Source organism: Urtica dioica, chromosome 9, assembly GCF_054948205.1.
Source record: "Urtica dioica subsp. dioica isolate 48M chromosome 9, U.dioica_male_clone48M_v1_H2, whole genome shotgun sequence".
NCBI lineage: Eukaryota > Viridiplantae > Streptophyta > Magnoliopsida > Rosales > Urticaceae > Urtica > Urtica dioica.
The window spans coordinates 12,446,884-12,518,972 of NC_142764.1; the positions used below are offsets into that span (position 1 = coordinate 12,446,884).

At 37.0% G+C, this 72,089-nt stretch overlaps 3 protein-coding genes across 3 annotated transcripts; 2 read left to right on the forward strand and 1 right to left on the reverse strand.

Moving 5' to 3' along the window:
• Positions 1 to 24,629: 24,629 nt before the first annotated feature.
• On the forward strand, positions 24,630 to 30,692 carry LOC149385010 (subtilisin-like protease SBT2.2). The gene is made up of 10 exons (XM_089625849.1): positions 24,630 to 25,230; positions 25,870 to 26,023; positions 26,458 to 26,855; positions 26,972 to 27,067; positions 27,559 to 27,631; positions 27,767 to 28,049; positions 28,587 to 28,918; positions 29,006 to 29,273; positions 29,361 to 29,642; positions 30,079 to 30,692. The coding sequence occupies exons 1-10, from the start codon at positions 25,013 to 25,015 to the stop codon at positions 30,495 to 30,497; spliced, it is 2,523 nt and encodes an 840-aa protein (XP_089481975.1). The 5' UTR covers positions 24,630 to 25,012; the 3' UTR covers positions 30,498 to 30,692.
• A 30,937-nt stretch (positions 30,693 to 61,629) lies between these two features.
• Positions 61,630 to 65,983, forward strand: GSNAP (gamma-soluble NSF attachment protein). The gene is made up of 9 exons (XM_089625704.1): positions 61,630 to 61,764; positions 62,590 to 62,657; positions 62,763 to 62,847; positions 62,933 to 63,091; positions 63,458 to 63,595; positions 64,129 to 64,207; positions 64,685 to 64,764; positions 65,119 to 65,248; positions 65,613 to 65,983. The coding sequence occupies exons 1-9, from the start codon at positions 61,712 to 61,714 to the stop codon at positions 65,712 to 65,714; spliced, it is 894 nt and encodes a 297-aa protein (XP_089481830.1). The 5' UTR covers positions 61,630 to 61,711; the 3' UTR covers positions 65,715 to 65,983.
• Positions 65,941 to 67,517, reverse strand: LOC149385012 (UDP-glycosyltransferase 43-like). Its single transcript, XM_089625702.1, has one exon. It carries the CDS (start codon positions 67,473 to 67,475, stop codon positions 66,036 to 66,038), a length of 1,440 nt encoding a protein of 479 aa, XP_089481828.1. The 5' UTR covers positions 67,476 to 67,517; the 3' UTR covers positions 65,941 to 66,035.
• Positions 67,518 to 72,089: the final 4,572 nt, after the last annotated feature.

The following is a 72,089-nucleotide window of genomic DNA, read 5'->3' on the forward strand; positions in this document are numbered from 1 at the left end:
ATTGTGTTTGAGTGTGATTTGTTTGTCAAAAATGGTGTTTTTTTGTTGAATTTCCGATTTTTCCAGGGTGTCACGAAGTGAATCCAGTTCGTGACACCAGTTCAGTTCGTGACACTAGTGTCATGAACTGGACATAACAATCAGCCGCGACCACTGATCGCTCATTCTCTCTCGCACGTTCTCTTTCTTTCTCGTTCAAATAACTCGGCTGATCTCTTTGTTGGAATCTTGAAGTTTTCGCAATAAATCGGTGAAGGAGAAGAAGAGACAACAGCCGTGTGTTAATCTTCATATCGAGGTAAAGGCAAAAACTCTATTTACTTCTCAAAATTGATTATTGAAAACTCTATTAAACCCTAAAATTGATTGAAAACTCTATTTAACCTCAGATTCTTTGATTTAGGGTTTCGGGCTCAAATTTTTTTGGGTGTTTGTGTGTATTTATGATTGGGCGAGTGTGTGTTTGAGTGTATTTGTGTGTATGTGTGTATTTATCCTCAGATTTGGGCTCGTGTGTGTATTTGTGTCACTCTGTAGTGTTTGGCCGAGTATGTGTTGTGTTTGGCCGAGTATGTGTTTGTGTCACTGTGTAGTATTTGGCCGAGTATGTGTTTGTGTGTATTTGTGTTTGGGTGAGTGTGTGTTTGTGTGTATTTGTGTGTGTTTCGGGCTCGTTTGTATGTTTGGTTGAACAATGTTTGTGTTTGGGCGAGTGTGTGTTTCGGGGTTTTTTGTATTTGTGTGTATTTGGTTGAACAATGTTTGTGTGTTATTGCATGAATTATTCTTGCATGTTTGTGTGTGTTTGATTGAATTTCGATAGGTTTTTGTGTTTGTTTGCATGTGTTGTGTGTGTTTGATTGAATCTCGGTAGGGTTTTTGTGTTTGTTTCATGTTTGTGTGTGTTTGATTGAATCTCGGTAGGTTTTATCGTCACTTAGTCTACAAACCCATTTGGATCCTGGTTCGTGACATATTGGTAACGAACTAGTTGAGTTCGTGACCAATGTGTCACGAGCTCGCTGACTTCGTGACATATGTGTCACGGACTGACCCATTTCGTGACACTTTTGTCACGAAGTGGGTGACTTCGTGACACATCTGTCACGGAGTGAGCGAGTTCGTGACACATCGGTCACGAACTCAACCATTGTCCGTGACTGATGTGTCACGGAGTGAATCACTTCGTGACACATTTGTCACAGAGTGTATTCATTCGTCAGCCTGCTTACTTTGTTATTTTTCTCATGGGTAAATATTTTAATTCTTAATTTTATATCCTTAATGACACATTTTAATTAAATCTTGCGTTTTTTGCTCCTTCAGAAATTATTGTGGCATGTTTATGATCAAGACTGCCGAGTTTTTGACGCACAACCTTCCATTGTCTGATTTGAAACAGGAGGACATGCTCATGTATCGACAGAAGATGACCACCGAATTATACCGACACAGAGCGCTAAAAATACACACGCGTGGAAATGTCAATGTTGAGGCTACTTAAAATTATGTGTTTATGATTGTACATATGTGTTTATAACTGTATATGTGTGTTTAGAACTTTATGTATTGTCTTGACATCAATTTCTTAGTTTAGAATTTTATGTATTGTTTCGAAATTAATTTATGTGTCACAAAGTGACCTCATTTCGTGAGAGTTGTGTTTTATAAACCATTCTTAACAATAAACTCAATATCACGGACTGAGATTACTTCGTGACACATGAAGTGAAATATCACAATTCCAATATCACATTACACAGGCGAGTCCAACAAAAGTCAAACCAAATCAAATGTAATTTCATTTTTTAAACCATTCAATACATCTCCGACTCATTTGAACAATAACACAATACCTATGAATAAAACAACAACAACCAGCATTTTAATCTTGAATAATTGAGATACAATCAGTTGTTCCAATTCATTGGCTTTAGTTGGTTCTTCGTGTTTAAAGTCTTCATCGACAAAAGATGGTATCTGGTATTCCAATGAATTTATCTTCCTTAGCAGCCCTGGAATGATTTGAATCGATCTTGGGCACATATGTGGGTCAATCCATTCTAAAAACCCGCATCCATTGAATTTCTTTATCTGTCACAATCATAAACCAAAGAATATTTATTTACAAAATCTTAAAAATAATAGAAACATTTCCTTATTTATAAGATTTCTAGACGGTTTCTAGGATAACGAGAAACATATTCAAACCTTATACTCGGGGCATCCATAGAATCGTCTTCCAGGGTTATCAGCAGTCCAGGAAGTTCGTTCAACTCCATTTAGACCACACGAACATGAAGGAGGAGGTCGTCGATGCTCGGTACCACCTCCTATATTTCCTGAAACGCGCGGCTTCCGACGTATTGACGAACTGCAATCACTCGACTCAATCGTGATTGTATCAACATTAATTGTTATTTAGTTATGAAAGAATAGAATAAAAAACATCAACAACATGGTAAAATTGTTATTTCCAGTTCGTGACACTAGTGTCACGAACTGGACTGGTGTCACGAACTGGATTCACTTCGTGACACCCTGAAAAAATCGGGAATTCAACAAAAAACACCATTTTTGACAAACAAATCACACTCAAACACAATGGAACCTATTTCAACATGAATCAAAATAATTAAACATGTTCTTGTATGTTAAAGATAAGAAGAACTTATCGAAATATGTTTGAAGAAATTTTAGATCTAGGATTTGCAAGAAGAAGAAGCTTGGATCTTGAAGTTTTTATGAACAATTTGCAGAAAACAAACGTGAATCTTGAAGTTTTGATGAACAACCTTGGATTGCAAAATGGTTTTAGATGGGTTTAGCATTATTGCAAAATGGGTTTAAAATGGGTTTAAGAAACTTACCCTCGGCGAGCAAGAACATTCCGGCGACCCAAGAGATGAAGATTCCGGCGACCCAAGAGCTTCACTCCTTCATTCTCCAGCTGAGCTCAACAGGAAGAAAAAGTTCAAAAAAAAACGTGAAAGAGGTTTCAGATGAGAGAAGTGAAAGTTAGATGTGTTTTGAGAGGTTAAAAAAATGTTGAGAGTAGTTGGGGAAAATTTAATTTCTCTCACCTACCAAAAGTACTAGTTTTGTCAATTTTTTTATTTTGGGCTAAATATGGTAAGTGACATTAAGATGGTATTATTTGTGTCAATTCCCCTAGTTAAATAATACAGTAGGGGAATTGACACAAATAATACCATCTCAATGTCACTTACCATATTTAGCCCAAAACCAAAAAATTGACAAAAGTAATATCAAAGTTTAGTGAGAGAAATAAATATTGACCCAACTACCCCCAACCCTATATTCAACCCATAAGTTCTCACGCTAAAAAACTGAGACCTATTTGTTTTCCTTCTTCTTCCTCACGCCCAACAAAACTGAGATGATTTTTGTTTTCCTTCTTCTTCTTTTGAAACCCAACATTTTTCTTCTTCTTCCTCGCCGGAATCTGCACACGTTGTCGTCGGAATCTCTTCTTCTTCCTCTGAAACCCATTTGAAACTCAACTCTCAATATAATAATGATAAACTTATCTAAAACTCAAGCTTGAAGTTTGTTTTCTGAAAATCAAAAGTGGTTGTTCAATATTAAAGATCCAAGCTCATCTTCGTTCAAATCAAAGATCCAAAATTCTTCAAACAAATTTTGGTAAGTTCTTCCTATCTTTAACATACAAGAACATGTTTAATTGTTTTGATTCATGTTGAAATAGGTTCCATTGTGTTTGAGTGTGATTTGTTTGTCAAAATGGTGTTTTTTGTTGAATTTCCGATTTTTCCAGGGTGTCACGAAATGAATCAGTTCGTGACACTAGTGTCACAAAGTGGATCCAGTTCGTGACACTTCCCGATTTTTCCAGGGTGTCACGACATGTTGTTGATGTTTTTAATTCTATTCTTTCAGAATTAAATAACAGTTGATACAATCACGATGGAGTCGAGTGATTGCAGTTCGTCAACAGGTCGGAAGCCGCGCATTTCATGAAATATAGAGCGTCGACAATCTCCTCCTTCATGTTCGTGTGGTCTATATGGAGTTGAACGAACTTCTTGGACTGCTGATAATCCTGGAAGACGATTCTATGGATGCCCCGAGTATAAGGTTTGAATATGTTTCTCGTTATCCTAGAAACCGTATAGAAATCTTATAAATAAGGAGAATCGTGTTTGTAAATAAATATTCTTTGGTTTATGGTTGTGACAGATAAAGAAATCAAATGGATGAGGGCTTTTAGAATGGATTGACCCACCTATGTGCCCAAGATCGATTCAAATCATTCCAGGGCTGCTAAGGAAGATAAATTCATTGGAAAACCAGATACCATCTTTTGTCGATGAAGACTTTAAACACGAAGAACCAACTGAAGCCAATGAATTGGAACAATTGATTGTATCTGAATTATTCAAGATTAAAATGCTGGTTGTTGTTGTTTTGTTCATAGGTATTGTGTTATTGTTCAAATGAGTCGGAGATGTATAGAATGGTTTAAAAAATGAAATTACATTTGATTTGGTTTGACTTTTGTTGGACTCGGCTATGTAATGTGATGTTGGAATTGTGGTATTTCACCTCATGTGTCACGAAGTGATCTCAGTCCGTGATATTGAGTTTATTGTTAAGAATGGTTTATAAAACACAACTGTCATGAAATGAGGTCACTTTGTGACACATATTAATTGATGTCAAAACAATACATAAAGTTCTAAACTAAGAAATTGATGTCAAGACAATACATAAAGTTCTAAACACACATATATACAGTTATAAACACATACATACAATCATAAACACATAATTTTAAGTAGCCTCAACATTGACATTTTCACGCGTGTGTAGTTTTAGCGCTCCGTGTCGGTATAATTCGGTGGTCATCTAATGTCGATACATGAGCATGTCCTCTTGTTTCAAATCAGACAATGGAAGGTCATGCGCCAAAAACTCAGCAGTCTTGATCATAAACATGCCACAATCATTTCTTAAGGAACAAAAACACATACTTTAATTAAAATGGGTGACACATCTGTCACGAAGTCAGCGAGTCCGTGACACATCTGTCACGAAGTGGGTGAGTCCGTGACACATCTGTCACGAACCAGGATCAAAATGAGTTTGTGACACTCACATTTCGGGAAATAATAGTGGTAGGACTCTCCGAGGCGGCCGCAACGCCCGAGGACTCAGCCTTGTTTTTTGTCTATATCAAACACAAAACAAAATCAAATAACCATACATTGCTCTAATTAAGTCACTTAATTTATATTCTATACCTTCTTCATCTTTGGTGGTGCGATGATGAACGCGTCGTCATCGTCGGAATGCTTGGACGGCGAAATTATTTTCCTTTTCGAAGTCGTCCTAGGACTTTTTCGGACACTTTTGGAGGCCTCCTCGACCTTGGTTCCTTTAGTCTTCTTCATTGAATATAAAACCTAAAACAAATCAAGTCACCAATTTTCAACAACTTCAAGACCAAACACAAACATTCTTCAACCAAATATACGCACGAGCCCGAAACACACACAAACACACCCTTCCCCAAACACAAATACACACAAACACACAATCGCCCAAACACAAATACACACAAACACACACTCGCCAAAACACAAATACACCCAAACACCCAAACATCACACCGACCATTACTTGTAGCTAGCACAACAGAACATCACAAGGCTAACCAACGAAACAGCCAGCAATACCATTGAACCAATTTCACGTCCAACCCCAAACATTCACAAACGCAAAACAAGGAACAACAATATCAATTTCTCAAACCACATAGTCGGCCAACAGAGGACAACGAGGAACAAAATGGAAAACAGAGCATAATATCACAGTTGGAACTTTGGAAGGAATGGGAGACAAACATTTCAACTAATCTTGACATCAAAACACATAAATCATCATCGAATCGCAGCTAGAACACCCCCAAACGAAAACCCCAAAATCCAGTTCCAAAACCCTAGAATCCGAATTAAGAATTGGGGAAGAAGAATTTCCTTACCTTGCTGCCCCGAAACCTGGTCTCCTCGGCGGCCTCTCCCTCTTTTCTCGGCGTCTCCTCTCAGTCCGGCGTCCTCGGCAGCGCGCGGTGGTTCTTTTCCTCGGATGAAACGCGCGCACGAGTGGTGCTCGGTGTCGGTTTCTCCGCCTCTCTCTCTCGCCGAGCTTCCTCTTCCTTTTTCCTTCTTCTTGGTTTCGCTCAGTCCTCACCCTCTCTTTCCCTCGGTCTCCTTCTCTCGGCTCCCTCTCTCTCTCCTGTGTTCTCTTCTTCCTCTTTTCTTTTCCTTCTTTCTCTTTCTTTTCTTTCTTTTTCTTCTCTTTTTTTCTTTCTTCCCGTGGGCTGGTGTTTTTGGCCGAGTGATACATTTTGACTGAGAAACAATGGGGGGATCGTGTGAGAGAGAGAGAGAGAGAGAGAAGATGAGGGGTTTTTTTTGGAAAAAACATGAAGAATAGCTGGGAATGGGTTGGCATGCGTTTAAAAGATTTTTGAGGGTATAATTGTCTTTACATAATGGCCTAGGTACTACATGTGTCAATTTTTTGGTCTTTGGCTATATCTGGTAAGTAATAAGGAGATGATATTATTTGTGTCAATTCCCCAATACAGTATGTATGTATAATTTTTTTTTTTTGACAAATAGGGCATTATTAGTTAATGATACAAATATATATATATATATATATATATATATATATATATATATATGATTGATTGGACAAATATAGTGAAAAAATCCACTAATACCGGTTTTCGTAATTTTTTTTTAATATTAATCGCTGAATTTTGTATTTTTCATAAATAACCGTTTTAATTTTTGAAGTGTCCATTTTACCTGATTTTAATAACGGTTAACCAGATTCCAATATTTGTTAACCAAATTCAATATACCAATATTTAATCAAATTTAAGTAATTGTTACACAGATTTCAATAACAGTTAAAAAGATTTCAAAAACTGCTAACCATATTTCAATGACTATTTATCAGATTTGGAATCCAAGGGTATATTTGTTCGGAGAAAATGGAAATGATTAATACTGAAATGTTTTGAAAACATGAGTGAGATATGAAAACATCAGATTTAAGTAAATGTTAACCGGATTTCAATAATTGTTAACAAGATTTCAAAAACTGTTAACCACATTTCAATAAATGTTGATCACATTTGGAAGACAAAGTTATATTTGTTCGGAGAAAAGGGAAATGATTACTGCCGAAATATTTTGAAAACATGAGTGAAATATGAAAAGTGACGCATGTTTTAGACTAGTTATGTAATTTTCCCACAAATATAAGAATCTATTGTACTACCACAATAACTCAAGCTTGTTTGAGGGCAAGTGGTAATAGCACTTATCATCCAACGATAACCAATGATACGGTATAATTTTATTGTTAGTAATACAAATATTAAAAATATAAATCACCTATCTTCTTTAATATTTAATGATTTTTTTAAGTAAACTAAATTAACTATTATAATAATATATATTAAATTAACCTTTTATTTTGCACATATATACAAAACGTTTGTTCAAAATACCGACACCGAAATCGAAGGTTTGATTTTATTGGTATATCGACTATCGACGGATAGACCACAATGATTTTAATAACGTTGTCAATTCATAACGATTTAAAATTATTGAGATACCAAATACCGACGAGTATATCAATAATTTTCATATAAAATAACATATATAAAAAGTAAAAATTTATATATACATATATATATATATATCATAATTACCTCTGTAGAGGTGGATTAAAATCCCTGTATATTTAATAGGCCTCATTGGACTTTTAAGCTCTTTAGTGAAACAAAATGGGTCTGAAGAATGGACTATGTCGAGCGAATAGAAGAATGGGCGCAATAACGGCTATGGACACGTCGATGTCCTCATCTTTAAGATCTAGAATTATAAATACTTTTATTGGGTGCGTTTGGTTCATATTAAAAAGCCCTGTTTTTGTTTTTAGAAAAAACTAAACTGCTTATTTGGTGTTTGGCAAAACTGTTTTTACAAAAAACTTCAAAAGCGATTTTAGATTTTGTACATGAGATGGAAAAGCTAGGATTCTTAGCTTTTAGAAAAAGTGTTTTTAAGTTTGGTATATAAATTATTGTAATATACTCATACAAAATATTATTCATATATATATATATATATATATATGTATATAAATAAGCATATTAATCATTATTATTTAATTATTAAGAACATGTCTATTTTAGTCTTTTTACTATAATATATTTATTTTACCAAACGCTAAATCAGTTTTTGTTACCAGCAATAACTGTTTTATAAACAATTTACTAAACATTTTGTCAATTTAAAAAAAAAAACATTTTTTTAAACAAAACTATGTCAAACGGAGCCATTATCTAGTTCATGTATCAATAAAATGTATGTTACTTATTATTATTACGCACTGCGTACAATCTCTCAATATCTACTGTATTACACAAAAATTCTTTCAATAAAAGCTACTCTTTTTCGTGTTGATATTCTCGCGTTTTCTTTCCAGTTTTATTTCTTAGATCATAATATCGTCAACTTGAATTCGAAGCCCATTAATTATAATAAATCGATCTTTTCATGACTGTTTTGATTTCGTTTTTCAACTTCAACAACATCCATATTTTTTTAATTATTAAAAGTAAAAATAAAAATATTAACTCCATATATTTATTTTTTATTTTATTGTTGTATTAACTCAATGTTATTTTTGTAAACTAATGAACGCATTTATCTTTCTTGTAAGCACACGTATTTCTCTATTTTTTTTTTTTTTTTGTCATGGATCCTTATTTCTATAAAATCTACAGAATTGCATACTGACTACCTTAGGCCCAATTTTTTTTTTTGTTACGTAAGCCCATGTCAACTAGGGTATATCGTTCCATTCTCCCTTTTTTCTTTTTTTTTTGGGGCACTATAGCGAAATAGCCAAAATGAAACTATGAAATTTGTTTTTAGCCTATGTTTTACAACTTTTAGTAAAATAGCCAACAGACTTATGTGGCAATAATTAATGTCTGATTTACCCTTATTTATTAACAAATTCGTCACTTTCTCTCTCCTATTTTTTTCCTACACTTTTTTTTACATAAAAACTTCAAAAAACTATATCTATCTCATATGAACTCGAAATTGAGTGATTCCAAATCCTACGGATTCGTGAGGCCGAGATCTTCAAAAATAGATCCATTGTGTTTGATGAAAAATCATGTTTAATAACATAGATGTAGAAAAATCATGTTACTACCTTAAATATGGAAATAACTGGAAATTTTCGAAATTATCAAAAAAATAAATGGAAACGTAACTATGAGGCATTAAACATAATTTTTCATCAAACACAATGGATCTATTTTTGAAGATCTCGACGCCACAAATTTGTAGGATCTGAAATCACTCAATTTCGAGTTCGTATGAGAAAGATACGAATTTTTGAAGTTTTGATGCAAAAAAAATTATTTGAAAAAAAATAGGAGAGAGAAAGTGACGAATTTGTTAATAAATAAGGGCAAATCAGACCTTAATTATTGCCACATAAGCCATTTGGCTATATTCCTAAAAATTGTCAAACATAGGCTAGATCCAAAATCACATGTTTAAAGTGGCCTAGTTACTTACAAATCTCTTTTTTTTTGTGAAACGTAGCCGTTAAGTAAAATAATAAGTTAATATCTTGTAAATAAAAAATGCAAGTCTACAACATAGTTTCAATGACTTCCGAGCATTCTGAGACGCCCGAGAGTCACGAATACGCAACTGAGCAACGACTTCTGGAGCGAGAAGAAGAAGACACCGGCACATGATGCATTACTACGTAAAAAAAAAAAATTAAAAAAAAAATATAGATCTTTAATGGTAATTAGGGAATTGTGGTAATTTTTATACTGAGCTTCCCTGATTTCCGATATATTAAATCTTGCTACAACTTATGTAAGTTATTTATTTATTTATTTTTATTAAAAAAAACATGGCTAGTTTTGTTTATTTTAAGATATCAAATCAATTCATTTCATCATCTTGAGTATTTTTTTTTTAGTTGTTAGAAATTTGAATGCAATATGTAATGCAGCGATCAAAGTTGTACTCAAAACACATCAAAATCAAAAGTAGAAGAAGAATAATAGCGGAAGGGATGTCGAATATTTCCTCTCTTCTCTTTCTCTCTCAAGCACATATTCTCTTCTTCAAAACATCAATCGGTTCCAGAGAGAGGAAGCATCGGAGACTTGCTCAGGATTTGAGATTTTTTTTATCGGACTCAGTTCTTGAGATTTAATCCTAGTCGTTAATTCATTATCTTTTAGTAAAAATCAATTATTTATACTATCGAATCTTATTTTTCGTTGAGTATTAATTTTTTATATTCGGTCTTTTTTTTAAAAGACAGTTTTAGTGTCGGTGGAGATTGAACCAATAACTTCTATTTTGTTGGTCCTGTCAAATTATCAACTAGTTTATGTGAAGTATCACTATTTGGTTATGTTATTATAAATAAAATCTACAAACAAATAAAATATATAATGGAGAGATTTCTCGTAGGTGCATGCATCAAGGCCTATTGAACTTTTGGATAAAATATATAAATCGGCTCTAGGCTCAGATAAATACGGTTCTAGTTTTTATTACTAAATAATAATTAATTTATCACAACTTTTTATCTTAAACATGAAACATGCATTAGTTACATTGTAAATGTGAGTGCATAAGTTATCACCTCTCCGAGTGTACGTATTTTGAGTACCATGGTTGAGTGTCATGTACTTCTTATGAGTTGTGTATTTGTTTTACGATTTGATTAAATTGTTTTTTTTTTATTTGAAATATACACGGGCCAATATTTAGAAAGGTTAGCATTGCGACCTAGTTCTTCTTGAGATATATGATTATTTAGTTGTCATAAGGGTCTCAGCAACTTGAGAAAGGTTATCACTTTGACAAATTTGTCTCGACAGATATGATTGCTAAGTGGTTACTAAGGTATTCTCGAGCAAAGATCAACAGGTTCGAGTCACGACCTTTAGTCGAGGTCATATCTAAGATCTCATATCCCAAATCCGACCATTCACTAAAATGAATTTTCTGAAATCCAACAAGGTATCTTAACAAATATGTTTCCTATTATATAGAACACAACAAATTGAAAACAATAACCTCCTTCCAAACTATTCCTACAAAAGGGCACCTAATCTATAAATGGGGCTATAGCTCCCTTACTAAATTTTTTTATTTTTTTATTTTTTTATTTTTTTATTTTTTTTGTCTAGGGCTTATTTTACTCTTACTTTACTCTTAAGTCGGGGAAAAATCATTTGCACCTCATTAGCTCATTTGTTCTCTTTTCAAGTAACGAGCGACCGAAAATTAACTTTCCGACAAGGTTAGAACTTAAATACGACGAGTCCACGACGTTCAATCCATCTGTGATCACAAGGTCTTAGATTTAGTCATCCTAAATTTTAATCTATATATTTTTTTCGGCATTTATAGCTATTAAGGTTTTTAATAAACACCATTTGCAATTAAGAGTTAATATACTATACATATTTAACAAATGTGTTGCATTTGAAAATTAGATTAAAGGGGAAAAAAATTATTATACATATATATGGTTACACATGTACAATATGCCCCGTACAAAAACAAATGTTCAGTACGTCTGATCATTGCCTATCTATAAATCAGGATGATTATGTATATAATTTCTCTCGAGGCTATAAATTGTGGAAACTGGTTTTCGGATAGCTTTCAGTCAGGAGTCAGGACGCAATGCATATTAAAAAAAAAAAAAAAAATCGGCGAATTTTTTCGGCTCCACATGATTATTATATTTTTAAAATAAAATGTTTATTAAAAAAAACATAATACTCCATTTTTTATGATTTGATACTATATGCAGTTTTCACAGCTGATTAATGACATCATTCATGTGTATTTTTTTCGTGTATTATTATACCTTTTTTGTCGGTGTCGAAATGGTAAGCCCATTTTCCACCATTGGGAACCACGTGTCTTAATTATAGTTTTCCGTTGATTGCGGTTTTGTAGTCATCATGCTTACTGCTCCAGAATGAACTAGACTCATTACGACCATCCTCCTTTTTTCCTATTCGTGTTTCTCACTTTCCATGTCCTGTCCAATGGAAGAAAAAGAGAAAGATGCTACTATTATTACTCTTCATAACCGTTGGTGCTTAATTTTTTGCCATATATAAACTTTTGTGATTAACTTTTCCAAAGGGATGCTGGTTTTCTATTTTCTAGTATCATTGCCCATGATGCTAATTTTAATTATCAAGCACATGCAATGAGTTCGTTTTTTTTAACCAAGAAACGACTTCATTGTAACATGGATGAAATTGCCGGTGAGGAACGCCCCAATTCGTTTAATATGTATATATATATATATATATATATATATATATATATATATATATATTTATATATATATATAATGCAAATCCTGTTAGTGCCTAGTAAGGACAGAATCATGAATTTAAATACAGGGTGATCGACTATATAAGATATAATAAATTGTTGTTATATAAGTACAAGAAAAATAAATATATAATATAATAAATTTTAGACAAACTACTAAATAAATTTGTAATTAATCCATTGCATTTAAACTATCCTTAAACATGTTGCTTGAGTGACACATTCCACCTGCAAAGTCTTCTCTTGCGTGAGACATAAGTTCAATCCCCAATTTATCTTTATTATTTGAAGTTTAAAGAATCTTTTTCTAATATGAGATTAAATATTTCATGTAATAAAGTATACAATATATGAATAAAAAATAGTAAAAAAACAAAATTCATTCACGTAGTCGATTCGCTATTCTCGAAGGAAACATCAACATTCATTTATAAAAATTCATGATTTGGTTTCTTCCGCATTGGTTGATACCCACTATAAACCTTTGGCGTTATAAGATAGCCTACTCATTATGTTGAAACCTTAATGCCTCTAGAATTCTTACCACAATTCTAATGAACATGCCTAGATCTTAGTTCCTTAAGCTCTTATCCTTGTTTATCCTATGCATATTATGTTGGGGATTCAACCTCGTCATGGATACTAAATTCAGAGGCAATGCTTTGGAACTTATGCTCACAAGAATATGTGATAACAGATATTCAAGTCTGTCTGATGTGATAAGACTCATAGCTACATCTTACTGAGAATGCTTGTGCTTAATCACAAACAACAGAGGAGTTGAAGTAAATAATAACTACAAGGATAAAGTTGTAATTTTTGCATATCATGAAGGGTAATGTACGAGTAATAGCACGATTACGATCCATTTAAACACGATTAATATAATTATAATTATAAAATTATATATATGTAAATTAAAGTTATAAATTTATAACTATAAACATAAAATTGTATTAGAAAATATAATGTAATAAAATAAATTATCTTCGTATAAATATCAATTCACGTATGATAACATACATTCAATAGTATACCAATTGACTTTACGGGAGCAATATGAATCACAATTCATATCGAACAATCACAATTACTTTAGTCTCATAATAAAGTATTAAATTCAATTTTATTTTATTTCAATTTTAATTCAATTCATATCGAACAATCATGATTCACTTTAGTTTCATAATAATGTATCATATTTGTTATAATCGGAATATTAATAATACCGAACAGAAAAATAAAATACCGATCATAGGTATTTTAAACATGAGAAACGCAATGAAGCATAAGTTAAGCTTCAATGCCGATTAAGTCTAATAAAAGCTTTTTAGCACAATAACAGACGTCAAGATAACGCTTACTTGACTACGTAAGCACAAAAGAAACCGCAAAATAACTGAATGGAAGTTATTTTGCAGTTACTAAATAACTGACATAAAATGTGGGTCTGATCAACCTACAAAGAAAAGATATAAAAGGATGAGAGGAGAAGACAAGAGGGACGGCATTCTATACACACAAACAAGATTCTTATTGAAAAACTTCTTGTATTGAGATTCGTCTAGTATAAGAAAAATCTGCTCTTTGTATTTAATTTGTTACATGTTATACAATCATCGAGACAATTGTTGAATCTATTTTTAGACATCAACAATATTCAATATTCAAGTTTATTGAATTTCAATTCAATTCAATTCATATTGAAAAATCACAATTTAAAATTGACAATCACAATAAGTATAGTCTCATAATACGTAACGTATGCAATTTTATTTTATGTCAATTCAATTAAATTCATATCGAACAATTTCAATTCACAATCACAATAACTATCATTTCATAATAACGTATCATATTCGATTTTATTGGATTTCAATTCAATTCATATTGAAAAATCACAACTTAAAATTGACAGTCACAATAACTGTAGTCTCATAATAACGTATCACATTCAATTTTGTTTTATTTCAATTCAATTCATATCGAACAATTACAATTCACAATCACAATAACTATCATCTCATAATAACGTATCATATTCAATTTTATTTGATTTTAATTCAATTCAATTCACAATCACAATAACTATCATCTCATAATAACGTATCATATTCAATTTGATTTTATTTCAATTCAATTAAATTCATATTGAAAAATCATAATTTAAAATTAATAGTCACAATAACTATAGTCTCATTATAACTTATCGTATTCAATTTCTTTAAATCGTATGTGTATTGGCTAGAGAGGCACTCGTAGTGTATGTGTTGAATTTGTGAATGTGAATTTGGGTATTGGTTATGTGCTTGTTGAACTTTTCATTTTCGGTATAGTTGAACTTCTGGTTTTGGCCAGAGTCTAGAGTGTGTTTGTTTTTTATGTAAGTGTTTTTTTTTAAAATTTTTTTAAGGATATAAATGGATTGTGATTCCGAATCAATTGAACAAACAGTGTCAATGTATCGGAAGCTAGTGCAAAAAGAAAGAGGACAATTCTGATTTTATGACTGTTATGTTTTTTATAATTATATTGCAACTAATTGAGTCCGAATGCCTAAACACGGTTAAACCCATTTAATATGACTATTAAACGGTTAATAGATCTGTAAAAAAAAATAAACGGTCGAATTTGGATCTAGATTTCAAACACGATTAATAAATGATCGGATTTGATTCTACCAATTATTTATGCAAACACGATTAACACGACACGAACACAAAATTCCCATCTCTACTTAAAAGTCACTTTGTGCAAAAACTAGTTTTTTCACTATAATTTTCGTATAGTCAAAATATGATTTTGAGATTTATCATATATGATGATAAATGAAAATTAGAATAGATTATTGTTCATAATATGATCGTGAATATTAATAAAATAAATTACAAGTTTAATTTTTTATTTTACACATGTTATTTTCCTATAAGTCTCTAATCATTAAGGATTCGTGAAAATGTAAAATTGTAAATAGTTGATTGGGCTATTTTGCTCAATAGCCTAATTGATCCACCAAAATTAAGGGACTAGCCTAAGTTTCAATTTATTAAGTAAATAGCCCAATATTTAGACATTTCCTAAATTACCCCTAACTAAAACTCGTTCAATTCGCTAAAAAAATATGTTCTTCACCTTCGTTCTTTCTCTCCCGGTGAACCTCGGGTCTCTACGTGGTAATCGCGATCCTCTCTCTCTCTCCCTCATTGGAGCCCTAGCCCTAGTATTTCTCCTTTGAGCTCGCTCCCGGAGCCGGAAAACCAGGGTGAAGCACAGCTCCGGATCGCCGGAATCGCCGCCTCCGTCTCCGACGACGTGAAGTCAGGTGCCGGAGCGACGGCGACGATCGAGGAGAGGAATATCGCAGTCCTCCAGGGTGAAGCACAACTCCGGATCAATCCATCTCGTCTCCAACGAAATCGCCGGAATCGCCGCCTCCGTCTCCGACGAAGCGAAGCCAGGCGCCGGAGCGACGACGACGATTGAGGAGAGGAAAATCGCAGTCCTCCACAGCCGCGAGGTCAGAGTCGAGTTTCCGGCGGGGAAGAGAGGATTCCGGCGAGGGATTCGATGATTTTGTTGATTCACTGTAAATTCGCGAATATGTCAATTTAATTAACATACTGGAGTGAGTTAGGTTAGTTAATTAACTGATTCGTGAAAGATTTGAAATTCACAAAAAATTTACAAAAATAAGAACTTAAGTCAATTGATATTCAAAGCATTCAATTAATTAACCTAATTCCTAATTCAATCATTTAGTAAATTAACTTTACTCACAAAAAAATCAGAACCTAAGCAATATTCAACCAATAAGTTAATTAATTAACCTAACTCACTCCAGTATGTTAATTAAATTAACCTATTCGCAAAGGAAGTGAGGGCATTATGGTCTGAGCCGAATATATGGGCTATTTGCTTAATAAAATGAAACTTGAGCTATTCCCCCAATAAGAATATAGCAAACTTGGTTAGTTACAACAAATTTCCCAATTGTAAATAGTTGACCACTCACATCGACTGAAACTTGGGTATGCATAAGGTGGCAAGGTGACTTCGGTAAGATATTAATAACGGACACATGTTTATTTGTTGATTTTCCTTAAGCGAAAATTAAATGTGTGCATTAATTTTATTAGTTGATTTAAATCACTTGGGTTTTAATATTGGTGTGTGAATATGCATTAAAAGGAATAGGTTTACCACGGTGAGGTGTTAGTCTTTTATTCGTGAAATTTGTTATAACTAACCAAGTTTGTCATTCTTATTGAGGGAATAGCCCAAGTTTCATTTTATTAAACAAATAGCTCTTATTTTCGGCTCAGACCATAATGCCCTTGGTAAATTCACGAATAGGTTAATTTAATTAACCTACTGGAGTGAGTTAGGTTAATTAATTAACTTATTGGTTGAATATTAGTTTAGGTTCTGATTTTTTTTGTTAGTAAAGTTAATTTACTAAATGATTGAATTCGGAATTAGGTTAATTAATTGAATGCTTTGAATATCAATTTACTTAAGTTATGATTTTTGTAATTTTTTTTGTGAATTTCAAATCCTTCACGAATCAGTTAATTAATTAACCTAACTCACTCCAGTAGGTTAATTAAATTAACCGATTCGCGAATTTATAAAGTGTCTATCCTCAATCCCCTCCATCGCCGCCGATTTCCTCTCCGCCGCCGATTTCCTCTCCCCCCGCCTTCCCTTCTTCGTATTGTTCCTCGGCGCCGTGGTCGAGCTGGTTCATTCCGGTGAGGTCGAGCATCGCCGCCGCTGGAGCTCGACGGAATCGACGCCGTCTATGGCGGATCTTGATGGCGTCTATGGCGGATCTCGCTGGCGACGTTAGGGATCAGTAACGAGGATGGACGGCGATTAGCAACGACGCGGCGGCGTGAAATGGATCGACGGCGATCGGCGGCGTGAAGTGGATCGGTAGCGTGAAATGGACGAAGACGAGAACGAGTTTAGGTTTAGCTTTTGGGAAAATTGAGTTTTGCTCTTATATATGAGGGTAATTTAGGTAGTTAAATATTACTTGGGCTATTCACTTAATTTATTCAAACTTGGGCTATTATCCTAATATTGGTGGGTTGATTGAGCTAGTATGCTCACTCTCCCATTTTATTCCATATTTTATTAATCAAAGGACATTAAAGTGTTTTATTTTTCTATAAATTTGAAAAATAGCAAATTTAAACGTTTGACATTGCTAAATAACTAATGTTTGGTAAATTTTAAGTAAATAGCCGTAAATAATGATGTGACCTAATATGTGGAGATGACTATTTGTATAAGATTTACGTATGTTGAAAATGATTATTTACCTAAAATTTACCAAACATTGGCTATTTAGCGATGTCAATCGTTTAAATTGGCTATTTTTCTAATAGAACCATTATTATTATTTTTTTTTTGTTGCTATAGATAGAGACTTAGCATCCTCGGCCAAAAACACACCTATTCACTCCCAAATTCCTAAGGTACTCGGCCAACTATTTTCTCTTTATAATGAGTTTTTCACTTTAGTCCCTTAAAGGTCTAAAAGCAGTTTTGGACTAAATCTGTTTTTATTTTTACGGACCACATGGGATTTGAGCCTAGAATCCCTTAAGAATATATTTGATGTGTCAAAGCCTAAGTAATATATTTTGGCCGTGTATATTAAAACGAATTAAGGAAAAGTCTTAAGCTTAAGGGAAAATATCAAGAGTATCCCTTATGTTTAATCGAAATGCGAGATTTATCACATCTATTTCTAGAAATATCATACATATCCCTCCAGTTTAATATAAATGACATATACATCCCCTAAAAAATGTTATATTACAAATATCATCATTTTTCGTTTATTTTTTACAAAAAAATAATTTGAAATCCCCTAAATACCCTTAATGAAATAATTTTTTATCTTCTATTCTATATAAAAAAAATTAAATTAAAAAATTTCTTTATAAAAAGTTAAGGTTTTTTTTTATAAAGAGAGATTTTGATTTTTTTTAATAAAATAGTAAATAAATATTTATTCTATTAAGGGTATTTTGAGGAGTTCAAATTATTTTTTTGTAAAAAATAAACGAAAAGGGTGATATTTGTAATATAACATTTTTTTAGGGTAGGTATATGTCATTTATATTAAACTGAAGGGATATGTCTGATATTTCTAGAAATAGAGGGGATAAATCTCGCATTTCGATTAAACATGAGAGATACTCTAGATATTTTCCCTAAGCTTAATTACTACATGTCATTCGTGTATTAACTTAAAACTAAATAGGAAGATTAATGACTTGACAAACCCGTTAATGGTTGAAGAGTGAATGAAACCTTGTTGTGCAAAAGAAGTGGGAGAATTAAATTCAACCATTTTGATGAGTCAATAAGAGGTCCTAGTTTTATGGATCAAATGACACGACGTAAGCAATAATAAAAACATAAGTATAGACTAGTGAAAACAACGATTAATGAAGGTCGATGAAAATTTAGAAAATTATTGATGTAAAGCTTGTTTGAGTCCGTATATATGTTTAAGTTACAGACTCGGGTGTCATCATTAGATAAAGTTTCATGTAAACATCTTCACCAAAGTCCCATTGGAGGAAACCAGATTTTACATAAAGTTGATGAAGATATCAATTTTTACTTGCGACAATAGAAAGAAGAAGGCGAATATAAAGCAAACTGCCACATGAACAAAAGTATTATGATAATCTATTCCCTCAATTTGAGTGTACCCCTTTGCAATAAAAGTGTGCCATGTATTGTTCAATGAAATCATTAGAGTGATATTTGAGTTTATACACCTACTTACAAGTAACATTTGTTTTGTTTAGTAAGATAACATAGAGACCAAGTGTTGTTGGTCTCAAGGGTGCATATTTCACTTGCCATTGCTTCATGCCATTTGATAGATTTCATGACATAGGAATAAGAACCACAGGTTCGTCATTTTGAATGATAGAAAAGAGAAATGTGCGATGGTCATTGATAAAACATGATAAAGAAAAATAATTTTGTAAAGGAAAACAATAGAATGATAAATATTTTTACAAATGTAATAATTTAGATGAGAAAATGGTCGACAAACACGATGTGAACTATTATGTGAGGGAAAATTCTATTGAATTTGAGGGGAATCATCATTTGGAGATGGAGAAGTGATACCCGATGGACTATTCGTGATTGGATTAGTCAATGATATTGGAAGGTGAATAATTGGTTTTGAGAGATGGAGAATCAATAATGTCTTCATCATTAAGAGGCATTATAGAAATTGATTGTCTTGGAGATGGCGAAGAAATACCACGGCATGAAAAAAAAAAAATTATGACATCTCGTGAAACATATATATTGCATGTTTTCATGTCGTATATGCGATATCCCTTCTGGCCAAAAGGGTACTCAACAAATATTATGGGTTTAGTTTGTTCATCAAATTTGTGATGAATATGCATGTTTTTAGTAAAACATACAACCAAAAACTCGAAAGAGAGAGTAAGATGGAATGCTACCAAGTAGAATATGTTGAGGCGACTTGTACTGAAGTACTAGTGTAGGGAGCTTGTTTATAAGCAAAGCCGCCGTGAGAATGCACTCACCCAAAAAATTAAGGGGTACATTGGCTTGAAAATGTAGTGCTCGGGTAACATCGAGGAGATGTCTATGTTTCTCGGAGGTCACGCACTTCGTTTCAAAGGATGTGTATCATGGTAACCACATCAAGACTGGTAGTCAAAGTGACTTCCTGTTCAGGAGGAGTCACTTGTCGTCTTTTGTTAGACCCTTGATCCGTGCGATGATTCCCGTTAGTAAGAGCCACATGAGGGATGTTTGACTGAGAGCTTAGTCGCTCTCTTAAGTCTTCGCCACGCTCGTTCCATTGGGCGGTGAGGCAATCCCTAAGATCTTGATTCGCAACACGAAGGCGTGAGCTTCGTCTAGGACATGTTGCTCAATTCACGTGCCCTGGCTTTCCGTGACGTTTTCCCTTTGACCAAGTCGGTCATGGGCCGAACGTTGAGAGTTCTCTTATTGAGAAGTTGCATGTGCGTCCCTTATCTTGGGCGAGGGATCCGAGGGACCGGCTGCATTCACGGCGCTGGATGTTGTGAGTTTTGGTGAAAAAATCGGGTTGGTATCAGACACGAACAATCGCTCTGACACCAGGGGTTGTTGATTATTCACCTTATCATAATAACCGTGCTGAAAAATAATTAATTACGCTATCTTAAGCTAATCAATTTAATGGCTATTAAAACAATAATCTAGTTTTGTTTAAATAATTTAACCATGAGAGCATATGTGTCAAGCAACCAATATAAAGAGACGAGTTATTAGAAAACTTACGGGTTTCTCCTTAAGCTTTTTGAATCGGGATCTCCTCGAGCTCCTCATCTTCTTCTCGTCTCGTCTCAACCTCCCAGCGCCGTCTTCTACGATCAGCCCTCCGGGATGTCTCTGAAACTCTCGAGATCTCCTTTGTTTCGCCTTATGACACTTTAGTCTTCCGAAACGTAATCTACGGATGAACAAGAATACCGTGTGGACACACTCTGAATCTCACTACGACTCTGATTTATGATTTCTGATCGTACCGTGTTTATGAGAATGGAATCACGAAATTATGAGGGAGAGGGATAGAGTGAGAATTTCGTCCTAGGTGTGATGGGCGAAATTTTTGTCTATGCAAAAGTGTATATCTTGCTTCCTCTTAGACCCCTCTTTATAATGGTAGAAATGAGATATTCTAGGAAGAATCTAGAGATATTTAATTCGCTTTTATTCTTACCTATTTTGTAGTTAAGCATGAGCCATTGAATTTTGACTACAAATGCTATTTTTTCTCTCATCCATCAGATCATAATCTAGGATATTTATTTCTCTTCTTTTTCTCATATATTTAAGGAATCTAGATATTTGAGAATAATGAGGACAATATCTTATTTCCCTATTTAATGGAGAGAATATATCTACCATTATTATTCTCCTAGATATTAGAAAATTAATTATGAGAGAGAATAAATGACAATATCTTATTTCCTTATTTAATGGAGAGAGAATATCTCTACCATTATTATGCTCTCTCTTATTTAATTAGTTACCACAAATCTAGCAACTAATTAAAGAGAAAATATTGGGTAATTAATACCCATAGTAGGCGCCCAACATAGCTGCTATTGGGCCTAGGAATTTCAAATTTTACAGTGTCCAAGAGGTCCAACTTAAAATTCAATTAATTATTTACTTGATTCAACAATAAATAATTAATTCCACAATAAATATTTAATTAAAAAAATAGACAAATTTCCTAATGAACGCTGCTAAACAATTTACAACTGTGAGATTGTAATAATATTATTCATTATTACCAGAGAGTTCTTATTCGTCTTTATCAGAGCCGAATCGGGGACTATGGACCTAGTAATAGAAGCTTAACAAATCCGATGAAAAAGACGAAAAAATCCTTTATGTTTTTCCATCGATTCTTCTAATCTTAGTCAAATACTCCACTATGTAAGTCAAAATTGAACCCTCATTTGTACTAGAATTATATTTACTCATCGTGACGAGCCCAACTGATCTAGTCAGTTCGTGATCAAGATCCTGCAGGTTCAACCCGTATCGAGAAAGGTCAATTATTAAGTAATACTTTTCTTGACCAGTACCCTAAGCACCGTTGCTTCCCCAGTGAAAGATTCTTCCGAAAGTACATATTTCGGTAGTGCCGGCAATCTATCGGTTCTGGAATCAACCCTTAGGTGAGTGAACATTGAACTTCTTTTAGGTAGGTTGGATTCCGTATTTGTCAATCACTTCCCACTCGAATCATGTTCCGAAACTCCCAAGACATAATTTGTGATTAGCATGATAGTAGCCTTTTAACGAATGAGTCAAAGAGCGCGGTAACATGATCCAGTGTCCATGATCACTTCAGGATTTAAATCAAGTCTCACTATGACCATCATAGCGACCTTGGTTAGTGTGTCATAGCGGTACTTAAACGACACATCTATAACCAAAGCATGTTCGGGTCGTGCACTTACCGCAAGTGCAGAATGCTCGCACGTCGTGATTAACTTTCACTAGTGTTCCACATATATGACTTTAGATACAGCTATCTAGGCGTGTATCATTCATCGACCATGTTTTAGCTCACCGTCCGAACTCAGGTGCTTAACACGTGACTCAGTTTAATACGGAGGCTACAGATGATAGTTGCTATTGATTCTGATATTCAGAGCTCAACCCACTAATCATATGATGCTAATAAAGTAAACCATCATTATATTTAGTAATCATTTATGATTTATTCATTATCTCTCGTGGGCAAGAATTCCTAATAGTGAGTGTGCAGTGCGCGCCCAATTTTTGAAGCGTGCAGGGTGAATTCACGAGCGCACGCGAAGAGAAATCATCGGCGCACATGCGTGGCACGCCAAGACCTTCGCGTGTTGCGTTCTTCACTGCGCGATTCGCGGGTGAGTTTCGCTTCGTGGATGAGCATGATGGGCCTCTTTTGAGTGGGCCTTTGATGGGCTTTTTAGTGACCCGACCTGTTGGATCTTAAAGTTCGGAATTCAATGCAAGTTGTATATAATTTAATATTTTCGGGCTTTCTAAGAACGACCGTAAACACTAACTCAAGCTTAAAATCATTACCTTAGCGAACTAAAATCGATGAACTAACGAAGTCGCGCCCCTTGTTTTCCTTATAGTTTTCAAATCATTGTTAACCATCTTTTCTTATTCTATCTTTCAAAAATCAATTTAACTTGAAAAACCATTAAAAAAAAAACCCTCTCCCACTTTTACATTTTTATAACTTAAAAAGAAACGCTACTTAATTTACATTGAAAACTTCCAAGTTCCTCGTGGGTTCAATATCTGTTCTTTATACACGTCTACTACTTGATGACATATACGCTTGCGTTGTGAGGATTTTCTTTAAAACAAAAGATTCACCATCATGAACCGTGTAGTAATTGCACCGATAAATTCTTTTGAACTGATACGAAGAAAATAGAGATAATGATGTATATATGCGATTTGATGCTCTAGAATCAATTATTTAATAAGGAAAAGAACAAGTTAAAATTTTACATGTGAGATGAGTCGATATGTTAGAGATTAAAATATCATCAGACATGATAGGAGATTAAATAATAAAAAAAAAATAGAAATTAGTTTGTGGGGAGTTTTTTTTTTTTTTTTTTTTTTTTTTGAGTAAGTTTGTGGGGAAGTTTAAACAGCTCTGATACTATATAGAGAGAATATGAATGATGATGTTTTATTTTCATTGATGGTGCTATTTTTAAAATGCGTTATTTTTGTAATTTCGTCATCGAAGATTGCAGAAGAAATCGTATTAGACAAGCTTTAATGTGATTTTTTTACAAGTTGCCAAAATAATGTGTATATGCAAAATATAATAATTTTTAGGTGATTGTCAAAATTAATATGAAATTGATCTAACATTTGCACGTTGAAAAAAGAAAAGTACTTTCTCAAGCCTTGCCATGACTCATGAGTGCTTCATCATGCACCACCGTCCCACAAGACCACCACTTTGGTTACTTCTATCTGTCTTTCTTAGGTGTATGTATACTAATATATATAGACTACATATAATATATAATATACTATATATGTATACCTATAACATCACTACATCACGGGTGACCTTATAATATTGAAACGTTGGTAGGAAATGGACAACCAAGCTAGATAAGAGGACAAAAATGGAGGATTCTGACTCATCAAACCCCATTGGTAAAATTCACCGAACAACATATAGTTCTTGAAACTTGCAAGAAATACACCATATTAGTATTATGTAATCCAATTGTCCCGTTAAATTATTATGCAACAAAATAAGAGAGTGACATTCGATTACTGTCCAAAACAAAAAATTGTAGTAAAAAACAAAAGAAAACGGCTCAAATTTTTATCTTTTATAGACCATTTTTTTTTCTCTCGAATATAGACCAAGTTTTTTAGTCCAACTAAAATCAATTCTCGTTTTACTTTTTGTATTTTCCCACACTATATCAAAATAACGATAAAATGCACAACACCCAAGAGAAGGTTACAGATTCTCTATAACTACAACCACATAAAACACTTCCCTAGATTTCTATTAATACTTTCCTTTCATACTCGAGTCCTTCTTTGATATCTCTCTCTCTCTCTCTCTCTCTCTCTGCGAATGTGAAACAAGCAAAAGTGAACAAAAGGGTTTAACTTTTTATTTTTTTCCCCTCTCCCACCGAAAAGAAAGAAGAACCCTGCTTTCTAGGAAAAATCACTTGTAATGTGTGTGTGTTTTCTTCACTTTTCATTATCACCAAACTTAGCATTGTAGAGAAAGCTTCTCTGGGTTTTGTTCTTCTTTTGCATTTTTTCCTGCTCCACCAGCATTTCTCAGCAAATGCCAGATAAGGTGTTGCTGAAGAGCTGAGCTCAAAAGCAGTGCCTTTCTTCTCTCTCTCTCTCTCTCTCCGTTCCTTCTTCTTCGCTGAAATTCTAAGATGAAGAGTTTCTTTGGAGTGTGTTTAGTAGTTGTATTTTGCTTTGGGATGTTTATTGGGTCTCAGAGTGAAGAAGACACTGAGGACAACACGGGTATTTATATCGTCACTCTTAAAGAAGCGCGTGCCTCCAAACGTCACCCGCATCAGCAGAGAAGTGTCAATCACGATTCCTTAAATGAAGATTCGGAGAGATTGAGAGTTCATAAACCAATAAGGTGCGTTTCTTTCCTCTTCCTCGTTGCTGATACAGTTTTTACATTACAGGATTTCGTTTTTAATTATTTAAAAGGTCAACTTAGTGTTTATTATTTTTCCAAATTCGCAATTTCCATCCAACTCAAAATACTATAATCTTCGAGTCCAATGCTCTTTATTATTATTAGTTTTCTTTGTATATTTATTTATGAATTTCATTTCGAAATTCAGAATGACTTTTCCAACTTTACCGACATTATAATTGATTTGTGATATATTCTGTTCTGCATCTACATTGGAACGTTAAGAACATGGGGTCCTCTGGCTGTTGCCTTTTCTAGTGGGGTTTTGAGGGTTTGTCTTTTACAAACGGCTCTAAACCCATATTCATTAATTTTTTTTTAAATTTATTTATTTGTATAGTTGTATGTTCTCTGAGAATCTATTAGTTTATTTATAATAAATTAAGATCACATCTATTATTATGGGTCATGCCCGTTATTATCATGGAAAACTCTTTAAAATTAAAAACAGTGGATTGCGAGGTAATTTTTATTTTATTTTATTGAATTACTGGTACTCTTTAATTTTTTTTTATTAAATTACATGAAGTTATGCTTTGTTGATGATCTTTTGAGCTCGTTGTTGTGTGGTATCAGAAACATATCAAGATCGGATCGGAGGTACGGTTCTTACATTGCACGAGTCCACGATTCTTTGTTACGGAGGACATTGAGAGGAGAAACATATCTGAAACTGTACAGCTACCATTATTTGATCAATGGCTTCTCTGTGCTTGTCACTCCACAGCAGGTAAGCGAATCAGCATCACTTCTGTTCTATATTGAACTGAAAACAATAGCTTTTCCAGTGCTTAAAAATGTCAATTGCTGTACTATTTTCTCTTGGTACAAATAAAATAGAATAAAAAAGTTCAAGTCTTGTTAGAGAGGCAAGCAAAAATCAATTAGCCATAAGTCCTGGTAGATCATCGAAATGGTAAATTTAAAATCAAAGGAACAGATGTATTTTTGACGAATAAGATTTTTCGATTGATGAAACAAATTCAGAATCAGTGGATTGGAGTATGGCTTCCGATTTTAAATTCAGATTTCTGTTTATATCATGTCCGATTTCAGTTTCTTAAAAAAGAAAATCAATTAGCCTTTTAATAACCCGAATCAGAATAGAAGGCGAACTCACAGTTCATTTGTACGTTTTTTGTTTTTTTTTTATAAATATATCAGGCAGAGAAACTTTCACGGAGGAGAGAAGTGGGTAACGTGGTATTGGATTTCTCGGTTAGAACGGCGACCACACATACGCCTCAGTTTCTGGGTTTACCGAAAGGGGCTTGGGCCAAGCAAGGTGGATTTGGCAGTGCAGGGGAAGGAGTGGTGATTGGGTTCGTCGACACGGGCATCGACCCAAATCACCCGAGTTTTTCCGACAATACGTCTGATCGTCCGTATCCGGTTCCGCGACATTTCTCGGGCATCTGCGAGGTTACTCCGGATTTCCCGTCCGGTTCTTGCAATCGCAAGCTTGTCGGGGCTCGTCATTTTGCCGCATCGGCTATCACCCGCGGAATTTTCAACTCTTCTCAGGATTATGCTTCACCATTCGATGGTGATGGTCATGGAACGTAAGTGTTTGTGTCTCTACATCCTTAAACTTTTATGTTTCGGGTCTCTTCTAAAATGCTTTATGGTTGATAATATATGCATGATCTAAGACACAGATTCCTATTTTTGTGTCCAGGCACACATCGTCTGTTGCTGCTGGAAATCATGGAGTCCCGGTTATAGTTTCAGGGCATAGATTTGGAAATGCTAGTGGGATGGCTCCTCGATCACAGTAAATATCTACTTCTTTTCTCTACTATGGTTTGTCGATGTTTTTTCTTGTTCTTGCTGTTGTTGGAACCAATATTTGAAATACCGTTTACCGACAATTACCATTGGTCGTTTCACCATTTTTGTTTTTGTTTTTGTCTCTAAATACCTGAAGGAATACTGCCAGAAATCTGGAAATTGCGTAATCAGGGTAGGAAGGAAAAAGAAAATATAAGAGGGATCAAAATCAAAGAAACAGTCACGGTGGACCAAACTGAAGGAAAAAAAAAGAAAGTAAAATAACCTATAAAATTTTGAACGATATTCCCAAGAAAATTGGTAGTTTCTCCAATTTAGTTTGTTGGTAGTGAGTGTATGCGTAATCAAACAAATGGTATTTCCTCTGTTGGTATTGGCATTTTAAACCTTGGCTAAACCTCTCGTAACTATAGTTTGGTTCGAGAATTACATGTTTTCAGGATTCTCTGCTAACTGGTACAATTTCATTTCCAGCATCGCGGTGTACAAGGCATTGTACAAGAGCTTTGGAGGGTTCGCTGCTGATGTTGTAGCTGCAATAGACCAGGTATACACAGTTAAATCAAAACTTGCACAACTAGACTAACTACTCTCTACAATGTCCACTCTAATAACGTTTCGTTGGGAGTTCATAAAGTCAAAACTAAGTTTGAATTTGGTTCGTCATTATGCATATTCTCAGGCTGCTCAAGACGGGGTCGACATAATAAGCCTGTCAATCACTCCAAACAGGCGTCCTCCGGGGGTCGCTACTTTTTTCAATCCTATAGATATGGCGTTGCTATCAGCCGTAAAGGCTGGTATATTTGTAGTCCAAGCAGCAGGGAATACTGGGCCTTCCCCGAAGAGCATGTCCTCCTTTAGCCCTTGGATCTTCACAGTCGGAGCTGCTTCGCATGACAGAAGCTACAGCAACTCAATACAACTTGGTAACAGTGTTACCATTCAAGGAGTTGGTCTTGCACGTAAGTCTCCTTTTTACTTCTGATCTCCGTGTACTTCAGTTCGTTTTTTTTTTCAATTGGCTGAAGAGTGGTTGAATTAATATATAATTAAATTTTATGCGAATAATTGGTATCGGTTTTGCTTTGAAAAAATTGTACGATTAACACTTCATGTGCAGCTCTGTTCTCTTTTTGTCAATATTAGAATTCGTATCCATATATTTCATTGTATTAGTTGTAGCTACTTGGTAACAGTAGTACTGAGTTACTCTTCTCGCCATTGACCATTCAAAATGCAGGCTTGCGTAATCTTTAGCTTAGATTTAGTCCAAAAGAATCCACACATTGATAAATTAATGTAGTCACCTTTCTACAATTAGTTATGTTGCTACTTGTCGAATCATTTCTTGCTTTTGTTCTTATTAAGGAATGATTGTGATTCACTACTTATTCAAATCATGCTAATGCCAGTGCCAATCCTGTACTAGTTCCGCATTATCGGTGCACCGTTTACTAATTCAGATAGTAATCTAACAACATGTGTTCTTTTTCAATCAGCGGGAACAATGAATGATACGATGTACACGCTAGTTTCCGCTGTTCATGCGTTGAACAACCGCACAAAGCTTTCCGATGATATATACGTCGGTGAATGCCAGGACTCTTGTAGCTTCGACGAAGATATTGTCAGAGGCAACCTTTTAATCTGTAGCTATTCGATCCGATTCGTCCTCGGAATCTCCACAATCAAGCAGTCTTTGGAAACAGCAAAAAACCTAAGCGCAGCCGGTCTTGTTTTTTACATGGATCCTTTTGTAATTGGTTTTCAGCTTAATCCAGTTCCAATGAATATGCCGGGTATTATTATTCCGTCTCCGGAAGATTCAAAGGTAAATGATTCTCTATTTATTTTCTGGTCTGAATCATACTTTCTTCATCTGGAAATCCAATTTTTTTTTTTTCTTCTTTGGTTCCAGGTCTTACTCAAGTATTACAATTCCTCTTTGGTGAGAGATAGTACGAAAAAAGTGGTCAAGTTTGGGGCCGTTGCAAGTATTTGTGGAGGACTAAGGCCAAACTTTAGTACTTCCGCCCCGAAGATTATGTACTACTCTGCGAGAGGACCAGATCCGGAAGATAACTCTCTCGACGATGCTGACGTAATGAAACCGAACTTAGTCGCGCCTGGAAGCTTTGTCTGGGCTGCTTGGAGTTCTGCTGGAAGCGACTCGATTGAATTCCTCGGTAAGAGTCCATTTTTCTTGTAATAAGTTTCGTAAACGTCAAAGTCAAACTTACGGTTACGGATGTAAAACATAACAATCGGTACAGGCGAGAGCTTTGCTATGATGTCTGGTACGAGCATGGCCGCGCCTCACATCGCGGGTCTTGCAGCGCTGATAAAGCAAAAGTTCCCGAGTTTCAGTCCTTCAGCTATTGGGTCTGCACTTTCCACGACAGCCTCCGTGTACGACAAGAGTGGTGGGCCCATAATGGCCCAACGTGCTTATTCCAACCCAGACGTGAACCAGTCTCCCGCGACGCCTTTCGACATGGGTAGTGGCTTTGTCAACGCAACCTCCGCGCTCGACCCGGGCCTCATCTTCGATGCCAGTAAGTTTTCAACTTTCTCCCCGAATATCTCATACAGTGTTCTTAAATCTTGCAGTACTTTGTTTCTGGTTCTTTTGTAGTACATCTGAATTTAGCTGGATCAACTCGGTTTAATTTCAATTCTTTTAAAGAACCTGATTTTACAATAATTTTTAGAAACTAAACTAAATGTGAACCCTGATGACCCACCCTAACGATCTTTTTTTTACTAAAACGTGACTAGTGTTGAAATTCTTAATATTTTGACTGTGGATAATCTTATAGCTTGATACTAATACTTATCTTTTGAATGAATTAACCTTCTGAACATGATTGCACCCTTTTTTTTTTGTTTTTTTTTTTTTTTTGTTTTGTGAAACTGAATGAGAAAATAAGTTGGCAGTTTCCGTACGTGTCATTGCGACGGCATGTCTCATATAGTATTGCTTCATTGTAGGTTACGGCGACTACATGTCATTTCTATGCGGCATCAACGGATCCGCTCCGGTGGTTAGGAACTACACCGGCCAAAACTGCGGGATTTACGCTTCTACCCTCACCGGTCCTGACCTGAACCTACCCTCGATCACGGTTGCGAAACTCAACACGACGAGGACCATTCTGAGAACGGTGACCAGCGTTGCCGACAATGCGACTTATAATGTGGGGTGGAGCCCGCCTTTCGGGGTCTCGGTCAAAGTCTCTCCGACGCGCTTTTACATTGGCAGCGGACAGAAACAAATCCTCACTGTGGTCTTGAATGCCACACTTAACCACTCCGTGGGGAGTTTCGGAAGGATTGGCCTTTTCGGAACTAACGGGCACGTTCTCAACATCCCATTAGCAGTCGTTATGAAGACCGTATATAATGCCTGATTACTCTCTAAGTGTAGTTTAAATATATCTTATCCTTTTTGTTTTGTGTTCATTTCTCTGATTTCTTTGGCTAATTATTTCATTCGTTGCCTGTTGTAAAGTTTTCAACCGTGTATATTTTTGAGCTTCTGCTTGTATTTTAGACGGAGTTAATAATATTAAAACCAGGTTAATGCCATTTTTTTCTTTCTGTTTCCCAAAGCCTGCCAAGTTCTATTGCATTACCACCCATTATTCACGCGGCTTGAACCAAAACTGTTGATGACTGTATTAACAGGTTTGTGATACCAGATGATGGGATCCCTTTCTCAGCCTTGATACCATTATTAAACGGGAGATTTCACAAACACCTCATCTGAAGATAGTAATGCTTAGTATGGTTACATTTTTCAAACCTTTAATAAATATAAAAAAAAAATTCAGATGATTTTATGCTTATTTCAAATGAAACTGCAATCAAGCTACATGAAACAGTAAGCAGTACAAAAAGAGAGTCAAATATAACTGTAATCAACCAGGAAAACACTGTAGAAAGATATTATAGCATAAAAATCTATATGATGTATTTGAGAGAGTAAATTTGAGAAGAAGTTGGTGGAGGTAGTTCTCACATTATTTAATGATGTGCGGGCCCCAATCACTTTGACCAATGCCAGGCATGCAAGGAAAGTGACAGGCCCGATACGTTAGTGTCATTTCAGTAACTTGTAAGATGGAGAGGGTTATATGCGACATTTATAAATTTTGTTATTTGCTTTACTGGGTGTGATGAAGTGGGTGTTATATTGGTGGGTCTAATATAAAGGAATATTCATTAGGCTTTGTACTGGTTTTCGGGTGGGTTAAAAGTGACTTATGACAATTTCGTGTTCGTGTCGTAATCGTGTCGTGTTAATAGTGTTTACATAAATAATTACTAGAACTAAATCCGATCATTTATTAATCGTGTTTGATATCTAGATCCAAATCCGACCGTTTTTTTTACAGATCCATAACCGTTTAAATTAAACCGTTTAATAGTCGTGTTAAATGAGTATTTAACCGTGTTTAGACATTCGGACTCAATTAATTGCGATATAATTATCAAAAGCATAATATTCATAAGATTAGAATTGTCCTCTTTCTTTTTGCACTAACTTCCGATACGTTAAGACTGAGTCACGTAGCTAACTAATACTTCTGTTTTTCCTTTATTCTTTTCTTATTTTTTCACACAAAAAAATTGGCAAATTAAAAAAAAAATAGAGGTAATAAGTCATTTTACTATAATTGAAATCAAATAAAATTGAATACAATACGTTATTATGAGCCTATAGTTACTGTGATAGTCAAATTTAAAGTGTGATTGTTCGATATGAATTGAATTAAATTGAATATAATACGTTATTATGAGATGATAGTTATTGTGATTGTGAATTGTAATGGTTCGATATGAATTGTATTGATTGAAATAAAACAAAATTAAATATGATACGTTATTATGAGACTATAGTTATTGTGACTGTCAATTTTGAAATGTGATTTTTCAATATAAATTGAATTGAAATCCAATAAAATTAAATATGATACGTTATTATGAGACGATAGTTATTGTGATTGTGAATTGAAATTGTTCGATATAAATTGAATTGAATTGAAATAAAATAAAATTGAATATGATACGTTATTATGATATAATAGTTATTGTGATTGTCAATTTTAACTTGTGATTTTTCAATATGAATTGAAATTCAATAAAATTGAATATGATACATTATTATGAAACTATAGTTATTGTGATTGTTCGATATGAATTGAATTAAAATTGAAATAAAATAAAATTGAATTTAATACGTTATTATGATACCATAGTAATTTTGATTGCTCGATATGAATTGTGATTCTTATTGCTCCAGTTAAGTAAATTGGTATACTATTGACTATATATTATCATACGTGAATTGATATTTATACGAATATACTTTATTTTATTATATCATATTTTCTAATATCAATTTTATGTTTATAATTATAATTTTATGTTTATAGTTATAAATTTATAATTTTACATATATAATATTAATCGTGTTTAAATGGATCGTAATCGTGTTATTACTCGTAATCGTGTTAATTGGATCATATTCGTGCGGATCGTAATCGTGTTTCGTGTCGACCATTTAATAATCGTGTTAATCGGCTTTTTATCGTGTTACCGTAATCGTGTCGTTTTGAACCATTATTTAATCGTGTTAGCGTGTTTGATCCAATTAAGAACCGACCCATTTATTAAGATCCACATCCGCTTTTAATCGTGTCGTAACCGTTTCGTGTTTCGTGTCCGAACCAAATTGCCACCCCTAGTTAAAAGCGTTTGTTGCTCTCTTAAGGGAAAAGTACTAATCCTTTCCGTCGGCTTGGAGTAGTTCTTTTGTACTCGTACAGTAGTACCATGAGGACTACAAAAAGGACCAACAGTGGAGCCAAGTTTTGTAGGTTGAGTTGCAGGGGAAGTCACAACAACAGTAAAAGGGACCGAGCCAAGGGGGAAGCTAATTTGTGAATTTTTTTAAGGTAAAATGAAAAAAGAATTTTTTTTAAAATGAGCAAAAAATGTAAACATAAAACATTTGAAGAATGGCTTCAGCCTCCCCTCCCCTAGACCCAAGCTGGCTACGTCCATGCATAAGAAGATGTAAGAGACGCATATTCTCTAGTGACAAAAGATAGGTCAATTAGTTGTGGTAACTACATATGTATAAAAATTGAGATCGAATCTCTCTTGCGAACTATTGGAGATTCGAATATGGGTCCTCTGAGTATATTACTATTAGAGTTTTATCATTATTGGTTTTATATTATACATCCCTTATTAACCAATTACAATTGAAATTTGAAACCTAGCCAACTAAACAGATTAACCAAAATTCGATTTTAGATGATATTAGAAGTGTTTCAATTTTGAGTTTTTAAAGTTTAGTTTAGTTCTAAATTTTGGCAAAACTAAATCAAACCAATCTGTTTTATCACCTGTAGTGATAGCAAAATATATTAGTGCTAAGAGAAACAAATCGTGCCTAATAGAATACATAACATGTCATTGGCTAGGACTCATGAGTCTGCTCAAGAGGAAGTCGCTGAAGACAACGTGGTCTAGAGTTGGTTAGGTACGGCCAAATCAGTTAGGTGTTAGGAATCTGTTAAACTAAATTGTTTGACTCTTATGTATTTAAACATACAATGTAATTTATGAATCAAAATTCGATGAAACAGTAATTGTTAGACATTTTTTCTCTCAAGCACACAAACACAAGATTCTCTCAAATTCTTTGACTTTATCTTGGTATCGGACCCATCAATAACGGCGGACGCAGCTTTGCATTCGACATTATTTCAAGTCAACAACCTCCTGAGGCCAATGGTCACTCCCAGTTTGCATCAATGCTCAACTCTGTGATCTCCATGAGATTACTTAATCTCAATATTTCGATGACACAATTATGAGACATGCGAATTCAAAATTTGAGATCTGAGAGAGGATCAACGCATCCTCAACTGGGTTCTATCATTCATGTAAACAATGATTCTGCGTTCTCTAACTTGTGTTAGGGATGTGGAATGAATTGGACAAGATGTTTGGGATTCGATCTCTAGCAAGAATAATGCATCAGACAATGAAGAAAGCTAACCTATCGATTTATGACTTCTTCCTTAAGATGGAATCAATAAATGATGATCTTTATCTAGACAGAAGTCAAATCTAAGAGGAAAGACTTAATTCTTGCGATTCTGATGGGCTTGCCATCTTAGTTTGAAGCCCCGGTAGCTGTGGTCAATAACAAGCTACGAGGACATGATCTTGAAGATCAAGGATCCAACCTGACGGTCCAAGAAGTCATGGAAACGACATTGGCTCAAGAGAATCTCATTGGCCATACGAATGAAATCCCTAAATTCGATGTTGTTCACAGTGCAATGGTAAACTACACCAATACACGAGGAATAGGCAATTACTTGTCCCGGAGTTCGAGGCAACAACTCATACTCAACCTACCAAATTTGTGGCAAGCAAGGCCATATAGCCATGACGTCATGGCATATATTGGACGTGTCATTTCAGTCACTAGTTACGTCACCAACTCACGGAGGCAATCGAGCATCAACTCCACCTAAGTTTGCGTTCTTTAAAGATCTAGAGATTGTGTTTGATTATCATGGTCTGTTGACTATGGAACGATAAATCACTTGAATTTTAGGCTCGGGAATCCCCATGTCAATGCTGTGTACAGAGGAAGGGTGGTTGAAAATGGTAAATGTGTTCCTATCTGTTGTCGCAGTTTTTCGGACAACTATTTAGGAGCCAAAGACGGTTAGACCCAAGGCCGGACCAAGTGGTCTCGTCTTGACTCGAGCGTGTCGGACTCGGTATCCCAAGTCGTCCCTTAGCTGTGGATGTCCCTTGAGTTCGTCAGAGTACCTGAAAAGGAGTAGAGAATACGTGAACTACAAAGGGGAAACAGGGGGGGTGCCCCTGTTTACCTCTCCGACGCTCAACATTAGTGGGATTGAGGTTGAGTATAGAGGTTTTAGGGGTGTTTAGAGGCCAAAGCTTGAGAGAAACGAGCGAGGTACGAGTTCGGCAGCGTTTCGGTGCTCAAGAATGGATTACCTGGACCAAAGGGGGGTGCCTTGGTATTTATAGGCGACCAAGGGGCATTTTGGGCATCCCCTTGGCCAAAGGCCGCCTCTGACCCGGCCATGGCCGGCTCTGACTCGGCCGTGGAGGCCATGGCCGGCCCTGACTCGGCCATGGCCGGCTCTGACTCGGCCATGGAGGCCATGGCCGGCTCTGACTCGGCCATGGCCGGCTCTGACTCGGCCGTGGAGGCCATGGCCGGCTCTGACTCGGCCGTGAAGGCCATGGCCGGCTCTGACTCGGCCATGGCCGGCTCTGACTCGGCCATGGAGGCCATGGCCGGCTCTGACTCGGCCATGGCCGGCTCTGACTCGGCCGTGGAGGCCATGGCCGGCTCTGGAGAGCCGGCTATGGAGGAGGGCCGGCCTTGGAGTGCCGGCCTTGGAGGAGGGCCGGCCTTGGAGCGCCGACCTTGGAGGAGGGCCGGCCTTGGAGCGCCGGCCTTGGAGCGCCGGCCTTGGAGGAGGGCCGGCCTTGGAGCGCCGGCCTTGGAGGAGGGCCGGCCTTGGAGCGCCGGCCTTGGAGGAGGGCCGACTGAGCATATGGCCGGCCATTGGCCGGCTGACCTTTGGGCCGGCGACGGGCCGGCCAAGCATATGGCCGGCCGCTGGCCGGCTGAGCATATGGCCGGCCGCCGGCCGGCTGACCCTTGGCCCGGCCATTGGTTTGGGCCGCCCAAAGGCCGAGGCAAGGTTTCGCCGCTCAAGGCCTTGCACCGGTCGCATGGGTCGAGGTGACGCCTTAGTCTCTGTCGGTCCGAGACGGACCGACAACACTATCAATCATATTGATGATGCTACTTTGAAAAACAAATACAACTCCAAACAATGCAAATTCATGATTGTATTGTATGTATCAGACACTAAAAATAGCCTTATTTGTTGTTAAGCTCATATTGATGTATACGTTGAGTTTCAATATGATCATTGTGTTGCCGAGGACAAGATAGCACAAGGAAAGTTCTCCATCAAGTCAAGCTTGAAGATGCACTATACCTACATTCAGAGGAAGCTGTTGCTACAAGATCGGAGGAAATGAAGGTCTAGTTCGCTGAGAAGAAAATCACTGATGAGTCATTCTCTCACCTTTCCAAAACTAGTCAAAATAATTTTTTAATCTTTCGTTGTTGTAGTCGTCAACCCGAGTCTTTCATTGTTGTAATAAGTCCAAGTCTTCAATTTCTTGAAGTCTAGTGAAGTTCTTTCCCTATTTCTTTGTGTATTAGGATGTCAGAGATATGGTCATTATGGCACAGACGCCATTTCCATGCTTTAAGTAAAAATGTTTAAGTGTTTTGAGTCTTTGTAATTTCCCTTGTACATTAAAGTTGAATCCTGATTTTTGTAACTCATGCCAATATGACAAAAGCTATGCTAGACCATTTTCATTGTCTCAAACCAAAAGCACTCAACCCTTACAACTTTACACACTGATTTGTCGAGGCCATCACCTTTACCTTCATCATATTGATTAAGATAATACATATATATTTTAGATGAGTGCACATACTTTACATAACTAATCTTAACAATGAATTTTCATTGAAATAACTTGGTTGACTCCACTATTTTCTAGGGATTGAAGCATATCCTAGATCAAGTATATAGCTGACTTGCTCGCTCGTTTAAACATGATTGGTGAAAATCCATGCTCTTCACATGCTTCTCTAAATCAAGTCATGTCCAAGTTCGTTACGGTAAACTTATGTCCACTCCTTACATGTATCAGAGTGTCATAGAGGCATTGCAATAACTCACAATCACTTGACCAAATATCTGCTTCATGGTGAACAAACTCAGCTAGTTTCTTTAATCTTCAACTAAAGTCCATATTGGCTGGCATGCAAGTGAGTCATTTGATATATTAAAGGCTCCATCTCCCATATGGAATCACGTTCAAACCAATAACTCTCGCCAGCTTTGCCAAGGCGTTGTCTAAGCTAGTAACCTCCGATGACCAAAGTTGCTCGCTCAAGAACGGAGGTTGAATACCGTGCACTCGCTCATGGTGCTGCCAAAATTATCTAGATTCGTTCTCTCCTAACTAAACTCAACATTCCGATCATTGCTCTGTCGGTTGTCTGGTGTGCTAACATTGGCATTGTCGCCCTCGTTGTGAAACTGGTTCACCATGCCCAGAAAAAACACATCAAAATAGATCTTCATATCGTTTGTAACATGGTTCTCCGTTGTGAGCTCGCAACAAGATACGTTCCCACTGTCGAATAGATTATTGCCGTGTTCATTAAGTCTATCTCCTAGTTTTAAAGCTTTGATCCAAGTTTCACGTGGGCAATCCCCGTTTCACTTGGAGGGTGATGTGTTGGGAAGTAATATGGTATCAGACGAACAATCACTCTGATACTAATTGATGGGAAGTCACAAGCTGGTATCAAACGCTAACAATCCCTCTGTTACCAATTGTTGGGAAAATATGTTGGTGGATATCGGACACAAACGATCGCTCTGATGCCATTTGATGAATAAATTACTTCTCTATGGTTAATTACGGTTCTCATGTATTGAACACGAACAATCGTTTCAATACTTGTTATTGGGTAACCAATCTCTTAATCCTTACAATATGTTTACTACTGCGGAATAGAAGAATGCACGAACAATCGCTAATATTTAACGTAAACAATAATTACCAAGATACTCAAAATTATTCAATAACAACAGATCTAATATTTAAGACAAGCACAATCAACACAAGCCATAAGAGGATTTAGTTATACATACCTTTCGGCTCAGCTACAGATTCTCCACGTTCCTAGCTTTTGGATCTCGTTACTTATCGGGTTCATCGGTGGCTCCTTGCTCTTTGGATCTTCGGATTTCCAAGCTCTCGGACTCCTCGGTGACTCCTTGATTTTTGGATCTTCGGATCTCCAAACTTTTGGACTCCTCAGCGACTCACTACAACAAATTCACATTTTTAGTGCGGAAGGGTATTAGGTGCTAAATGTCGCATCTAAATGTCGCACTTAAGCACACAGATACTCTTCCAGATGACTAAAAATTTCACTAATATTTAGTGGTATTCGGTGCGACATTATCGCACCATATATTAAAGCATCGCACCTAAAATTTTTAGGTGCGACGAAAGTCTCACCCAATACTTTTAGGTGCGACAGCTGTCCCACCTAATGGTTTTAAAATTTAAAACGGTCAGGAAAATCCCCCCGAATTTTTTTGGTTGTGTGATTTCATATTCGGTGCGACATGTCGCACCGAATATGGGTATTAGGTGCGGCATTGTCGCACCCAATAGTTTTAGGGTATTATAAATACCTGAGCCTCCTTCCTCGTTCGGGCGTTCAAATCTCTTTCTGCATCTCTCCCTCTCTCTCAATCTCACTCTCTCTCTCCGACGCCTCCACTCGGCCTATCTCCGGCGACTTGCGTCCTTTCCGCCGTGAACCTCGCCGTCCTCCAAGGTACGCCTCTCTAGATCTCTCTCTCTCTCTCTCTCAGTCAGTCTCACTCTGTCTCTCTCCGACTAGGTCCGTCCCACCGCCCGCGACCAACTCCGCCCCGCCGCCCGTGACCAGCACCCCTCCCTCGGCTCAGCCCCGGCCCTTCCTCGGCCCATCCTCGGCCTTCCCTCGGCTCAGCCCCGGCCCGCCATCTCCTCGGCCCTCCCTCGGCTTAGCCCAGGCCCGCCCTCGGCCCAGCCCCGGCCCGCTGCCGCCCAAACAGCTCCCGTCCCCGGCCCTCCCTCCAATGTATTAATCCTTACCATATGTTCCGCCAGATCAAAGACTGAGAAAACTTGAGCTTTCAATTACATTTATTTCCTTCCACTCCTACCGGGTCACCTACCCCCGAACCATGCAGTGGTATTTTTTTTTCTTCTTTTTTTTTTTTTTTTTTTTTTTTTTATAATAATTTTACTTTATTGAAACATAATATCGTCATCGAGGAGATTATAAGGATAACGAACAGAGGCACAAACACAGATCTTCGAGAACTAAACGAAAAACATCATGTAATAAAACAAAATCAACATCATAGTACTTTTATTCATAGAAATTCTAATACAGTAATACTGCCATGTAATAAAACAAAATCAACATCATAGTTTATTATTGTAAACTAATAAACTATAGTACGTGGTACGTATTCTATAAGGTACAACACGTTACACACTTATGGTGGAGTAGGGAGGTTTGGGAATGGGAAGTTGGGAAACGTAGGGAGTCCTCCAACGGGATTATTAGGATCAAACATGGGAATGTCGGGCATCGGAGTCGGAAACGAGAACGCTGGAATCTGCGGAAACGGAATTCCTGGGATCCCCGGAATATTAGTGAAAGGCGGTATGGTCTTCGTCTCTGCAACCTCCTTCCCAATATCAGCCCTGGAAGGAGTAGGAGAAATAATACTAGGATCTACTACTGCTGTTGATACCATGTCTCCTTGTTTGAGCTGCCGAGCGTTGGCCACGGGACGAGGCACGAGGTTAATGAGCAGAATCAGGCTCACAAGGAGCTTCAAGCTAAACAAGTTCAACGCCATACTTTAAAATGAGTTTTGAGATGTTTGTATGTGTACTGAAGAAGAAGATGAAAGAAGAGAGCTAGTTACTTGGATGAGTAGGTTAGAGCAATGCTTGGGGTTGTGTTGAGTTTTATATTGGGAGAGATGAGAGGAGGACTTTATTACTGGAAGAATCATTTGTTGTCTCTTGAGATCGCTAAGTTAACCTATTCTTAGATAAATTTGTCTATAATTTGTTATTTTATTGAAAAATAGTTATCTATCACTAGCGGGAAACAACCATATCATATTGCTAATACAAATTCAATACAAATACTCAAATAATCAACGAACACTATGTTGTTAACTAAAAACTTGTATGGCTAGTGTGTGACACGAAATCACCAAGAGGGTTATTAAAAATTTTAATATTCACGGATTCAATTAGTTAGTTAGTACAATTCTTCTACTATTGTTCTATTTGTTATTTGATCTATATAATCGTTCATCATCTTATTATTATTATTATTATTATTATTATTATTATTATTATTATTTGTTTCGAAGCCCTCAAATCAAGGCACACCATAAAATACATTATCACAACGAACACTTGTTAGCGGGGGAGGAAACATGCTGCTGAACACTACTGTTTAAATGAAATACGTAGTATTGACAAAACAAGTTTTTTTCTCTGACAGGTTTTATGGCATCTATCGCTTTTGAATTGCTGGGTTTAGTCATAAAATGTGTTGTTTACTTTCATTAATGCATTATTTTTCAAACAGGGATGTTCTTTTGTAGAGCGTAAAAGAGTGTTAACTGTAAACACATTTTTCTTTCGATTTGAGTTTTTAGTGAGAATCTATAACAGTAAAGTAGACGTAACTTTCGCATTAAAAGTGAATCACTATAAATTTGTGTATTAGTTTTGTTCTTTGTAAATTTTATTTTTTAATTTTAGATCGGATTTGTGTGTCGAATCATAACTGAGTAAGTAACCACATCATAGATCTGGATACATTGACAAACATAATTACAATTTACAAACTTCAGACTTATCAAATTAAAGTGGAAATTAATGGGTTTGTGCTTGTGCTATCAAAAGAGTACAATTAGAACTTACTAATAATAATTTTTCAAAAAAATAAAAATAAATAAGAAATAATTAACAAATAAGAAAGCCAAATAAATCGATAGTAGTAAATAGCTTTTTTTGCTATAAATAGTATTCTTGATAACCGGTGTCTTAATTTTTTTAAAATTTAATAATTTCGGCACCATAGTTTTGCTATATTGTTGAAGTGAAGTTTCCTATAAATAGTATTCTTGATAGCCGGTGTCTTAATCTTTTCAAAAGTTAATAATTTCGACACCATAGTTTTGCAGGAATATTTATTACAGCAACAATCAATACGTTCATTAAAATCTATCGTGGCTCCATCTTGTCTATCAGTAATGGCTGAGTTTGGATATTGATGAATGTGCCAGGCATTTAAGAAACGATATGCATGAATACTAAATATAAGATATGGTATGAATAGGACTACAAACTAAAAAAAAAAATATTAGATGAATATAAATATAAATATAATTTTAAGCTAAAACTGTAAAAATAAATTGGTAAAATTTGAAGTACAAATTATAATTTTCAAAAGTTTAGGTTCGTATGCCCCCATGGTCCTAACCTGAGGTCTGTCCATCGGACGGAGAGAGAGAGAGAGAGAGAGAGTTGTTGAAACAACAATCTCAACAAAAGTATAGCTATAACGATGAAAATGTGTCGAGAACAATAAAAATGTGTCGAGAACAATAAAAATTTAGGGTGAATTCTTTCTATAACAGACAAATCAAATTACGGAGAGACAATGTAAATACAATGTGAGTGTGGATGTTGGTGATAGGTAAGAAGCATAACGAGTGTGAATGAGCTTCGGTTGAATAGGTAATTCATTGTATTTACACTCGTTATCATACTTGATGTTGGTGATAGGTAAGAAGCATAACGAGTGTAAATACAATAGTGTCTGATATACAATACTTGATTCGAGTTTATTTTCTCTACTATACTTTGAGTAGGTAATTCATTCATTTTGTTGTTCTTTTTTGTTTCTGGAAAAAGAGGATAAAATTTCGAAATGTCTTTCAACTAGATAAAGAGACTTCGAGCATAAAAGGCCGATACTAGGGAAAAATTGACAGTATCCTGTCGTCATCCTCGCAGCCATTCGAGTCTTCTTCCACGCCACAATCTCCGACCTCTCAGTCAGTGGATGTGATGTAAGTTCTTGAGGTTGTTGTGGCTGTGCTGGTTACAGAAGCTGAGAAGACGCCTGCTCCTGTTGGCACTCGAGGGCCAAGGAAGATGAAAAAAATTCCACTAACAGTTTCGGCGGTCAATGCGCTCTGTTATAAGAAGGCAAAGTCGTTAAAACGGGGCTTCAATGGTGGTGATCCATGGTGCATCGGGTTCCTGGCTCCGCAAGTTGTCCTTGAAGGACCATTACATGTGGTTGGCTACCATCATGTTTTTGGTGAGGCGAAAGTCGATTTTGGATATAGTGCAAGTTTTAAGCAATTGGTGAATATGGGCTCACTAAGAGATCTATATGATTAAATTTCTCGTAAAAAATAAATTTGGCCAATTGTTTATAATCATATTTGTTGAGTCGATTTCTCGTCTCAACAATCTACACAAATGTTATCTAGATGTGGTTTCGTATATTTATTTTTGAGAGAGAAGGGTCTCAGAATCCGATTATGAAGATTAGATCGGGATCTGAAAGAAACTAATAAATGATATAATTGTTCGGAATTCTTGCCCACGAGAAGATACTTATGTAAATTCTCGTTGAAATTATTAATAAAACAAAGTTTGACATTTATTATCTATTGAATTGAAAGCGTTATTTCTTATTTAATGAGATTTATTAAACATTCATTATTCTATAGCCTCCGTATCTAACTGAGTCACGTGCTGGGCACCTGAGTTCGGGCGGTGTGCTAAAACATGATCGATGACTGATATACGCCTGGAAAACTATATCTAAAGTCATATATGTGGAACACATAGGTGAATGCTGATCACTATGTGGGAGCATTCTACACTTGTGATAAGTGTACGACCTGGACAGGTCTTGGTGTAGATGTGTCGTTTAAGGACCGTTACGACACACTAACTGAGGCCACTATGATGGTCACAGTGAGACTTGATCTAAATCCTGAAGTGATAATGGACACTGGGTTATGTTACTGAGCTCTTTGACTCATTCGCTAAAAGGTTATTCATGCTAATCACAGCTTATGTCTTGGGAGTTTTCTCAGAGCATAATTCGAGTGGGAAATGATTTACAGATACAGAATCCAGCCTTCCTGAAAAAAGGTTAATGTTCTCTCACCTAAGGGTTGATTTCAGAATCGATAGATTGCGCACACTTTCGAAGTAAGTAACGTTCGAAAGAATCTTTCACTGGGGAAGCAACAATGCTTAGGGCTGATATGTATCAAGAGAAGTATAACGGAAAAATTGACTTCTCTTGACACGGGTTGAACCTGGAGGATCTTGATCACGAACTGACTATATCAGTGGACACTCGTCACGATGAGTAAATATAATTCTAGTATAAAGGAGAGTTCAGTCTTGACTTACAAGGTGGAGTATTTGACCAAGATTAGACGAATCGATGGACAAAAGAGAAAGGACTATTTCGTCTTTTTCATCGGATTTGTTAAGCTCCTATTACTAGGTCCATAGTCCCCGATTCGGCTCTGATAAAGGCGGATAAGAACTTTCGTATAATAATGTTTATCATTATTAATCTCACTTGCTGTAATTGTGATTGACATCATTAATTCTGGAAAACGGGTATTCGCAGAATTAAATAAATATTTATGGTATTGTTTATTTATTGTTTGATCAAGTAAATAAACAATTATTAATTATTTGTTTATTGTTGGACCAAGTAAATAAATGATTAATTGAGTTTTAAGCAATTGAGCCTTGCACACATGGAAAAATCGAATTGGGAATTTCGGCATAAGGACTTGCGCAAATCCCCTTGGCCGTGTGCCTCCAAATCCGATTTTTTCAATATTGGTATTTACCAATATTTTCTCTTTAGTTGTTTAAATAAAGGAGAGAGAGAAATATAAGATATTGTCTTATATTTTCTCCTTATTTAAAGGAAAGTATTTAGGAGAATATTTAGGAGAATAATATATTCTCCTTTATTATCTCACTAAATAAATTATTCTCTATTTAAATAAAATAATAATATCCCATAGATATTGATCTGATGGATGAGAGAAAAAGTAGGATTCACTAGATGAGATCCAATGGCCTAGATTTAATCCACTAGTGTGAACACAATAAAAAGAAATAAAATATTCTGGAAGATTCCATGAATATCTCATTTTTACTATTATAAATAGGGGTTCATGAGAAGACAAAAATAAGCAATTATTTTAAGCAAATTTTGAGAGAAATTTCGTGCAACCTAGCCTCCTCTTGGCCGTGCACTTCTGCCTCCCCTCCCCTCGGAAATTCGTTTCCATTCTTAGTAAAATAAGAGAGAGATCTCGAGACACCTAGTTTCGTGATCTAGTGAGATAAAGACTGTGCCCACTCATCTTTCTTATTCGTCTCGGAGATTACGTTTCGGAAGACTAAGGTGTCATCACATCGAGTCCTTGAAGAAGGAGTTCTTTGTTGGATCGTGTGGAAGCTTGTACGTTCAAGACGAAGATGGATTGTGAAAGCTTTCAGTTCGTGAACCGAAAATCAATGTAAGTACTTGTTTACTCTTGTTTCGGTTGCTTGACTTATATGCTCTCTTATATTTTTTAATTAACGTAAATCTAGATCTTGTCATATAATCATTGAATTAATTAGCTTATGATTAGCGTAATTAATTATTTTTTTCCACATTTATATGGTTATATGGGGAATCATCCCCGACAAGTGGTATCAGAGCTAGTCGATTTACTTAATTAATTGATTCGTTCATGTGATTAAATTTAACATGGTTTGAATGAATTTATATTTTGATATGAAGTTCATGCAATTCAATATATGATTATGTGAATTGTGATTTGTGGTTGATCGTAGATTTTTTTATTCTCGCTTTTCTAGATTTTTTGTACACCCGAAATTCAAAGGGTATAGGTTTTTTGTAAATCTTTTATTATTATTATTATTGTTGTAATCCGACGAGCGACGTTCATGATCACGATGATCGGTGAGAGATGAGACGGACATACAACGAAGAAGCATGACGGACGAAGAAAGCCTTAACGACTACGCCAAAAGAAAACTTGTCACAAAATTTTTGTGACAAGTTTCGGCCATCCTCTTCTTGCAAGGCCGCGTCCTCGTGGCGGCGGCGGTCCGATGCAGCCTCAAGTCTAAACTTGACCTAGGTCAAGATTAGAGGATTCGTCTGGGCCTCAGCCCGGAAACCCTAGTGGGCCCACGGGCCCACTCATAAAAAAAAACTTAGAAAAATTAAATAATTTGATATTGATTTATTTTTCTATAGGACATAAGAATGGGCCTAATTGAATCCATGGGTCAATATGATTGAGCTCATCTTGATTTATTTATAAAGAGTCAATTAGGATACGATCAACACAAATCAAACCATGCTTGCTATGCTTATTTATTTAATTGCTTTGCCATGCTTGTATGCTATAACTTAGATCGTGTATCGTATGTTTATGGTTGTCATGGGCTTTCATTCATTAAAATTGTCTAATTGGATTATGATAGTTAAATAATGAATGAGTTGAACGGATCAGAGAGCTTTGTCACCAAGCCGATAAGAGGTTAAGCTGAGAGGTATTTAAGAAGACCTAGTGTCTCACCTTCTCTACTGGGAGCTTTTCCGTGAAGGAATACTATTAGGATATTCAAGACTAGAATGTCACAATTTCCTAATGACTAAGCTATATCGAAACTTATTGTTTTAAGGGTAGCTTAGAATCACTCGAGCTTTTAATATGATTTAGTAAACACGAGTGTATCACCTAGATTAAAGTTAATGCTAGGAAATTAAAATACTAAAAGTATATTGAGTCTTAGGCCTCCAACATTGACACAACACCGTGAGGATGAAAGATCCCCTCGTGACCGGCGGTTTTTTAAACATGGTGGTCAGTTCCATTCGGAAGGGCTTTTCTGATTCCAATACCAAGGTTGTGTCTCTGACGATAGGTGGGAGGGTTGATCCATGCGTGTAATAGTTACACTAGTGCGTATGGGCTAGATTTCTTTCACTGAAATGTTGGGTCGACTCATGCATGAACCAACCGGTGGTTGCTCATGTGGCCAACGATTCCTATTAAAATGGTAGTTAGTGAGCATAGTTATGAAGGTACATGTACTGTGATTGTTCACTAATCTGAGATGGTTCTCATTTTCACTAGGTGCACTCTGTTACGTCACCAGAGTGAAACGGACTGTGACTATTAGTCGAATTACCTTGGAATATAAAAAACTGGGTCTTTTAATATCTTTAGTATTTTTCCCCGTGCTTATGCATTATGTTTTTTTATTTCCTAAATTTATATGATGAATGTTTTTTCTTTTCATTAGTAATTTATGTACTTGTATTTTATTAATTTCAGCATGACTTCGAATTATGATCTCTTGAAGTATATTATGGATAACAAAATGAAGTCTGGTGAATGCGCAGTTCTCTATACGAGAAACATGTCGGATTGGATGAACCTAGCTGCCTTTAAGGGCACAAAGATTGATGAGGCAACTCGGGTTGAAATCATTCTGAATTCACTCGCCGATGAATACGCCGATTTTGTCATTTACTTTCGTGGTTTTGGCCCGGATTATAAAATGACGAAGTTTCAAAGCGAACTTCTTTCTTGGCGTGATGGTTTGGTAGAGTATGCTTACCATCAGGTGCAACCGAGTTTGGCACCACAGCCTTGTCCACCTTCACCAGAAGATTTACCATTAGAGAATGTTCTCGTAATGGAAAGGCCATCACTTATAGTGATTCCTGATGATGATGACATCAGCCCTGAGTCGTGTGAAGGTAATGTACCGTTCACTCACTTACATGTATTAGAAGCATTATATGCTGGAGATTCTCTCTCGTCCTGGATAATTGATTCGGGGACAACTAATCATGTTTGTACAACCTTACAGATGTTTGACTCGTGGGAGGAACTGAGGGGAGACGAACTACAGCTTAGAGTGGGGAACGGAGAGTCCGTCACGGCTAAATCTTTAGGAATAGTTCGACTCCGATTTGGAAATAAATATTTGATATTAGATTCAGTTTATTTTATTCCTGGGTTCTGTAGAAACCTAATTTCAGTTTCTGAATTACTTAAACAAAAATTTTCTTTATCTGTGAATGAGAAAACTATGAGTGTTTCTTTAGATGGAAGATTAATATGTGATGCCTTATTATATAATGGTTTATATGTATTAACTCCTGAAAACAAATGTTCATTTAATGCTGAAATGTTTAAAGTAGCTAAACCCACATCTAATAAGAAAATTAAACTGTCTAGTGATGAACAAACCTATTTATGGCACTTAAGACTTGGTCATATAAATATAAAGAGGCTAGAGAGGCTTTCAAGGCTTGGGCCGTTGAAACACCTTCAAGTGGGAACTCTGCCTGTTTGTGAATCCTGTATTGAAGGAAAAATGACCAAGCGATCTTTTGCTGGAAAAGGATTAAGAGCCACCGAACCTCTGCAACTTGTTCACTCTGACGTCTGTGGACCAATGAGTGAGGCTGCGAGAGGCGGTTATGAATACTTCGTCACATTTACTGACGACTATTCTAGATATGGTTTCATTTACCTAATGCAACGAAAATCTGAAACTTTTAGTAAGTTCAAAGAATTTCGTGCTTGTGTTGAAAACCAATTGGGTAAGACTATTAAGACCTTTCGATCGGATCGGGGAGGCGAGTTCTTAGACAATGAGTTCACCGATTACTTGCTTGAGCATGGGATTGAGTCGCAATTATCGGCTCCTGGTAACCCTCAACAAAATGGGGTTGCTGAAAGGAGAAATAGAACTTTATTAGACATGGTAAGATCCATGATTAGCTACTCTTCACTTTCAACATCTTTCTGGGGTTATGCATTAAAGACTGCCATGTATATCTTAAATAAAGTTCCTTCAAAATCTGTATCCGAAACACCCAAAGTACTATGGAATGGAGCACCTGAAGGTTTGCGTCACTTCCGTATTTGGGGTTGTCCCGCTCATGTCTTGAAAAAGAAATCGAGCAAGCTGGAACCAAGAACAAACGTTTGTTTCTTTGTTGGTTATCCAGAAGGGACAAAAAGAGGTATATTTTATGATCCTATTGATAGGAAAACATTCGTTTCAACTCATGCTATTTTTCTTGAAGATGATTATGTTAAAAATCATAAGCCTCGAAGTACAATTATACTCGAGGAAACTGTTAGACCAACCCCGAAGACTAACGTCCAAGGGGATCCATCTCCACCTACAATTGTTGTGAGAGTGGGAGATGAAGAAGAAAACACAAACGTTGGTCCAAGTGCTACACTGCCTCGTCGTAGTGGGAGGGTCTCTAGAGAGCCCGACCGATATCTTGGTTTTGAAGCAAACGTCGTTGCCTTGGATGCGAACGACGACGACCCCGTGTCATTTAAAGACGCCATGGTCGACTTGGACAAAGAAAAATGGCTAGAAGCCATGAATCTAGAGATAGAGTCTATGCACTCGAACTCAGTCTGGACTCTTGTAGATGCACCCGAACAAATTAGACCGATTGGGTGCAAGTGGATCTATAAGAGGAAGAAAGGAGCTGATGGACAAGTTGAAACCTTTAAGGCTAGACTTGTGGCTAAGGGTTTTACCCAAAGAGAAGGAATCGACTACGACGAAACCTTCTCTCCTGTAGCCATGTTTAAATCCATCAGAATTCTTCTGGCCATTGCCGCTCATTACGATTATGAGATTTGGCAAATGGACGTAAAGACGGCATTCTTGAATGGCTATCTGGAAGAAGAAATCTATATGGCTCAACCAGACGGATTCATAGAAAAGGGTCAAGAGCACAAGGTTTGCAAATTATTGAAGTCCATTTATGGACTTAAGCAAGCGTCTAGATCCTAGAACCAAAGGCTTGATGAGGTGATCAAAACCTTTCTGAGCCTTGTGTTTACAAGTACTCGAAGAAAGTAGTTGTTTTCTTAATCCTTTATCTAGACGATATCCTCCTTATAGGAAGCGATATTAAAGTAATGTCTGACATAAATGAGTGGCTGGCAAAGCAATTCCAAATGAAGGATTTGGGGAATGCTGCCTTTGTTCTAGGAATCCAAATCATTCGTGATAGGAAGAAAAAACTACTAGCTCTGTCTCAAGGTACTTATATAGATAAGGTACTTTCTCGCTTCTCGATGCAAAATGCCCATGGGGTGTTGTTGCCAATTCGTTCAGGAAAGTTCTTGTCGAAAGAGCAGTGTCCTAAGACACCGCAAGAAGTGGAGGATATGAGTCGAGTTCCATATGCCTCAACAGTTGGGAGTCTGATGTATGCCATGTTGTGTACTAGACCCGACATATGCTATGCAGTGGGAGTTGTTAGTAGATACCAGTCAAACCCTGGTCAAGAACATTGGATAGTTGTTAAGCATATCCTAAAATATCTTAAGAGAACTAGAGACATGATGCTTGTATACACAAGTAATGACTTGGTGATACAAGGATACACTGACTCTGATTTTCAGGCAGACCGTGACATGTTGAAGTCAACTTCTGGATCAGTGTTCACTCTCAATGGAGGAGCGATTGTCTGGAGAAGCATTAAGCAATCTAGTATCGCAGACTCTACTATGGAAGCTGAATATATTGCAGCTTCCGAGGCAGCCAAAAGAGATTGTTTGGCTTAAGAATTTCTTAGCCGAACTGGAGGTATTTCCTAAAATGAACGAGCCTGTGCAACTCTATTGTGATAACACTGGAGCCATCGCAAACTCGAAGGAACCTCGCAGCCATAAAAGAGGAAAGCATATAGAACGAAAATACCACCTTATAAGAGAAATAGTTCGAAGAGAAGACGTGGCAGTCATGAAGATCTCGACGTTGGACAACATTGCGGATCCAAGGACAAAGGGACTATCTCAACATGTGTTCATGAAACACGTGGAAGGAATGGGCCTTAGATACATGCCATATCTTCTCTAGGTCAAAGTGGGAGATTGTTAGGAATTCTTGCCCACGAGAAGATACTTATGTAAATTCTCGTTGAAATTATTAATAAAATAAAGTTTGACATTTATTATCTATTTGAATTGAAAGCGTTATTTCTTATTTAATGAGATTTATTAAACATTCATTATTCCATAGCCTCCGTATCTAACTGAGTCACGTGCTGGGCACCTGAGTTCGGGCGGTGTGCTAAAACATGGTCGATGACTGATATACACCTGGAAAACTATATCTAAAGTCATATATGTCGAACACATAGGTGAAGGCTGATCACTATGTGGGAGCATTCTACACTTGTGGTAAGTGTACGACCTGGACAGGTCTTGGTGTAGACGTGTCGTTTAAGGACCGTTACGACACACTAACCGAGGCCACTATGATGGTCACAGTGAGACTTGATCTAAATCCTGAAGTGATCATGGACACTGGGTTATGTTACTGAGCTCTTTGACTCATTCACTAAAAGGCTATTCATGCTAATCACTGCTTATGTCTTGGGAGTTTTCTCAGAGCGTAATTCGAGTGGGAAATGATTTACAGATACAGAATCCAGCCTTCCTGAAAGAAGGTTAATGTTCTCTCACCTAAGGGTTGATTCCAGAACCAATAGATTGCGCGCACTTTCGAAGTAAGTAACGTTCGAAAGAATCTTTCGCTGGGGAAGCAACAATGCTTAGGGCTGATATGTATCAAGAGAAGTATAACGGAAAAATTGACTTCTCTTGACACGGGTTGAACCTGGAGGATCTTGATCACGAACTGACTATATCAGTGGACACTCGTCACGATGAGTAAATATAATTCTAGTATAAAGGAGAGTTCAGTCTTGGCTTACAAGGTGGAGTATTTGACCAAGATTAGACGAATCGATGGACAAAAGAGAAAGGACTATTTCGTCTTTTTCATCGGATTTGTTAAGCTCCTATTACTAGGTCCATAGTCCCCGATTCGGCTCTGATAAAGGCGGATAAGAACTTTCGTATAATAATGTTTATCATTATTAATCTCACTTGCTGTAATTATGATCGACAGCATTAATTCTGGAAAACGGGTATTCGCAGAATTAAATAAATATTGTTGATACGTTATAGGTTGGCTTTATTTTTTAGTGCAAGTTGTTTGGAAAGATGTCGGTCTTCATGGTTCAGCTTCTGGTACGACATCCTTCCTCCTGTGTGCAGACAGTATTTCGGGCAAGTTTCCAGTTTTCACAGATTGCCTCGCTGGTGACTTAATTATGAGATATTGCTTCGCTGCTGACTTGATTGCAAGATATTTGCCTCGCTGCTGACTTGATTGCAAGATATTTGCTTCGCTGCCATCTTCATTGCACGAATATTCACTTTGATGGAGTCTTTACTTTGTGATATTCGCTTGAGGCCGGGTAAGGAAACCCGAGATACCTTCCAGGATTGTACAGCTGCTATAAAAGCCATGCGCTCTCCCTTAGCAGCCTTGACGCTTTATCAAAATACCTAGAGCTCCTAGACGTGCAAGACCGGCGGATTGGGAGGCTTTGTGTTTTGATAAGAGCGGTGTAATTCCTCAAACACTATTCCAGAAAGATTGAGTGTTTGTGAGATTTGGGTTTTGTGTTCTCGTGATTGAAGGTTCACGAACTGTTGAAGACTGAAGGTCATCCGAGCCAGGTGGTTGCTCGAAGGGTGGAATTGAGACGGAGCTCAAATTCAGGGGGAGTCCCTGACTAGGTGATCACTGGTGGTAATAGTCTCTAGGTTTTATTGATTTGTTGATTGTAATCAGATATAAACCGTGTGTGTACTATTGACTACAAGATAGTGAAATCCTTTCCACTGGCAGAGTGCCCCCAGACGTAGGTGATGTTGCACCGAACTGGGTAACCATATCGTGTGTCGTTTATTTACTGCACTGTTTGTTGTTTATCCATAATCTGTGTTCAAGCAAGTTGTCGGACACATTGTCAACACATTGTGTGCGACATCTTGTCTTTGCGACTAATCAGAATTTTCAATTGGTATCAGAGCAGGCACCTTGATCTCTTAGGTGGTTTCCTGGATTTTTTTTTTCTGATTGCCTAATATGGATAGTTCCCGAGAGGGAGGTTCTGTCAATCGCCCTCCAGTACTCGACGGAACCAACTATGGTTATTGGAAGGCACGCATGACTGCATTCATGAAGTCCCTTGATAGCAGAACCTGGAAAGCAGTGATACACGGGTGGGAAGCTCCTGTTCAGTCTGATGACAAAGGAGCCCCTATTGGTGCAAAACCCGAAAAAGACTGGACTCCTGCTGAAGAAGAGGCGGCCCTTGGTAACTCTCGTGCTCTAAATGCTATATTTAATGGGGTCGATACAAATGTTTTCAGGTTGATAAATACATGCACTATTGCCAAAGAGGCCTGGGAAATCCTTGCTGTTGCGTATGAGGGTACCACAAAGGTCCGTGAGCAGAAGCTTCAATACCTCACAACCAATTTTGAAGCTCTTACTATGCTTGAGGATGAATCTGTTGCTGAATTCAACATTCGCATCCGAGACCTTGCCAATGAATCCTACTCTCTTGGGAAACCCATGACCGACGAAGATCTTGTTCGGAAAACTCTGAGAGCTTTGAATCCCAGATTCAAAATGAAGATCACGGCTATTGAAGAAGTCCATGACCTCAAAACCTTGAAGTTTGATGAACTTATGGGGTCTCTCATGACATTTGAGCTCTCCCTGCCCAAGACAGAGAAGAAACACAAAGGGGTGGCCCTAAAAGGCTCTATTCATAAACAAAAGGATCAGGTATTCTCAGATTCTGATAGTGACATTGACGATACTATAGCTATGCTTGCAAGAAATTATAGCAGGGTCATGAAGAGATTCAACCAGATGAATGGAAAAAATGTCTCACAAGATGTTAAGGACAAGTTTCAACAAAGATTCCAGAAGGATGCCAACCCTCACAGGAACAGTGATAGCGGTGAACGACCTGGCAAAGGCAAAAGCATTCAGTGCCACGAATGTGAAGGTTTCAGACATATTCAAAAGGAGTGCCCTAACTTCCTCAAGAAACAGGAAAAGGGGTACAACGCTACCTTTTCGGATGAAGATAACGACTCTGATAAGATAAGTAATTTTGTGGCCTTTACTGCTCATGAGTCTACTGATAAATTTGGTGAATGCTCTCAGAAAATTGTTCTAGATGGAGAACTATCTGACGATGCCATGAATGACGCATACAATACCTTGCACACCAAATGGGTTGAGGAGTCTCAGATTCTCGACAAACAGAGTGGTCTTATTCTCACTCTGACTGAAGACAAGGCAAGGCTACTAGAGACGATTGTGGATCTAAAGAAGGAAGTCAGTCGGCTGAATGGAGAGCTGGATCAGATGACTAAATCAGTTAGGATGCTGAACTCCGGCACCGACAGCCTGGATAAAATTCTCACAGTTGGAAAGCCTGCAAAGAACATGAAGGGGCTTGGGTATACTCACAGTGCTTCCACGTCTCAGACTACTTTTGTCCCTCAAAAGTCTGCTGTTGGAAAGCCTGCTAAGAACATGAAGGGGATTGGGTATACTCACGGTGCTTCCACGTCTCAGACTACTTTTGTTCCTCAAAAGTCTGCTGCACAGATGCCGCGAAATACGTCTCAGACATCTGGTCGTGACAAGTTCCAGAATCAGCATCAGCAACCTCCTTATAGACCAATCAGGTCTCTTGTCAACAGACCTCGTTGGGTTTGCCATCACTGTGGACGTAGGGGTCATATTCGGCCATTTTGTTATCGTCTATATGGGAGGAATCTTCATCGGCATCAATCATCCCATAGGCAAGCTCAACCAAGTCGTTCCCCCTCATCTCGTAGGGAATGGAGAGTGAAAAATGAGTCATATCGCGCCAACTTTGCTTACACTTCTCAGCATGCCTTCACTGGTAACGATTGGTACTTTGACAGTGGTTGTTCTCGACACATGACAGGTGACCAAACCTTTTTATCCAACATAAAACCTTACTCTAACTGTCATGTTACTTTTGGTGATGGAGTGAAGGCAAAGATTATTGGAAAAGGTCAACTTAATTATCCTGGTTTGTCTTGCTTAACAGAGGCTTTGTTGGTTGAAGGCCTCACTGCTAATCTTATTAGCATTAGCCAACTTTGTGACTTGAGCTTACGTGTTGATTTTACTCGTGATGAGTGTGTTGTGATAAATGAGGAACAGGTTGAGCTTATGAAAGGAACCAGGACCCCGGACGACTGCTATATATGGTCCCCGGTCAAAGTCTCTCAAGTCACCAAGTGTCTCATGTCCAAGGCAGATGAAGCTAAGATAGGAAAACAGGTTCAGAAGTCGCACAAGATGGTGCAACATCTTACCACTGCACGTGTTCTGGAGCTCCCACACATGGACTTGCTGGGTCCTATGCAAAGTGAAAGTCTCAGTGGAAAAGGGCAAGTTCAAAGAGACAAAGGAGAAAGCATAGAAGGAATAGCTCCTGATTTTATGGCCCCATCATCCCACAACAAAATGAGGTTGTTGAAATAAAGAATCGGACTCTTCAGGAAATGGCTCGATTGATGATGCTTGCCAAAGACATTCCTCTACTCTTAAGGGCTGAAGCACTCAACACAGCTTGCCATATTCATAACAGAGTTACCATTCGTCCGAGCACTGCTGTAACTCATTATGAGATATGGAGGGGGAGAAAGACATACGTCGAGTACTTCCATGTCTTTGGCTCTGTGTGCTACATCCTTGCTGATCGGGATCCTCGTCGTAAGCTTTATCCCAAAAGTGATGAAGGTATCTCTCTTGGGTATTCCAGAAATAGTTGTGCTTATTGTGTCTTTAACAAACGCACCAAGTTTATGATGGAGTCTATTAATGTGGTTTATGATGATTTTGAAAGTGCTAATGATGAGGATGAAGTTTTATCTAGTAGCACAGATGTCAGGACAGATGTTGGTGACAAAGTGGTCGACATTGTGACTGAAGACGATTTTCCTCGTGATAAGTCGTTCCCTGACAAAGAGAATGAAGCTGTGCCTCAAAGATGTGCTCCTTCTACAGTAATTCTGAAAAATCACCATGTTGAAGAGGTCATTGGTGATATTGAAGATGGGATACGTATTATTGGAAGCCTTTCATATCTCACCACCAGCCGTCTAGATATTGCTTACTTTGTTGGTGTGTGTGCTCTGTATCAAGCTAATCCCAAAGTTAGCCATCTTTCACAGTCTAAGCGCACTGTAAGGTACATCTCTGGAACTGCTGATTTTGGGCTCTTATATTCCTGTGATGCTACTTCTACTCTTGTGGGGTACTGTGAAACTGACTGGGCAGGAAGTGCAGTTGATAGAAAAAGCATTTCAGAGTCTGAATGTATTGCAGCTGGTAACAGCAACACTCTACTCTTGTGGTTGAAACAAATGAGTGCTGAGTTTGATGTCGGCCAAGATGTCAAGACATTGTTCTGCAACAACATCAGTGGTATGATTATCTCTAAAACTCAACTAGCTGACATTTTTGCTAAGGTTTTGGATGCTGATAGTTTTGAAGATCTTCGGTCCTCTCTTGAGCTGTGTGTTATTGTTCAATAGCAATTACTGGGTCTAGGCCAGTATTGTCTCATGAGGGCCTTTGATTATGATATGGTGTTTTATGTGGATGATTACTATTGGAATTTCTTCTCTCTTTATTCATGGGCCCATTTATCTGGTTGGCTCATTCGACGCGCGTACAGGGCTCTTATGCCATTTTGGTTCATAGTTTGGGCTTCGTACTTGCTCTGGCCCAGTTGCTCTCCTTTGGTTGATTGGGAAAACTCTGTCACTCTTTGCCTTGATGTCATGTTGTATATGCAGCCATATCTTTTGAGCTTGACTAATCTCTTGGCTCAGTTTATCTCACGACGATGTTTTGGACTTCTCTGGTTCTCAGCTCTTGCTATTGACGATTTTCTGGTTAGTGTAACCACTATTTGCTTCATGTTATTTTGTGGAAGTTATCTTGCAAATTTTGTCAGAGTGGTTGGAACAAGAAGCGGGAAGAGAACTACTACCATGGAGAAAAAGAAAATTGTCGTTAAGGAAGCCATAGAGTTTCAGATCACCCAACGTGGTGTTCGTGTTAAGGGGATGTCCTCTAGGAAGAGTGCCGATGGTCAGGCCGGAGGTGCTCAACCTAAGAAGACTCTCCCTACAAGAGAAAATTTTATTGCCAAGAAGAAGGATGTGATGATTGCTCCAAGGAAGGCTGTTTTGTCAATCCAAGATGTCATTGGGTCTGTCTCTTCCAAGCATCGTCTGTTGATCTCTACGATGAAGATGTTCCCTCCTAAGAACAGCGTTCAGTTTCTCCAAGTGAAGCTATTCTTGTGTGGTTTCAAGGTATTTCTGGTTCTCTCCCTACTCCCCGTGGTGATTGAGAAAGTAAAGGAGGTTAGAGATGTTGATGTGTTTGATGAGAACCCTGAACCTAGTGCTATGGATGAAGATTTTGTAGAGAGTGATTGTGATATCTTGGGATCTCCTCTTGTTTCCCCTGATCCCCACATGCTGATGCTATCATTAGATTTCTTGGTCTATCACATTTTGTTGTTGCTGACAATCCGGCCAGTGAGAAGGATGTCGCACAAGATGTCCTTGCATCCTTCATGAAACTGAGGAAGTAAGTGTGCCTCCTAGTGATATAACTATGGAGATAGCAGAAGAAGTTTTTAGAGCTGGTACCTCTCTGTTATGTGTACGCGTATGCTTCATGAAAGTTTTCTCATGGGCCCATTTTTCTGGTTAGCCCATTCGACTGTATTGCCGGGCTAAAATGCCACTTGTTCTTTTCTTGGGCCTGAGACGGACCATGGCCCATTCCTTGCTACAACGACGTATTACTCCTTGCCATGCTCTCTTACATGCAGATGGCTACGTTTTCGAGAAAAGATGGGAAGTTATCTATTGCCTTTTTCTTAATTTCTCGCTTTGTTCTTCGCCCGTCTTTCACACTTTTTGCGTTTTCACCCCTCTCGACTGTTTCTTGTGTGACAGTTTTGTTCAAATTCCTTTCAAAATGGTTGGAACTAGAAGTGGGATCAACACTACCATTCCTCCCAAGAAAGAGAAGACCGCGATGAAGGCGAAAGATGTTAAATCAAAGGGGCCTGGGCTGGAGAGTTATAGTCACGGTGTCCGGGTTCGAGGTTTGCGATCCAATAAACGCGCCGATGGTCAGGCCGGAGGTGCGATTACTGGGTCAATTCCTCCTGAGAATCCATCACTCTCCGCCGCAAGAAGTGTAACGCTCGAGAAAGCCTCTCTCTCGATCATTGTCATTACTGGGGAAGTAAGCTTCAACAGGTCTTCTGAAGATGATGAAGAAGAAGAAGAAGAAGAAGAAGAAGAAGAAAAGCGAGCCTGTGAAGAAGGGTTTTTAAACTAGAAGAAGCTGAGACAGAGGAATGTTGAGAAAGAAGTTTCTGACATCCTGGACGACATTTAGGAAGTGGAGGTCTTCTGTCGCTACTGTTGTCGCCGCCGGTGAATCTTTAAAGAAAGTCTCTGCTCTCAAAGAAGTTTTCCAAGACTTCTTCTCCTCGGAAAGCTGCTTCCGGCACAGACTGTTCAGCCTGCTCCAAAAGATAAAGAGAATAAAGTTGAAGATGAGGATGAGGAAGAAGATGTGAAGATGACGATAATGAAGGTTCTGGCGGGACTCCTACTTTCTAGAGTCTCTCTGTTTTTGGTCTCTTTTAGTTGTTGTTGCTCTGGTTGATACACTCCTTGCCTTCTCTTGGTGATCAGCCTCTGCTCTCCTCATCGGTATGTGTTTTCAGACTATGTTGTTTGTGGTTTCTATCTGCTGGTCGTTTTTGGTTCTCATCTCCTTGACCAGGCTGTTATGTTCCTCCCTCTGTGTTGGTCGATCCTTGCCTTTGGTATCTTTTTGAGGCAATCAGGGGGAGAGGCGTCATGAGGTCATTTATTTTGACTCTCTTTCTGGTCATGACGCTTGTATGAAAAATGTTCTTGGAAGTGCTTCCCTAAAAAATAGCGAAAGGGGGAGATTGTTGATACGTTATAGGTTGGCTTTATTTTTTAGTGCAAGTTGTTTGGAAAGATGTCGGTCTTCATGGTTCAGCTTCTGGTACGACATCCTTCCTCCTGTGTGCAGACAGTATTTCGGGCAAGTTTCCAGTTTTCACAGATTGCCTCGCTGGTGACTTAATTATGAGATATTGCTTCGCTGCTGACTTGATTGCAAGATATTTGCCTCGCTGCTGACTTGATTGCAAGATATTTGCTTCGCTGCCATCTTCATTGCACGAATATTCACTTTGATGGAGTCTTTACTTTGTGATATTCGCTTGAGGCCGGGTAAGGAAACCCGAGATACCTTCCAGGATTGTACAGCTGCTATAAAAGCCATGCGCTCTCCCTTAGCAGCCTTGACGCTTTATCAAAATACCTAGAGCTCCTAGACGTGCAAGACCGGCGGATTGGGAGGCTTTGTGTTTTGATAAGAGCGGTGTAATTCCTCAAACACTATTCCAGAAAGATTGAGTGTTTGTGAGATTTGGGTTTTGTGTTCTCGTGATTGAAGGTTCACGAACTGTTGAAGACTGAAGGTCATCCGAGCCAGGTGGTTGCTCGAAGGGTGGAATTGAGACGGAGCTCAAATTCAGGGGGAGTCCCTGACTAGGTGATCACTGGTGGTAATAGTCTCTAGGTTTTATTGATTTGTTGATTGTAATCAGATATAAACCGTGTGTGTACTATTGACTACAAGATAGTGAAATCCTTTCCACTGGCAGAGTGCCCCCAGACGTAGGTGATGTTGCACCGAACTGGGTAACCATATCGTGTGTCGTTTATTTACTGCACTGTTTGTTGTTTATCCATAATCTGTGTTCAAGCAAGTTGTCGGACACATTGTCAACACATTGTGTGCGACATCTTGTCTTTGCGACTAATCAGAATTTTCAAATATTTATGGTAGAATTGTTAATTTATTGTTTGATCAAGTAAATAAACAATTATTAATTATTTGTTTATTGTTGGACCAAGTAAATAAATGATTAATTGAGTTTTAAGCAATTGGGCCTTGCACACATGGAAAAATCGAATTGGAAATTTCGGCATAAGGACTTGCGCAAATCCCCTTGGCCGTGTGCCTCCAAATCCGATTTTTTCAATATTGGTATTTACCAATATTTTCTCTTTAGTTGTTTAAATAAAGGAGAGAGAGAGAAATATAAGATATTGTCCTATATTTTCTCCTTATTTAAAGGAAAGTATTTAGGAGAATATTTAGGAGAATAATATATTCTCCTTTATTATCTCACTAAATAAATTATTCTCTATTTAAATAAAAGAATAATATCCCATAGATATTGATTTGATGGATGAGAGAAAAAGTAGGATTCACTAGATGAGATCCAATGGCCTAGATTTAATCCATTAGTGTGAACACAATAAAAGGAAATAAAATATTCTGGAAGATTCCATGAATATCTCCTTTTTACTACTATAAATAGGGGTTCATGAGAAGGCAAAAATAAGCAATTATTTTAAGCAAATTTTGAGAGAAATTTCGTGCAACCTAGCCTCCTCTTGGCCATGCACTTCTGCCTCCCCTCCCCTCGGAAATTCGTTTCCATTCTTAGTAAAATAAGAGAGAGATCTCGAGACACCTAGTTTCGTGATCTAGTGAGATAAAGACTGTGCCCACTCATCTTTCTTATTCGTCTCGGAGATTACGTTTCGGAAGACTAAGGTGTCATCACATCGAGTCCTTGAAGAAGGAGTTCTTTGTTGGATCGTGTGGAAGCTTGTACGTTCAAGACGAAGACGGATTGTGAAAGCTTTCAGTTCGTGAACCGAAAATCAATGTAAGTACTTGTTTACTCTTGTTTCGGTTGCTTGACTTATATGCTCTCTTATATTTTTTAATTAACGTAAATCTAGATCTTGTCATATAATCATTGAATTAATTAGCTTATGATTAGCGTAATTAATTATTTTTTCCGCATTTATATGGTTATATGGGGAATCATCCCCGACAATAATATATTTAGAGGAAATAGGCGAAAGAAGATTTCTTTATTGATATTCGAACGTAAGTAATCCAAAAAAAAAATGGAATGAGCAGAAGATCCAAACAATAATAGCAAGTCGAGATACAATTATGTGCTTTTTTTTTTTTTTTTTTTTTTTTTTTGCAGAAAGTCAGTAGTCATAAAATGAAGGTGGAGCGGGCTTTATAGCTAACTTGCCGATCTTCTTCCCTTTTCAGATCTCCCCACGTGCACGAGCAGGACCGATCTTCCGTCCACCAGTCTCGGATCCACCCTTATGTTTAGGCGATTTGACCGTTTCCTCGATGAGGTGGATCGCGCAAGCCACTTGGCGGGACCGTCTAAGAACGTCTATGGGCCTGGGTCGAACTGGGCTTAAGTCTTCTGCAAGGAATCCCTTGCTATCGTCTTGGGCCAAACTCGTACGCGCCTGGGATTTCTGGACCAAATTGGGCTTTTAGTCGAATTGGCCCAACTCGCGAGGAGGGGGCGAAATCCTGCTCCCACAATATTCGTGTATGAATATTAGTATACTATCAATATTTGCTATACTACAATTAAATTCAGATCTTTATAATTGATAGCGACAGTAAATAGTTAATTAAAATTAAATTATTGCAAAAGATCACGATTATATTAAAATGTTATAGGTAAATAGTTAATTAAAGTTATAAAAGAGTCAACTTTATCTAAAATTAGTGACATCAAAATTTACAAATGTGTAAGTATTATGTTTCAATAAGTTTTTCAACCATGTCCTTTAAAATGTTGGAAAATTATAAATTGCATAATATACGAGCTCAAATTTTTAAAGAATTTTGACAAAAATATTATTAAACTCATGTCACTTTACCAAAATAAATTAAAACATAAATTTGATAATTTTATTATTAAATGTGTTATGCAAAAATTGTGACATCCTTTGTAATTTCTTGACGCATTGCCATTGGTCACGAAATATAGAATTTCGTGAAATTTCAGTCACAAAATTGTATATTTCGTGAACGATTTTAAATTTTTGTGACAAATCGATCACAATATAAGAAAACGGTCACAAAATGGCATGAGATTATAATATAGGCAATGTAGCAAAATAACCAAAATGAAACTATGAAATTTGTTTTTAGTTTACGTTTCACAACTTTTAGGAAAATAACCAACAGATTTATGTAGCAATAATTAAGGTTTGATTTACCCTTATTTATTAACAAATTCGTAATTTTCTCTCTCCTACTTTTTTCATACATTTTTTTTTACATAAAAACTTCAAAAAACCATATCTATCTCATATGAAGATCTCGACGCCACGAATTTGTAGGATCTGAAATCACTCAATTTTCGAGTTCGTATGAGAAAGATACGGATTTTTGAAGTTTTGATGCAAAAAAAAAATTATTTAAAAAAAATAGGAGAGAGAAAGTGATGAATTTGTTAATAAATAAGAGCAAATCAGACCTTAATTATTGCCACATAAGACATTTGACTATATCTCTACAAATTATCAGACTAGATCCAAAATAACATGTTTAAAGTGACCTAGTTAATTTCAAATCTCTTACAATATTTGTATCAAAATCTCAATTTTTAATTACAGTGCCAATATGTTTTTTCTATAATTGTAATTCTTACTATTTTTACTAAAATCTTGACTATTGTACTCATCCATTAGTTTTACTTTTAAATTGGTATTTTGTATAATCCATTAAATTATTTGTTTTCTACTAAACTTAACATATGTTTGGACTTCTATATTCGGGCTTCGGTTCAGCGTAAGGCAATACTAGAAGGTGTGCCATGGGGGGTTCGTCTTCCGATCCCAATAAATTGGTCGCAAAGGCCGATAAACTGTTTGTCACTTCCTCTCTCATCTTTCTTTTTCTATTAGTTCGATCACCTTGATTTCAATTGCTTGATAGTGTTTTTTTTTTTTTTTTTTTTTTTCTTTCTTTCAATTATGATTTGATCGAACGATATGTTTGGTGTTTGCATTCCGACGCGGTCTGGAAGATCTGAAGTTAGTGGATACCGATATTAGTCTTTTTGAATCGGTGTATATCTTATATAGTGCCCGCTAGAACAAATTTCAACACGGCAGAAAGAAAAGAGGAGTTGATTTGATCATAGATCACAATCTTAACTGAGAACTAAAGTTTCTTTTTTTTACCCTTCTGCACAATAACTTCGTATAGAAAAAGAAAACTCTTATGGATTAGTTTCCGTTAAACCTCGTCAGTGACCTTGAAACTAGAAGATATAAAATGTGGGAAGTCGATGATTGACTGGCACTTCTATTTCACAGACTGCTGGCCGCCGATTTGAATATTGGCGGAAATTTTATAACAATTTGAGTATTTCTCTGGAATTGTTGGAATTAGCCCGAAATTCCTTAAAACTTCATCATAGAAAATTAGCCCAAAATTCGCCAGAAATATGGATTACCGACGATTTTTTGTGAAAAATTATAACAAAACGAGAAATCACATTCAATGGCCCGAGGAAGGAAATGGACTCAGTCGGGCTTTTTGCTGCTTTTAAAACCGTGGTTTAAACATGTATACCTTTTTAGTTGTAGATGGCTTACAATGTTAATCTGATTGGTGTCTGGAAAATTGGTACAGTTTATCTAAATGTCGTGGATAAGTCTTGTTTTGATAATACATTTTATTGTGTAGAACAAAACTGAGTCTCACAAGATGGAGTGCTGATTGGAAAAGTGCCACCGGTCTATATGAAGAAGCTGGTACGTGCGTGTCAAATAAATCCTCTGCTCTGACAAGTAACATGATTTTGTGGCTTAATGCAACTTTCAGTTTTCCTGCTATGTAAAAACTCTTGGTTTGTGCAGCTAATTTATATAGAATTTCCAAGGACAATGAGAAAGCCAAGGAGGCACTTGAAAAGGCTTCTAAAGGACAAGAGATGATCGGATCGTAATCCCTTTCTCTACTTAGAATATCGTATTTCATTCACTGTTTGTCATTTTCTTACAAAGCACATCTTTTGTGATTGGATCAGACAGTGGGATGCTGCGAAACACATGGAGTCCGCTGCTGCTCTTGCGAAGGAGCTCGGAAAATGGAATGAGGTTTCCGATTTTTACAAGAGGGCGTCGGAGCTATATCTCGAGTGTGGGAGATCTCAACCTGCTTCTGACGCTCTTGGAAGAGGGGCCCGGTGAGAAAATTATTTCCAAAATCTTAAACCACCCATACGCGGAGGACTCTTGATATTTCATTAGTGTATAGGATAGGTGAAACAGACAAGTTTTGCCTATAATAACGGCTGAGATTCGTTGTCATGGATGGCTACATAATTTATGGATAGCTGTGTTGTTACCATAAGCACTGAAGGTTATGATAGGTGCGTTGATAAGACATTGTGAAAGAATGTAGTGGAAATTCAGTAGTTAGTTTTTGCATACGAATTAGGCAAGTCTTGAATCCCTTCTTATTGTGTATTGCTATATTGCCTTGTAACGTATTATATTACAACGTTTTCTTATTTTGATCTTTTTTTTTTATTTTTTTTCTCTTATAATAGTGCTTTGGAAGAGGCTGATCCCGATGCGGCTATCCAACTATATGCTGATGCATGTTCTATTCTCGAAGAAGATGGTAAAGAGCAAATGGCGTTTGATTTATACCGTGCTGCCACAAGCGTGTACATAAAAGTTGAGAAGTAAGTTCTGTAACATGTGATACTGCTAAAATTTGAAACAATGATATGGTCATTTGCTTCTGTTTTTGTGAGTTGTATCAAATTTCATGGGCTCTAGAGTTTGAATAGTGTTGTTAGGGAAATATTTGGTCTATGTTGATTGCTCGTAGAGATATTAGTGGACCTCGATAGGCTAGTGCTTGCTTGGATGTCCCATGCTTTTTAGGGGAACATGGAGGATAGTGTAACGACCCGGGGTTGGGATCTCGTGATGGGAGAGGTTGTGAATTAAATTATACTAATTTTAAGGTAAAAACATTGTGGCAATTCAGATTGAGCATGCAAGTTCTTTTCAGAAAGCAGCAACGGCAAAACAAATAACAGAGCTTTTCATTTATATAAATCAACTTTAAAAGGCACAAATATGGCAAGTCAGTTTTGTGCTTTGTGGTGGTTGTGCCGGAACTAATCTTTTATTTTCCAGTAGATTGCATGTGTTAAGAACTCTTAAGAGCTCAAATATGAGTTATACACTTTCTACATTCAATCGACAGGTATTCAGATGCTGCAACTTCCCAGTTAAGACTGGGTTTAGCTGCTGATAAGTGCAATGCTACAAATAGCCAGTTTAAGGTGCAACTTCCTTGTTTTAAGAATATAATGTTTGCTTTTTTCCAGTGTTTTTTTTTTTGCTTTTGAATGTTTTGGTAGATATTGTTGTTAAGTTTCTCTTTTAGACCAGCTTTGGGAAAATTTAGCATCGGATGCCACCTATATTTTTATTTGTTATTAAAGAAATCAAAAATATCAGACCCTTGTTTAAGAAGTTATCGGGATTGCAATTTCACCTTTAGTTTTTCCTAATTTGATTGATTTAAGTTATTTTAAGTGGGTAATTGCTAATACGTTAAGTGATTTCCACGATTTGCTTTTCCCTTCTCTCTCTTCATCCTCTCGGTAATTTCATCTTTTTCCTATTTATGGCTTAAAGATGAGTAAAAGTAGCTTTGTCTTAATTTTCTTCTTTCATCCATTGGCCTCTTACGGCTCAGTGTATTCCATTTTCTAGCACTACTAACACATAAGTAATTACTACCTTTGTCCAAACAGGCTTATCTGAGTGCAATCATTATTCATCTATATGCTCACGATTTTAAAGAAGCGGAGAAGTGCTACAATGATTGTTCGCAGTGAGTACAGTTTTCTCTCTCGAGTCTTTTTTTTTCATACTACTTTTTTAATATGGTGAAAGGGAGCTTTTTTAATATGGTGAAAGGGGCTGGAAATGAGTAATTTTGCTGATTGTTATTGAAACTAGTTGATTTGGGAGAGATCCAGGCCCTCTCAAAGACCTGTAATGTCCTTTCATTGTGTTGAATTGTAGCAATAATGAATCAACAGTTCATCTTTTAAATCGTTTATTTCGAATGCTATAATTACGAATTATTGTGTACTGTGAGAGATTGTGCATACCGCTGCAAAACTGATATCTAGACCAAACTCTACAAGTCGTGGCCTAACTATGCGATTTTGTCTCTTTTCAGGATTGATGCATTTTTGAACAGCGACCAATATCGATGTGCTACTAAGCTGCTTTCTGCTTACCGTGAAGGAGACACTGAAGAAATCGAGCGCATAGCGCGTTCAAGTGCGATTTCCCATCTCGATAGCACGGTAATTAAAATAAATTCTTGCTTTTCAGTTAATTTTATGTCTCCGGTAGTCCAATTTACTGTTTTATTTCAAGACCATGTGCAGACTTTTGGCCAAAAATATTACGCAAATCTTACTCTGAAGATGGGCCCGCGCTCGCCGGAGAGAAGAATTAAGATTTCCTTTCAAGCATTTCAATCGTGAAATGCGAATATTCGAAGAAATTTTTTTCTTTCTTTTAAAATGGAACAAGTGGAACAATATTCCTAACTATAAGAACTGGTTTTTATTTATATATTTATGTTGTGCCATGTGCTTTGGAGCTTAAATTTTTCTCCTTTCTTTAGATATTTCACTCATGTCCACCTAAATGATTTGGTTGCAGATCATCAAGCTGACAAGGAAACTACCAACAGGTGACCTGAGTTCACTCAAAACCGATGCTTCCAACGACGATGGAGACCTGGATGAAGATGACCTCACTTGACCCTGACGCCGTCTTTACTGTTTCCTCTATGTACATGGACTGCGTCTAAATATCTCGCTGTGTCTTGTGAAAAACCGTCTTGTATAAAACAGTCATGTAAGCTGATTTATGAATTGTTTGGATATTTTTTGGTTCGCTTCTCACTTCAAAAACCACCTGTGTATTGGTTGGTGTTCATATCTACGTTTGACCAGCTTCTAAAGGACCAATTATCAGGCTACCGAAAAGAACTGGAACTACCAACTATGATTTATTCAATACTTTTGAAATCTTGAACTTGCATGAACTGATCTTTGTTTCATCTACAATGATATTAGTGAACTAATTTGCTAGCAACTGATCAACCAAAGCGCACAAGGACCGATCTGAAGACCCGGTTTCCATGGAAGCCATTCTAATTTTCCGTCTCATGTCTTCCACTTTTGCCCTCACTTGTTTATCGCCTGCCATCAACCTGGTGATACCCTGCTCGACCTCCTTGGCTGTCACCAAATCACTACCCTCTCGATAATCCGTGGTGATCTCCACAGCCAAACCCAGCTCCATCACCATCTCAAATGCGTTCATCTGCTGCTCTGCGTAGATAGGCCACGTGGCAATTGGCACGCCGTGCCACAAGCTCTCCAAAACCGAGTTCCAACCACAGTGCGATACGAAGCCCCCGATCGCAGGGTGGGCCAGGATGGCCACTTGTGGGACCCACCCGCACATCATCCCAGTCCCCCGGGTCTCCTCTAAGAACCCGCCTGGCAGTACCTCGTCGAAGCTCGCGAATTCTCCCGGGACGCCCTTCTCGGCCTTGGGGCGGTCGCGACACGACCATAGGAAGCGAAACCCGGCCCGCCTCAGCCCGAGTGCTATCTCTCTCACCTGAGCCCCACTGAGGCTTCCCATGCTCCCGAAGCACAAGAACACCACTGAAGACTTGGGCTGGCTGTCGAGCCAAGCTATCATCGTCTTGTCGTCTTGGGCTTGAGATCGGGCAGGAGCGTCGAGGCTCAGAATAGGCCCGATCGGGTAAATCTCGGGCAGCGAGGCGGCGGAGAGAGAGTCGAGGACAAAGGGCTCCAATTCTCGAACCGTATTTACAACAATTCCCCTGGTGAAGACATACCTCTTCCCATGTTCCAAGTGCCTAAAATACCCGTCCCCGCGGTTGAGCACAGAGGTGGGCAAAACCCTCTTCGGCACCGGGTTTGCGAACCCTCTCAGGCTCAGCTCGGCCACCGATTCGTCCGCGAGAACCGGGTCGAGAGCCGGAGCCTCGAGGACGAAGGAGAGGAAACCCGCGGGCGAAGCGAAGAAGAGGTAAGAGCTGAGGCCGAGCTCGTCCGCCACGTCAGCCAGAGCGGAGCAGAACATGTCCACGAACATCCCGACCACGCGGCGCGGGCCGTTCATGAGCTCAGACACGGCGGTTTTCACGTGGGGCTTGTGGGCGTCGACGAGGGACGACACGTGGGCGATGTAGGTGTGGTAGCGATCCGGTGCGGGAGGGTCCAGGAGCGGGAGGAGGTGGAAGCGGAGGGCGGGGGATGACGTGGCGAGGAGGGATTGGGTGTATGAGTTGATGGCGGGCCAGTCCGGGACTTGGACGAGGAGAACGGTGGCGGAGAGGAATCCACCGCTGCGATGGACGAGGCGGCGAGCAAATTCGACCGTTGGAGGAAGCATTCCCATGGCCGGAGTGGAGATGAAAACGACCTCCTTTTTTTGGTCATCATGATTGGATGACGATGGTGTATCTGCTTTTTGTACCATACTGTGAATGAATTAATTCTAGTTGAGATATATTTGGCGAATGGCTATAGGAAGACATATCAATAAGTTATATAGAGTTTAGAGAGTTGACTATTAATTTAAATATTTGCTGGAATAGAGAGTTAATTAGTGAGCTTGGTCTTCTACCTGCTGGTCCCCATAGAATATATGCAGAATATCTAGTTTTCTTTGGGTTGGGGGTAGGTTTCTCATGATCGTGATGTCTCATCGTTGGTTATTTCTTATTTACTTATTACTTTAAGCTTATCTTACATTCTTACCTAACTTATTTGTTTGTTTATTTGTTTTTACTGGCATTGACTTAGTCGTTGACGTGCGCGTAAATATTTTGAGAAGGGTTAGTTTATTTCATTACGAGAAAATATCAAGAGTATCCCTTGTTTAATCGAAATGCGAGATTTATCCCCTCTATTTCTAGAAATATCAGACATATCCCTCCAGTTTAATATAAATGACAAATACATCCCCTAAAAAAATGTTATATTACAAATATCACCCTTTTTTCGTTTATTTTTTACAAAAAAATAATTTGAAATCCCCTAAATACCCTTAATGAAATAATTTTTTATCTTCTATTCTATATAAAAAAATTAAATTAAAATATTTCTTTATAAAAAGTTAAGGTTTTTTTTTTATAAAGAGAGATTTTGATTTTTTTTTAATAAAATAGTAAATAAATATTTATTCTATTAAGGGTATTTTGAGGAGTTCAAATTATTTTTTTGTAAAAAATAAACGAAAAGAGTGATATTTGTAATATAACATTTTTTTAGGGGACATATATGTAATTTATATTAAACTGAAGGGATATGTCTGATATTTCTAAAAATAGAGGGGATAAATCTCGCATTTCGATTAAACACGAGGGGTACTATAGATATTTTCCCTTTCATTATTGTTTACTACCAATACATAGACCATATCACGAATTTAATTTTAAAAAAAAAAACCATATAATTTTGACGAATATAACCTAAACAAGGAAATGCCCAATAGCCTTCTTCTTTTGGTCAAAAAATTAATTGATTCTAAGAAATTATGAGAGGAAGACCATATAAATTACATATATTTGTTTAGACTGTCAAGAATGACGTATCTGATCTTAATAAGTTTCCTATAATCTTCTGTTCAAATAATCATAGATTTATGTCGTACTAGATTGAATATTTCCCTAAAAAAAAAAAGTTAAGATTGAATATTGCTGTAATTATGGGAGATTCTTTCTTGCTCAACTTAGATTAAAAATTGAAACTCTGGCTCTCTTTTCTTGTTGTGTTACGCTGTTATTTTATATATTTTTTTGTTACAAATTTTTAGCGAATTTTGTACATGATTTTATGTATCTCTGTTACCTCTCAGTCCAGCGGAATCAAAGTCTTCAACTTGGTTAAGCACATATTCAGTAGCCGATTGATCTAAGTAGGTCATGGTATAGTCCAAGACGAGTATGCACACAAGTACGTGACATGTATCCCGATCCACGTGCTGAAGTTTAGAAGTATAGATTTAAGTATTTACTTAAAACAATTTATATTATTTACACTACCGTACCACAACTTCAATTTTACTGATTTATCGCTTACCTTCTGTGATACACTGTGATAATTGTCTAATGTTTACCACGAGATATTATAAAAATATATAATTTAATATAAATAAAATATGCGATATCTGCACAATTTGAAAGAAAAAAAAATAATTACAATTTCTATGGAATTCGATATAATATTTGCTGTATTTACATAATTTTTTTGCGATCTTTGTCAAAAGTGAAGATATTTGTGAAATATACTCGAACTTGCGCGGTATGTAAAACCCTGAGTGAAAGTGCTACATCTTATGGCTCATCTAGGTGCACGATATCACAACTACCAAGAGACAGGAGCCAGACTTCTGTTTTAAAAGGGGCCGATTCCTATTTTTGTTCTTCTTACGATAAATATATTACACATCAAATTTCATAAAAAAAAGGTAATTAAGTTAAATGGCATCCCGAAAATAAGCAAATTTTTTTAGCCCACCTTTCGTTAATATGCTGTAAATAGCCAGTATCATTTATTTATAGCAGACGAAATGACGCATATGTCCAGCAGTTTCCCGCCCATGAAATATATTCATTTAATTAAAAAAAAATTAGATTTCGGTATTAACTACTCACGCTGATTTCGTGGGATATTCATTTAAACCAAACCACCACAAATAACCGCATGAAACACAATCCAAAAGAAAAAAATTTATATATATATATATATATATATATATATATATATATATATATCTATATATTCAGAAACTTCAAGCATTCACAACCATCTCAGATTCCATTACCAATTTTCGGCCAAACAAGCTCATCACAAGTCACAAAATCGGTCCACACTGAGGAGACGATAGAAAAAAAAAATCAACAAACCAATTCAATCAATCAAACAACTCAAAATCATCATCGAAATCCATCACCAACACCCAACGAGAAAAACCCATACGTAAAACAAGAGATTCAAACCGGATTTCACAAAAGTCCCAATTTCACAAATCCAAAACCCTAATTCCAGAACCCTAGCCATGTGATTCCTTTCAAATCCGGGCAAAACGAGGAGGAATTTAAAGATTATTACCTTTGTATAAACTCTGGTCTTTTTTTTCAGTTCCCGTTCTCCGGCGAAACTTTCTCGCATCGCGACGGCGGCAAAGCTTCACCCTCATTGGCCTCTCCGTCGACTCACTCAACTCCACCTCTCGCTCTCTTTCTTGCTCTTTCTCCGGCTGAAACTCTCTTTCTTTCTTCCTTCCTTCTCTTTTTTTTTCTCCTGGTTCGCGTGCGTACGAAGGACTCGGCAAGGGTATTACTCAATGAAGGAGATGAAGTCTCTAGTACATTGATGACGTGCCAATGGTATTGCTTATCTTCCAAATTTACAAATAAACCTTTTTCTCTTTATTTTCTTTCAGTTTTGTCCTTCCACACCACGAAGAGTAGCCTCGTCGCCGGGAAAAACTCCGGCGCTTCTCACTTCGTCCTCCTCTCCGCGATCTGCGTCCAAAGGTCCCGATCGGAATCATGGACTCCACGAAGAACAGTTTTTTTTTTTTGGTTGTTGCTCACATTAATAGTATGTTCGTGTAAATAGAAAACATATTTACAATATATTCGTGTAAATACAAAGCATATTTACAGTATATTCATTGTAAATACAAATCATATTTACAGTATATTCATTGTAAATACAAATCATATTTACAGTATATTCATTGTAAATACAAATCATATTTATAGTATATTCGTGTAAATAAACTGAAAAAAATTCTGGAAATATTTTGGACACGAAAATTCTGCAAATTATGAATATATGGAAGACAAAATAATACCAATAAATGAAGAATATATTTACAGATTTTATCCATAATGAATTGCCACGAAAATAGATACTAATTACCTTAAGTCAACGCTGAAAACTTCCAAATACATAACAATAAATGAGCTATTAACTTTCAAAATCTGCAGGAAATTTCAAATTTTGAATTTGAAAACTTCCCTAATCGGTTTCATTATTTGATTCAAAATTTGAAAAAAAAACTGCCTAATTAAAAAAATCTGCGAATTAAATAAGGGTAAAAGTGTAAACTTAATTTAATTAATAAGCTGCCGCGTAAGCAATATGGCTATTTACAGGAAATTAATGAAAGGTTGGCTTAAAAAAATTACTAGTGTTTAAGATGGCTACGCAGCCAATTATGTTCATAACATGTACATTACATGTACATAAAGACAATCTTAATAAATCAATTAAAATTCAAAATTTCAGCAAAAGTCCTTATTTAGTTAGTAGTCATTGTATGATCAATTTGAATGAAGGGCACGGTAGCAAAATAGCCATAATGAAACTATGAAATTTGTTTTTAGTCAATGTTTCACAACTTTTAGGGAAATAGCCAATAAATTTATGTGACAATAATTAAGGTCTGATTTGCCATTATTTATTAACAAATTCGTCATTTTCTCTCTCCTACTTTTTTTACATAAAAACTTCAAATAACCATATCTATCTCATATGAACTCGAAATTGAGAGATTCCAAATCCTACGGATTCGTGACGCCAAGATCTTCAAAAATAGATCCACTGTGTTTGATGAAAAATCATGTTTAATATCATAGATGTAGAAAAATCACGTTACTACCTTAAATACGGAAATAACTGAAATTTTTTGAAATTATCAAAAAAATAAATGGAAACGTATATATGATGCATTAAACATAATTTTTCATTAACACAATGGGTCTATTTTTGAAGATCTCGACGCCACGATTTGTAGGATCTGAAATCACTCAATTTCGAGTTCGTATGAGAAATATACGAATTTTTGAAATTTTGATGCAAAAAAGATTATTTGAAAAAAAATAGCAGAGAGAAAGTGACGAATTTGTTAATAAATAAGGGAAAATCAAACCTTAATTATTGCCACATAAATCATTTGACTATATCCCTAAAAATTGTCAAACTTATGCTAGATCAAAGATCACATGTTTAAAGTGGTCTAATTAGTTACAAATCTCTTGAATCATTATGTCATAGATGCTCACAAATTTAATTTCCG

Excerpts from the sequence above, each read along its gene's own strand:
- LOC149385010 (XM_089625849.1), top strand. The coding sequence starts at position 25,013 with ATGAAGAGTTTCTTTGGAGTGTGTTTAGTAGTTGTATTTTGCTTTGGG. Across the intron at positions 26,856-26,971 it reads GATGGTGATGGTCATGGAAC|GCACACATCGTCTGTTGCTG; the intron begins GTAAGTGTTTGT and ends TTTTGTGTCCAG. Across the intron at positions 28,919-29,005 it reads CGTCTCCGGAAGATTCAAAG|GTCTTACTCAAGTATTACAA; the intron begins GTAAATGATTCT and ends CTTTGGTTCCAG.
- GSNAP (XM_089625704.1), top strand. The coding sequence starts at position 61,712 with ATGGGGGGTTCGTCTTCCGATCCCAATAAATTGGTCGCAAAGGCCGAT. Across the intron at positions 62,658-62,762 it reads CGGTCTATATGAAGAAGCTG|CTAATTTATATAGAATTTCC; the intron begins GTACGTGCGTGT and ends TGGTTTGTGCAG. Across the intron at positions 64,765-65,118 it reads TGCTACAATGATTGTTCGCA|GATTGATGCATTTTTGAACA; the intron begins GTGAGTACAGTT and ends GTCTCTTTTCAG.
- LOC149385012 (XM_089625702.1), bottom strand. The coding sequence starts at position 67,475 with ATGGTACAAAAAGCAGATACACCATCGTCATCCAATCATGATGACCAA.